The sequence below is a fragment of the Nicotiana tabacum genome, chromosome 5 (genome assembly GCF_000715075.1).
Source record: "Nicotiana tabacum cultivar K326 chromosome 5, ASM71507v2, whole genome shotgun sequence".
NCBI lineage: Eukaryota > Viridiplantae > Streptophyta > Magnoliopsida > Solanales > Solanaceae > Nicotiana > Nicotiana tabacum.
Window position 1 is genome coordinate 106041661 of NC_134084.1, and position 72089 is coordinate 106113749.

A 72089-nucleotide genomic window follows, 5' to 3' on the forward strand; every position below is an offset into this window, starting at 1 on the left:
CTCTCGGCAGGGATCCCTCCACCAATTGCGTCCCGAAATACTCAGAGACTTAGCGTCAACAATTTGGCACCTGCACGACCCTAAGGTCGGAACTCCAGGCTCATAAAGCCCCAACAAGGTAAATCCGAGCTCACGAATAACGGCCTTCAAGCCTAAGCAAACTCGATGACTCGGAGACTATCGCCAATCGCCGTACACTGGAAAATCCGAGGTCGTAAGACCCCGAGCGGGCAGACTCGGTATATCCAGATTTATTTTGCATAGCAACAAAACTGTAAGACCTCAACAAGCATGACCAACTGTAAGACTTCAACAGGCATGACAAACTGTAAGACCTCAACAAGCATGAAAATTTTGTAAGACCTTACTACAGGCATAAAACTCAATCCTGAAGTTTAGGCTAGACGTCGCATTTGTAAGAATCCCGAAAGGGCATACCCTCGGTGTAGACGCCTAAACTATCACTCGGGATCAAAAATGGCTTCGGTTAAACACATATGACTATGGTCAAAACGGCTGCTCCAGCCAAATTAACGCGACTCGGGGATGCCCGATTGTCGCTAATAAAATCGCAGGCCATTACTTTGAATATACTTCGAAAAGAACCGGTTAAAACAGGCTTCCCTCAACAGGCAAACGAGTTTCGACCATGTCATCCCCAAATCACAAGGCTTCGTGTTACTCAGCCTACGAGCTAAGAACCTTCCGAGGTGCTCAAACATCGCCGCTAATGACTTGAAATCGAGGTTCTTCCCGAACCGACGAAGGGTCAGGAAAAATTATTTCAAAAAGACCTTAACGAGAGGAAAACAAAGCCTACAAAATGCCCACGGGCAAAAGCGTAAGAGCCATTGTCGCCAGCCAAACAAGCCTCCGGGCCGCACACTAAAAGGTCTCAACGACCAAACAACATAAGAGCTACTGTCGCCAACTTGAAAATTGAAAACTTGAGGATTAAAATGAGCTCGAGTCGTAACCCGATTCGGAGAGCAGATCCAAAATAGTTAACTACAAATGCCTAAGGGCACATCGTAAGTGCCATTGTCTCCAGCCAAACAAGCCTCCAGGCCACACACTTAAAAGGTTGCTTCGACTCGAAGTGCAAGAGCCATCGTCATCCACCCATGCAGGCACGATAAAACTTGAGTGTCAATTAAAGCTCGAGTCGCAACGCGACTCGGAGACTGGACCCAAAATAGTTGAAAAACAAATGCCTAAGGGCAAGGGACAAGAACAATCATCATCCGCCCATGCAGGCACATGAGGTTGAAGGTCGGGTAAACTCTAGTCAAGGCTTGACTCGGAGACTAGGCCTAAAAGAGTTGGGCAAAGCACAAAGACCCTAATGCCTACTCGCATCAAAAACCACACTTAAGAGCCTCCGAGCCTACCTAATTAGCTCCGGACCCACGGGGCTCCCGCCAAACACTGAAACCAGCCCGCCTAGTCAAAAGCAATGCAGAAAGAGATACAAAAGAGATAAAGTTGCGAGTTTTATCTTATTTACATATGGAAAAGGCACGCTCTCCATCTACAAACATGATCTAAAAATATCAAATGCAAAATAGAAAAGTGGCAAAATCTACGCTCCGCTCCAAAAAGCTACAACTCCAAGTCCTAGATTCACTCTCCGTGGTGTTGGCAAGAAGTGACCAAGCATCGTGCTCGTCCGCCCTTTCTCGAGCCAACTCCTCCGAGAGAAAGAAACCCCTAGCGCCGATCCCCACGAGTATCTCTTTTCGGGATCTACAACGAAAATATTCCTCGATCCCTTTATCACGATCGAGGGCCCGCTTCAACTCGGCTTGGGCATCAACGACGTCCTTCACATGGATCGCCATCTCCTGATCAACCTTGGTTCGACTATATGCTACTTCAGTCCGGGCATCGATTATCTCAGCCCTGACCTTAGAGAGATCGGACTCGAACTTCGATATCATATCCGCTTGAACTGTAGCATTGTCACGAGCTAAGCAGAGTTGGGTCTCGAAGGCGGGAACCTTGGCCAAGGCGCCTCTCTCCTCTAAAGTTTGAGCCTGCACCTGAGCCCTCAGTTCACCACAAACATTCTTGACGTGGTCGGCTTTGCCCTTAAGGTACTCCAAAGCATCCGTCTTTTTCTGCAGCTAAGATAGGCAAAAGGATTAACCTTAAGGGTCAAAAAGAGCGAAGTGCGTACTACGAAAGGTTACCTGCTCCGTCAAATAGCTCTCGTAATTCAAGCTCTGATATGCCTCATATTGCCAGTGCATCAACTCAACCTCCTTCTCCTCACTGAGGAGCCTAAGGGACTCACCCTCATCCAGAGCTTTTCGAAGCCTTGCCCCATGACGGAGCAGCTCAGACCTGAGCCTATTAAAGGCCTGTAAAAGAAAAACTCGATAAAGAAAGGAAGACGCGAAATACAGAAGGACTGCGCCGAAACTTACCATGAAGTGAAGCCGGCGGACTTCCTCAAAGGCGGAGCACACTCCTGTTGGTCCTGCCCCTTCGGCCCCGAAAGAACCAACCTCGGGCATAGCATATTCACTCGGAGGAACTACTGTTCTGGGATCAAACACTCCAGGAGTAGCAGGCTCAGGCGATGTCCTCTCCTCGAAGACACGGGCCTATTGAGCCCCATTAAAAGCTCCACCACACTGCGAGAGAAAATCCAGTTTATCTCTATCATCCCTTAGCTCGAAGGCCGACGACTCCTTCCCCTCTCCAGAAGAGCACAACCTCGCCTCAAAGAACCGCCCGATGCCTATAACGGCAAAGTCGATACAAAAGAAAAAGGAAAATGTCATCTCAAATATATGAAGACCAAGGCAGGAGTAGCGTACGCGCATACCCTAGTATTTTTCTTCCCATCGATCACGGGACACAGCTCGCCACCTACGCTCATCGCAAGTCGAATGGGTCGCCAACTTCCGGACCCAGCCGAGCAGATCGAGAACTTCGCCCGACATCCATGAAGTTGCTAAAAAAGGAAGGAGACACAATTACTCAACTGGTTTTCACTATAAGCAAATCTAAGGAAGCACGAGGCACTCCACTCACACGCGTAATTCCATCCCTCGGGAAAGGGCATGAGCTCCACGGGGATAATGTCAACCGTCCGGACCCGGACGAATGGACTGACCCACTCTTGATCCCCATCCTCTTCATCATCAACAACAAAGGGCATGGACGAACGGCACCGCAAGGTTAATAGGCCTCGGTGATGAAAGGGTCGGTACAGTCTAACGAGGTGGCTGAGCGTGAATTCAAGCCCAGCCTTCTCCGCAAAGAACCTCATCATCAGCACCACTCACTAGAAAGACAGATGTATCTACGCCAAAGTAACCCGATATTTCAAGCAGAAATCAAGAACGACCCTATCAAGGGGGCCAAATGCAAAAGGATATATGTATATGTTCAAGAATCCATCAGCAGAGTCCGTAATACTCTTATCCGAGGAAAGCACCTGCAGTGTTATCCCCTCGCTCCATCCGTAGTATCTCCTCACTATCTCCAGATGTTCCTCTCTTATCAAAGATGCAGTCTTCAAAGTAAACTCCCACGGATCCTGAATTCTGGGAGTGGAACTCTCCCCTCCCTGTCGGGTTGGCCCCGAAGTAGCTATCATGGCTATGGTAGAATTGACAGACTAAAGCAAGGACGTGCGCTAATGCTTTTTTGCGCCTGAAGAGATGAAGGACCTGATGCCAAGGCAGAGGGATAGTTATCCAAAATAATGAGATCTCCTAAAAAAGCAAAAGCCACCCCACATATATGTGGGAAACAACAACGATTTACCTATCCAGAGTAAGCCATGGGAGGCCAACAGCCTCGGTATAAATACCAAAGTAGTACCCGACCCCAGAGGCATCATCGGCAAGAAGTTAGGCCTCAAGGAGTCAACTGTATCATCTCCAGTCTTGAGGTAGTGCCCGACCTCGAGGATCTCTGCCAAGAAAGAAGTCAGGCTTCGGGAAATCTTCAACGCCATCATAGAACTCGAGGCAGTACCCGATCTCATGGTTTTTCTTTTTAAAAATAAGAGTAAGCACGCGAAGCTCTGATCATGAAGGCTCTAGGAGGGCTCGAGTCATCGCCTAAGCATAGGCAACCCCTCAACATAAATCTATCTGCTACACTTTAAAAAGGCTATCTGCATCAAGTTCAAAATAGACCCTCAGGTACCCAGAGCTGACCTTCGCTTAGGATACCACTCTCGAAAGCTCCAAAACTCAACGTACTATCTCCATGCAACTCAGAGGGCCCAACAGCTCGAGCCTATCAGATCAATTCAGGCTTGGTCCGAGGTATGTCGATGGGCTCGGAAAAGAGCCATGTCAATCGGCAGAGGATAAAAAAGAACGCTCGCATCCGAGTTAGATATCAACGATCAACAACAAAGGAAAACATTCAAAGACCTCGAAGGGCACGGGAGCATACAATAATAGGGCAAGAATTGAAAACAGAAATCAAGGAAGTATCTTTATATTCATAAATCACCATGTACAACAGCCTTTGAGGGGTCCTTACATACAATTACAAAAGCCTATAGAGGATCTTGATAAGTTAGGATTTTAACGTGTTTTATGCCCCTGCTTACTTATGCTTTTAGTATAAATTACTATAAAATAGTCCCAAAAAGGCTCACAGGTTGTGCTTGATTGTAGGTTTGAGTGATAAAGTGACGAAATGTCCAAGATCGGCTCAAAAAGGAGTGAAACCTGCTCAAGTATAAAAGACCAAGAAATTCAAGAGGAGAAGGCCTAGTGCGGACCGCGCAAAAGTGACTGCGGCCGCACTAAGAGGTTTAGAGACATGATTATTCAAGCTGAAGTTCACGCGGCCGCGGTAGGATTTTCGCGGTCCACTGTAAGGCTACACAGCCGCACTACTTATTTGTGCGATCCGCGTCCAGAAATTCAGAGAACCATCATTTTTGCCAAGACCTTGCCATGTGGGTCGCGGTCGTCACCGCACGATCTGCGCCAGAGCCCCTCCGCGGCCGCACTACTCTTTTACGCGGTCCGCGTCCTCCAGTTCAAAGAGCTTAAAGTTGAAGTCAAAAGAGCCAATGCGGCCGCGGTTGCTTTTGTGCGGCCCGCACTGACCCTGCAGGGGTATTTTTGTCCAGTTTTTCCAGCCTAGTATAAATAGGACATTTTACCATTTTTAGGTCAAGTTTTGTATTCAGAAACGGAGCTGAGCTCGTGAGACCGATATTGTAGCTATTTTTGGCACTTTTTCTTCCCATTAACAATAGATTATTGTAGTTTCTTCTTAGTAATTAATTAATATGTTTAGTTCTTCATCTATTTCTTCAGTTTCTTCTTTAATTATGTGTAGCTAAACTCATTAGCTAGGGTTGTGGCTTAACCCTAGTGTGGGTAATTGATGGGTGTTGCCATCTAGGGTTAGATTGATATTGGGTGTTTGCTATTTGGGTTGATTTTATGTTTTTATTCAAGAATTGATGGTTACAAACACTGATTCAAGCTTTGGGGGTTTAACTCTTCTTGAGAAAGAGAGTCTATGACCCCAAAATTGACCCAACAAGGAATTGGGATGGACCCATGAGAAATGGTAGTCCCAATTAACGGGTTAAATCTCGAGAGAGTAATCACCCTACTTGAACCCTAGTTGCTTGGTTTCACTGGCTTACCCAATTGGTCTCGAGAGAGTCAATTGGGAAAAATCACTCTCTCTACCGAGAGGTGTGAGAGTGGGTGCAATTGTGCAACTATTATAGCATAATCCCCAAATATGTCAATCTATCCTTTGTCACATCTACCCGTCAATTATCCACCTAGGTGATGTTACGACCCTAGTGCTCTTCTTCCCATTAATTACAACTTAGCAATATTCTCTTAGCATAATTTAGCTTTAATCCTTTGTTTAGTTTATTTAGTTTTGTGTTTTGCTTCTCTTTCCTTCTTGTTTACTAATTTTCGATCAATTAGGTACAATGGCTCTTAATGCAAATGACCCTCTTGGCAATGTGATAGCAGGGGAGGAGGTAGAGGATCTAGAACAAGATGAGGTCTTACCTCAAGTTCCACGAAGAGGCCGAAATGCCAATGTAAATGCAAATAAGAACAACAATATTCCAAATCCTCCTCTGGTACCGCCGAGAGTGGCTCCCAGAGTTTTACCAAATCAAGGATACGCCAGTGCTATTGTTCCTCCCCGAATCCAGGCGGGGAACTTTCAAATCACAAATGTTATGTTGACCTTGCTCGAGCAAAGAGGATATTTCACGGGTGCCTCCAATCAAAATGCCTACAAGCACTTGATGGGGTTCGTGGATACATGCTGGGGTAGCAAGCAGACAAACATGTCCGAGGATGCATTGAGATTGAGGCTTTTCCCGTTCTCTCTTCGGGGTAAAGCATTGGATTGGTTAGAAAGGCTCCCCAATCATTCTATTACAACATGGGATGAATTGGCGAACAAATTTATTGCCAAGTTCTTTTCTCCATGTCATATGGCAGCTCTTCGGGATGAAATTCTAGCTTTCAAGCAAGAGCCAATGGAACCTTTGCACGAGATATGGGAAAGATATAGAACAATGGTGAAAGAGTGCCCTAATAACGACATGACCGAGGCTATGATTCAACAAACCTTTTATCGGGGCATCAACACCACGAATCAATGCATTGTGAACCAATTGGCCGGAGGGAACTTTATGAAACTTTCTTACTAAGATGCATGTGATGTACTTGATGAAATGGCTGACACCTCTTCGGCATGGAAAAACCGAGCAAATGTGCCCCGAGGTGACCCCACGGTCATCCATTTGCACAAGGAATTGCACGATCATGGACAAGCCATCGCTGAGCTTACAACAACTATGAATCAATTCGCAAAGGCGCAATTACAACAAGTCCAAAACCTGCGCCAAGTCAATGCGATGGAATGTGTTTCTATGTTGACAAGGAGGCAAAGAGGACAACAACCTCAAGGTAATTGTGAACAATATGACAACTACAATAATGGTGGTGGTTATCCAAATAAGTGCTATGATGATCAAAGCGAAGAGGTCCAATATGTCAATAACTACCAAGGGAATAGAGGCAACTCTTAGAATCAACAATGGCGTCCTCAAGGAAATTGGGGCAATCAACAACAAGGCGGAGGTAATTGGAATAACAACAACCAAAACAACAATTGGGGTAATCAAAGCAACCAAGGGAATTGGAATGGTAATAATAATAATTGGGGCAACAACAACAATCAAGGAGGGTAGAACAATAGCGGGAACCAAGGCAACCGGGGGCAAGGCTTTCAAAGGTCCCCCATGTACCAACAACCGAACAATCCACCCCCTTTCCTTCTAAAGGTCCGAGTTCATCCGAAAGTGATATGGGGAGAATTGAAAGCATGTTCGAGCAAATGATGAAAAAGAACCAAGATTCCGAGGCCCAATTAGCTTCGCATAACACATCTATCCGGAACTTGGAGGTGCAATTAGGCCAAATCTCTCAAGCATTGAATACTCATCCCAAGGGTGCTCTACCAAGTGATACGGTGGTGAACCCGAAGGGTGGGAATAATAATCATGTGATGGCGGTTACAACAAGAAGTGGGAGAGGCTATGATGTGAATGCCTCAATGCAAAAGCAAGTTATGGATGAAGATGTTGAGTTGTGGGATGATGATGTACCTTTGATTGTTGATGATGAGGTTAATCAAAATGTGAACAATGATGTGCTGATTGATATTGATGATGAAGCCAAGGTAGAGACTCAAGATGTCGTGAACCCGTCTAGGGAACACGTGATTGACATGCCCAAGCCGGTTGTACCAAAGGCCAAGGCACCTTTGCCTAGGCCACCTCCACCTTATCCTCAACGGTTAGCAAAGCAAAAGAGTGACCAATCAATTCAAAAAATTCATTGACATGATGAAGAGCCTCACAATCAATGTGCCTTTGGTGGAGGCACTTGAGCAAATGTCGGGGTACGCTAAGTTCATGAAAGATTTGGTAACAAAGAAAAGGTCAATGGAGTGCGAAACAATTAAAATGACTCATCAAGTGAGTGCCATAGTGCATTCAATGGCACCCAAGCTTCAGGACCCCGGAGCTTTTACTATCGGAAGTGCGGATTTTGCAAAGGCCCTTTGTGACTTAGGGGCTAGCATAAAATTGATGCCTTACTCGGTCTTCAAGACTTTGGGAATTGGACAACCTTGACCTACCTCAATGAGACTTCAAATGGCGGATCGATCGATGAAGCGACCGTTAGGCATTATTAATGATGTGCTTGTCCGGGTGGATAAGTTTATATTGCCGGCCAACTTTGTCATATTGGATTGTGAGGTGGACTTTGTAGTGCCGATTATTCTTGGTAGGCCTTTCCTATCAACGAGGAAGGAATTGGTTGATGTTGAAGCGGGTGAGTTGACTTTTCGAGTGGGGGATGAGAAGGTGGTATTCCATGTTTGCAAATCAATGAGACAACCCAATAGCACAGAGGTTTGTTCATTTATGGACATTGTCACAGTTGTGATAGTGGATGACACAAGTTCCATCATCCATGTTGAAGATCCCCTTGAGGCCGTGCTTCTTAATATGGATGTCAATGATGATGCTAGTAGAGTGGAGTGCGTGAACGCATTGCATGGTATGGGTTCATATTCTTATGAGCCTAGAAGGCTATCTTTAGATCTTGAAAACCGCAAAACCCCACCAACAAAGCCATCGATTGAGGAGCCACCGGTGTTGGAGTTGAAGCCATTTCCTCCACACCTCTGGTATGAATTCTTGGGTTCAAATTCTACTTTACCTGTTATTCTTTCTTCTTGCCTTACTAACATGCAGGTTGAGGCCACCTTGGCGGTTCTTCAAAAGCGGTAAAAGGGCAATCGGATGGACATTAGCTGATATTCGGGGAATAAGCCCCGCATTTTGCATGCACAAAATCATCTTGGAGGAGGATTCAAAGCCTTCCTTGGAGCATCAAAGAAGATTAAATGAGGCGATGCAAGAGGTGGTGAAGAAAGAGGTTATCAAATGGCTAGATGTTGGGGTGGTTTATCCTATTTCTAATAGTTCGTGGACTTCTACGGTGCAGTGTGTGCCGAAGAAGGGTGGTATGACAGTGGTGACCAATGACAACAATGAGCTCATTCCTACTAGAATGGTCACCGGGTGGAGAGTTTGTATGGATTACCGGAAGCTAAACAAGGTGACTAGAAAAGATCATTTCCCATTGTCATTCCTTGACCAAATGCTTGATCGTCTTGCGGGCCGAGCTTTCTATTGCTTTCTGGATGGTTACTCGGGGTACAATCAAATTCTAATTGCCCCGGAGGACCAAGAGAATACCACTTTTACATGTCCTTATGACATATTCGCTTTCTCTATAATGCCATTTAGATTGTGTAATGCTCCAGCGACCTTCCAACGTTGCATGATGGCTATTTTCACCGACATGGTGGAGGATATATTGGAGGTCTTCATGGATGATTTCAGCGTGGTTGGGGATTCTTTTGAGGAGTGCTTGGTAAACTTGGATAGAGTGTTGGCCCGATGTGAAGACACCAACCTTGTTCTCAATTGGGAAAAGTGCCATTTTATGGTAGAAGAAGGTATAGTGTTGGGTCACAAGATCTCAAAGCGAGGAATTGAAGTTGATAAGGCCAAGATTGAGGTTATTTCGAGGCTCCCTCCCCTACTTCTGTCAAAGGGGTAAGGAGTTTCCTTGGGCACGCGGGTTTCTACCGGAGGTTCATAAAGGATTTTTCTAAAGTGGTACATCCATTGTGCAAGTTGCTAGAGAAAGATGCAAAGTTCTTGTTTGATGAGAGTTGTATGCAAGCATTCGAGCTTCTCAAGCTCAAGTTGACTTCTACCCCTATCATTATTGCACCAAATTGGAGCTTGCCTTTTGAGCTCATGTGTGATGCTAGTGACGTTGCGGTTGGGGCTATTCTAGGCCAAAGAGTCAGCAAGATGTTTCATCCGGTGTACTACGCAAGCAAAACCATGAATGAGGCTCAAGGAAATTATACAGTCACCGAGAAAGAATTGTTGGCTATTGTGTTTGCTATGGAAAAGTTTCTACCTTACCTTATGGGGGCCAAAGTTATAGTGCACACCGATCACGCCGCCCTTAGGTATTTGATGACCAAGAAAGACTCCAAGGCGAGATTGATCATATGGGTGTTACTTCTTCAAGAGTTTGATGTAGAAATTGTTGACCAGAAGGGCAGTGAGAATCAAGTGGCGGACCACTTGTCCCGTTTGGAGGAGGAGGGGAGGCCTTATGACAGCCTTGAGATCAATGATTCATTTCCCGACGAACAACTCCCTGCGGTGTCAATGAAGGATATGCCATGGTTTGCCGATGTTGCCAATTACCTTGTGACCGGAATAATCCCGTGTGAGTTCTCTTCTAACCAAAGGAAAAAGCTCAAGCGGGATAGTTTGGATTTCTATTGGGATGAGCCATACTTGTTCAAGATTTGCACGGATGGTGTGATTCGTAGATGTGTCCCGGAGGAGGAACAATTGAGTATCCTAGAGGCTTGACATTCTTCACCCTATGGTGGCCATCAAAGCGGGGCGAGAACGGCTTCTAAAGTGCTTAGTTGCGGATATTATTGGCCCACCTTGTTCAAAGATGTGGGCGAATTGGTGAAGAGATGTGATGAGTGCCAAAGAGCCGGCAGAATTTAAAAAAGGGATGAGATGCCCCTCAATACAATTCTCGAAGTGGATATTTTTGATGTTTGGAGCATCGATTTCATGGGTCCTTTTATGAGATCTTGTGGGAACACTTACATTCTCGTGGCGATGGACTATGTCTCAAAATGGGTTGAAGTCGTGGTTTTGCCCAACAATGAAGCCCGGAATGTTGTGCCATTTTTGAAAAAGAGTATTTTCACAAGGTTTGGAACTCCTCGTGCTATCATTAGTGATGGAGGGTCTCACTTTTGCAACAAGGCTTTCGACACGTTGCTTTCTAAGTACGGTGTCAATCATAAGGTTTTGACCCCCTATCATCCCCAAGCTAGTGGACAAGTGGAAGTCTCCAACAGAGAAATTAAGAGTATCTTGTCTAAAATGGTCAATGCTAATAGGACCGATTGGTCGAAAAACTTAGATGATGCTCTTTGGGCTTATCGGACGGCTTACAAAACTCCTATTGGTATGTCACCATATCGGTTGGTGTTTGGAAAAGCTTGTCATCTTCCAGTGGAATTAGAGCACAAGGCCATGTGAGCTTTGAGGAAGTTGAACTTAGACTGGGATGTTGCGACAAATCTGCGGGTTGAGCAACTTAATGAGCTTGATGAGTTTAGATTCCATGCATACTCCAGCTCGTCCTTGTACAAGGACAAAATGAAATACCTTCACGACAAATATGCTCGGGGTAAAGAGTTCAAGTTTGGAGATATGGTGCTCTTGTTCAATTCCCGGTTACGTCTGTTTCTGGGTAAGCTCAAGTCAAAGTAGAGTGGGCCGTTTGAAGTTGTGTTCGTGACCCCATTTGGTGCTCTTGATCTAAGGAACATGAACGGTGAAGTATTTAGAGTCAATGGACATCGGGTCAAGCATTATCTTGGGAAATTTGATGATGGCCACATGGTGGCACTTCTCCATCTAAAGTGATGTGCTGGTAACATGCGTCGTGACGCGACGTTAAATCAGGCGCTTCTTGGGAGGCAACCCATGTCTTTTTTTTCTTCTTTCGCTTTGACCTTCTTTATAGCTTAGGATTTTTGAGCTAATTGTTTGTGAGATGTTGCAGGGATTGTGTTGAAGCAGTGCAAAACAAAGTAGAAAAATTGCAGTCTCTGAAGTTTGCTAGTGCGGCCGCGGTGCACTTTGTGCGGTCCGCACTGGCATGAGTTGAATAAGATACTTTCTGAAGTTTCCACCGCGGCCGCGGTCCTGTTAGTGCGGTCCGCGGTGGACCTACGCGGCTGCGTTCCATTTTTGTGTGGTCCGCGTAGGCTGCTTACTGAAGGGTCATACAAACAAACCCAGCGCGGTCCGCGGTTGCTTTTGTGAGGCCGCACTGGTAGGTGAGTAAGGGCCCCACGGTTGTCTATAAATAGAGGTCAAGGGTCTCATTGTACCTTTTTCGAAATTTGAAAACTCAGAGACCTAATACTACTGTTCATCCTTCTTCTAAGACCGAAATTCTTGCTTGCTTGGATAGATTGCATTCATTCTTCCTAATCATGGTAACATTTCATGCATTTGTCAGTAATTAATTTCTTATTTTCATCTTATTTGTTGCCCAGTAGTTGTAACAAATCTTTTTCTTCCCATTTTTCTTTGAATTACTAGTTGTTAGTTTTCGTGTGCTGAACATGATTAAGGATTGGGTAACTGAGTAGGGACAAGTAGTTCTCAATTGAACAAAAATGGACAAAGCATGAAACCCTAACTTAGCTCCCGTAAATCTGTCTCACACGGCCTGCGGTCGCCTTAGCGCGGTCCACGGTGCCTTGACGCGGTCTGCATTACCCTTTTGCGCGGACCGCGGTGCCCAACTTGACTGAAACATAACTTGCTTCCAACGCAGCCGCGTTGCACATTGTGCAGTCCGTGCTAGCCCACCGCGACCGCGACCCCATTTTGTGCGGACCACGGTGGGAGATTCATAGAAGTCTTTTTCTGGGGCATTGTTCAGTGCGGCCCGCGGTTGCCTTAGCGCGGTCCGCGGTGCCTCTAACGCGGCCGCACTCCTGATGGTGCGGTCCGCGGTGCCTAGTTCTGCAGCAGTGTCTGCAATAATTTTTTTGCTGTATGCAACTTTAATTCATTCACCTGCTTCACTGCCTATGCTTAAACTAACAATGTTAGATGCGTTTGATTGCAGACAATGGTAAAACAACGAGGAAGAGGTGCCAAACAACCCAACCGTGGTGACTCCTCCCGGGGAGGAAAACGGAAACAAGTTAAACTCACTCCTCGACCTAAACTAAAAATAAGGAAACAAGTTGTTATAGATGATGACCAATCGGGGAGTGAGTACGTACCCTCTCAAGACCTCTCTTCTGACTCAGGGCCAGATCCCTCAGTCCCAGCTTCACCTACTGCCCAAGCTCCACAACGTGTACCTTCTGAGTCGTCTGATGGCTCAGCAGCAGGCATCGGTGAATCCTCCACCTCCCCCACATCTTCAGTATCTGGGGAGAGTGCAGAAGGTTGGACTAATAGTGATGATGAGGTACCGGACAATGGTGTGCCCCAGGTTGGGGGTGTTGAACGAACTAGAAAACCTAAAGTTTGGGAAGATCGATTTGTCAGCCAGGTGGCGTTCCACAAGTTTAGGGAATGGTGGCCGTCACGGAAGTTGATTCTTGAGAGGAGCTTCATTGACAAAGACCTTCTACCCCTACACCCCAATGTGCATAGACAGTTTCAGGCTCGAGTGGGTTGGGAGTTCTTTAAAGACAATTATGTGAAGGCGAATGAGCATATGGTCAAGGAGTTCTATAGCAATGTGGCCCATATCTTGAAGGGCACTAAGGTGACCAAAGTGAGAAACAAAAATGTGGTATTCATCGGGAAGGCACTGAATGAATACTTGGGGTTCAATGATGAAGATGAGTCCCTTTACAATGAAAAGTTAGCAATGGGCGAGGAGGTTCATCCGTGGTTAGCTTCATACCTGGCAATCCCGGGTACATTTACAGAGTGGTTACAAGCAGGGGCCAAAATACTTCGAAGAACTTTCAACTTCGAGGCTAGAGGGTGATTGACCTTTGTGTGCAGTCGGCTCGACCCAACTACCCATGATCAGACTATTCCACTTGCCCGGATGGTTCTTATTGCTTCTATTATGGCGGGATATCCTATCAACGTGGGCAATGTGATGTCCCGCGTCATTTCTGCAGTGGGGGTTGAGCATGACCGGAACTACCCTTTTCCCAGCACCCTCACTATGTATTTCCAGGACTTGGAGGTGGAGAAGAGACCATTTGACGTCAAGGTCAAACCTGTGGTTCCGTTCTCCTGGTACAGTTTGAAGGGGTCAGACAACCCCAAGGACAAAAATTACAAGCCACCTGCTTCTGCCCCAACCGGCCAGTCTGAAGAGCCGGTTGCGGTAGAGCCCTCCACTGAGCCTACTTCCACAGTTGCTGACATGCCTCCCGGACCTTCCACTACTGCTGGTCCCTCTACTTCAGCTGGCCCAGGGATTCCATCTTCCCGGGCCTATCCTATCACTGCCCACCAGCTGAGCCAGACACTTCATAGCTTGAACAACTGGATGGCGATTGCTTCATCCAAGTTGTCCACTTTGACTTCTACCATTGCGGCTCAGTCTGCACCACAGCCAGTGCAAGTGCCCCAGCCTATCAAGGATGCACTTAAGGAGATTCTTGCCAACCAGCAAAAAATCCTCGATTCTCAGGCTGCCTTGGCTAAGGCAGTGGATTCACATGGCAAGGCTCTTAGGGAGCTTTCTAGGGAGCACAAGAAGCTGCACAAAACACGGGCTTCCAAGGAGTTTGTGAAGGCACTGAGAGAGGATGTTGACAAACTAAAGGCAGACCAGATGCCTTTAGACTTGCTATTCGGGGATCCAGCCCCAGCAGCAGCACCAGTTCCACAGCCACAACAGGAGCAGGAGCAGGCACCCAGGCCTCCAAGGAAGAAGCCAGTGATGCACCTATCATCCAGCCGGTCCAAGAGCAGGCCCCAGTACCAGCAACTGAGCAGCTAGAGATCGGGAACTAGTCTGAGGTTCCCGTACATACAGAGGACTTGGGACCACTGATGATCCCATACAGACGGACCAGGCCTAGGGAGCTCCTATATCCTTTACTTTGTTTTTGATGATTATTTGTTAGTTGGCATTGAGGACAATGCCAGCTTTTATTCATGGGGGTGCGCCCTACTTTTATCTGGATGACTATATATATAGATTCTTAGTCTATGTTTTTGTTGATTTTCTATTTTGGGTTGTATATAACTTTACATTTAGCTACTTTTATCATACTTTCTACTTTTTATTCTCTCTTTTAGTCTGTATATAAAGTTACATTTCTGTATATATTCATCCCCCGTTGTATATTCTACTCCCCTATTGTACATATTCATTCTATTTTTCTATTTTTGCAAAAAAAAAATTCGTTTTTAGCTTTGTAGTTAGGCTCGTAGCATCTTATTTTGTTTTTGACGCTTCCAATAAGCCCTGGGTTTTCTTAATGCCACAATTCTTTCCAAGGGTGGAGTATTGTGCGAACCGGGTGGCTCTTCCCAATGATAGATGGCGTGACAACCTTCTTAAGGGTTTGAGTCCTTTTCTTTGATTTTTCTTTTGTTTTTGATAGTTGTAGTTAAGGGTACCTCAAGCAAAGCTTCACTTGGGCCTAGCACATTTGCCTTTGATCCCATGGTCAAAGACATAATGTTGTGTTCAGGAAGGTGAAAGTCGTGGCTTTGAGACTCTTGCGTTGACCAAACAATCATCATGTGGTCTTTTCGGACCCTTGTGTGCTTGAATCGTAACTAAAGTCATTGTGGGCCCTCGACTCGATGTCTTTAGCAATCCCCTAGCGTGTGTGGTGAGGAATCAAAATATGAGTCCAAGTCCCAAGCCAATGGTCTAGAACTTGCCCTGAATGTTTGTTGAGGCGAAATCCTAGGTTAAATTTGACTTGAGAAGTGATTATAGGCTCTCCTTGATCCAAATGTTAAGTTGAACAATTCCATAGCCTACCAATGAGATGATCCCTAGTTAACCCTTTCAAGCCTTAAATCTTTTTCTTTCAATAACCAATGCTATAAGCCTATACACGTTCTAAATGATTACCCTCTCTTGGCACCCAAATCTTCCCTTGAGTAATGGCAAATGTCTAAGTTTGGGGGGAGAGACAAGGAAGGAAGCAAAGTGGTAAAAAGGTACAAAAGCAAAAGAAAAGGAAGGCAATGAAAAAGCAAGAAAAGAAAAGGACAAAAAGAAAGTCCAATGTGAACAAGAATAAAAAGGGATTCAAGGAAAACAAAAGTGAAAAAGGTGTGGAAAAATGTAGAAAAAGGAGAAATGTTTTGAATTGCATAAGAAAGAGTGACAATGTGTCTCTCTAACCCCGTGTAAAGAAGTGAAATACTCAAAAGAGTCAAGAGACTTGTGCCAAAATGAATCAAAAGAAGTGCTTAAGGGAAGATTGAACCCACTTGAATAAAAATAAGTCTTACCCTTACCCAAAAGCCTTCACAATGACTCCACAAAAGCCCTATTTGATCTTGAGTTGAAGGGAGCCTACATTAGTGGATACTTACATAAGGGGCAAACATATGGTACTTAGAGCCGGACTTGTGACCTTCTTCTTGAGAGAGATGAGTGAAATTCCATTAACCTCAGTTTGTGTGTCAATACTTAAGAGGTAAGGTTCGCTTAGGGAGAGTTGAGGATGTGGGAGTTTGGGTTCCACAATGACCAAAGTAATTGAGAGAAGTTCTTTGATGAAATGTGTCAACTCTTGATGCTCTTGTGTCACACTTGATCCATAGTTTTCAAAGTTTAAATGTGTTAATGATGCATTCGTATTGAGGGCAATTGTTAGTCTCAATTGATGCTTGTTGAGGTTACTTTAGGATAGCTGGAATTACTTGGATTTTCCTTTAAAGGGTGAGTCTTATTTTATTTGCTTGAGGACAAGCAAAGGTTTAAGTTTGGGGGAGTTGATAAGTTAGGATTTTAACGTGTTTTATGCCCCTATTTACTTATGCTTTTAGTATAAATTGCTACAAAATAGTCCCAAAAATTCTCACAGGTTGTGCTTGATTGCAGGTTTGAGCGATAAAGTGATGAAATGTCCAAGATCGGCTCAAAAAAGAGTGAAACCTGCTCAAGTATCAAAGACCAAGAAATTCAAGAGGAGAAGGCCTAGTGCGGACCGCGCAAAAGTGACTGCGGCCGCACTAGGAGGTTCAGAGACATGGTTATTCAGGTTGAAGTTCATGCGGCCGCGGTAGGATTTTCGCGGTCCACTGTAAGGCTACGTGGCCGCACTACTTATTTGTGTGGTCCGCGTCTAGAGATTCAGAGAACCATCATTTTTGCCAAGACCCTAACATGCGGGCCGCGGTCGTCACCGCGCGGTCCGCGCCAGAGCCCATCCGTGGCCGCACTACTCTTTGACGCGGTCCGCGTCCTCCAGTTCAAAAAGCTTAAAGTTGAAGTCAAAAGAGCCAGTGCGGCCGCGGTTGCTTTTGTGTGGCCCGCACTGACCCCGTAGGGGTATTTTTGTCCAGTTTTTCCAGCCTAGTATAAATAGGACATTTTACCATTTTTAGGTCAAGTTTTGTATTCAGTAACGGAGCTAAGCTCGTGAGACTGATATTGTAGCCATTTCTGGCACTTTTGCTTCCCATTAATAATAAATTATTGTAGTTTCTTCTTAGTAATTAATTAATATGTTTAGTTCTTCATCTATTTCTTCAGTTTCTTCTTTAATTATGTGTAGCTAAACCCATTAGCTAGGGTTGTGGCTCAACCCTAGTATGGGTAATTGATGAGTGTTTCCATCTAGGATTAGATTGATATTGGGTGTTTGCTATTTGGGTTGATTTTAAGTTTTTATTCAAGAATTGGTGGTTGCAAACACTGATTCAAGCTTCGGGGGTTTAACTCTTCTTGAGAAAGAGAGTCTATGACCCCAAAATTGACCCAACAAGGAATTGGGATGGACCCATGAGAAATGGTAGTCCCAATTAACGGGTTAAATCTCGAGAGAGTAATCACCCTACTTGAACCCTAGTTGCTTGGTCTCACTGGCCTACCCAATTGGTCTCGAGAAAGTCAATGTGGCAAAATCACTCTCTCTACCGAGAGGTGTGAGAGTGGGTGCAATTGTGCAACTGTTATAGCATAATCCCCAAATATGTCAATCTATCCTTAGTCACATCTACCTGTCAATTAGTCACCTAGGTGATGTTACGACCCTAGTGCCCTTCTTCCCATTAATTACAACTTAGCAATATTCTCTTAGCATAATTTAGCTTTAATCCTTAGTTTTATAATAGTAGTTATAAATATAAAAACTCAAAAAATGTTTGAAGTGACATTAGAAGTACAACCGCAACTCTAGGCTAGACAGAAAATACAACTCCACTACTAGCTCCTTGTGGAAATTCGATCCCGGACCTCTAATCGGGTAAAATCTATTGCAACCCGCTCTTCCTACCTTAGTGTAGCGTCGAGTTGGATGTGATCAGATCTCTACACGGAAACGAAGGAATGGAAGGATGTACATATGATGAAACCTGAGAACCCGGTCCATCCTTGAAGGTCCATCTCCGGTATCAGCATCCTCGAGCGCCGTCCCCTCGAAGCTTGCATCCTCGGGGGCGATTCCTTCGACTGCCATCTCATCTAGGTTCCTAGCTCTATCCCGCGGAGGGTCCCCGCCAAGGGAAAATATGAAGAAGAGGAAAAGGAGATGCAGAGGAGGCAAAGAAAAGAGACATGGCCCGCCAAAGCCAAAGGTTGAAGATTTGGCGGGCCCCAGCCTCGACGGTCGGTAGTGCCATTTTATCCCTTGGGAAAGGAAAAACCCAAGGGATGAAGTGCCACACCAGGCCTGGGTAGGAGAGTGAGCAGCGGTGCATAATCCGAATGACTGTCTACAAAAAGGGAGAATCGATTCCCTGTCTATCACCATCTCGGGCCAACGACAACAACAACACCAGACGTAATAACAACCACAACAGCGACGGAACAACACGGTCGTGCTCGCCAAAGGGAAGCTCCGGTGAAAGGCCACAACACAGCCTACGGGAGCTCTGCCGAACGACCTTGAGGCTATGAGCCCCAAATATAATGTTCGAGGGTAGAGGAAGATGATAAGAATAAATGGGAAAATGAGCCAACGAAGGTACTTGGATAGAAAAAACAATGCCAAAGCACCCCCATGATAGGGGGTAACGACACGGTCATCGAGGCTTTGGAAGATTACCGGCTGACGCAATTATTGCGTTCTTGAAGAATCAAATCGACGGCGGAGCATTCATATTGGAGAACGGGAATCGATAGTGCATTGAATGATGCCAAATACACAAGTCCATGGGACACCCCGGTTGCCGAAAAAGCTCGTGCCACGGGTTGCATCATTGGTATGACGTCACTATAAGAAGCGCGTGGAGTCAGGTGTCAGAATCATTTCCCATCGCTTTGTTCTGGGAAACATGGAGACTATCTGTATGCGGCGAAATCAGAGCACTTAATTTCCCGCTATCAAGCCACTTCAGAAGAATACCTCGAGGCCTCGAGGACGTGGAGCTGCGACCGAGTCCCCTCCCTCGGGGCTCGTCGAGGCCCGACTCAAAGAATATAAAGGTCGAGGCTAGAGCAGAAGGGGAAGTTCCCAAGGCACACGGCTAAGTCTGACAAAGCCGGCCTATCCAGGGCCTATGCCGAAGCATCGTGTCTAGCCGTCCCATCTCCATACTTTACAATTAATGCATGTTGTACTATAATCGGGTTCCCCTCCTATATAAAGGGAACCCACACTACTTTGTAAGGATCTGATGTTGCTCCAACTACTCTCCACGAGATCAATAATATATTTCTCTCTTCTCTCTAACTTGCTCATCCTTACTAGCTCGAGGCCACTCTTAACGTTTATTACTTTCATGCTTGTTCTTCATTTATTGCACGGTATTGGCAATAAAGAGCCTTGCTTGATCATACTTTAACTGTCATCCCATTCTCGACTACCCTCGATAGCTCGAGCTCGAGCCAAATATCGACCTCGAGGTCCTTCATCGATCAGTCCGAGGCTCGGGTTGCAAGCTCCTTGGTTTGATTATTGCCCCGTTTTAGTTTGTATTTCACCATTAAACTTCATATTTTTAGCATCAACTGCTCTAACAACTAGCATAAAAATAGATCACATATTTTTAGAATCCCATTTACAAATTTAATTGTTGTTACCATTTTCACGGTAAACAACTAGTGCTATATGTTTGTCAAAAAATTCTATGCATCACTCTAGGGCAAATCATATAAAAATTAAGCATCATTTTATCCGTGATCATGTTGCAAAAAGTGATATCGTATTAGAATTCATTAATACTGAGTCTCAACTCGCTGATATTTTTACAAAACCTTTTTTAGAAGAAAGATTTTGTTTACTGTATAAAAAGATTGGCATTATGCCTATTTTGTAAAAAATCTTTCGTATATGTACAATATATTTTACTTCCTTACTTAAGTTTGCTTAATTGATGAAGTGTATTAATTCTTATGTAAGTGTAATTATTACATTTCCATCGGTGCCGCTGAAGTAACTCCTCAGAAGTGTCACTTCCTTCTGAACCTGGCTTTTCCTTGATCGAGGCAACCCTTCAACCTTTCAAATGCCTAGATAAGAACCCTTTTCTCCCTCTCATTCTTCATCTCCTCTCACAAAAATTCCTTACCATGGAAAAAAAACTATCATCTTCCATTACCACCAGACGAAGTAGACGATTTCAGAAAACCCACAACCCCGAAGAAACCGTAGAACTGGAATCATCCCTTGACTCATTCATCTTCCACTACCACCAGACGAAGTAGACGATTTCAAAAAATCCACAACCCCGAAGAAACCGTAGACCTGGAATCATCCCTCGACTCAGACTTTTTTAAAACCGACAATGAAAGCAGCGAATCATCGGAGGATCTACCTATTAGCCAGAAAAATGCATGATAAAGGCCTATGGAGCAAACCCCTAAAAAGCCTGCATGCAAGAAAGGGAAAGTGAAAAGCACATATTTAGGGGCAGAGGATAAACTAAACTTTTATGGACCAAGTGAGAAATCAATGGTTGAGTCCTATAAGTCAAAATCTATGGCTTATGGACGCTCTGTAAGTATTTCTCTTATGAAAAATCTGCACTGGGATGTGATTGCTATTTTTGACTTTCAACGCCTCTCTTCTCTATTTGATACTATTGGAAATTCTGTGTATGAAGAGACTGTGAGAATGTTCTATGCCAATCTGTTTGTTAATGACAAAGATGACTTGGAATCCATGGTTTTAGGCACTCGAATTGTTCTTTACTCTTATCAATTCGAGAAAATATTTTCTGCTAAGTTTCATGGGTATGATGTTTTTGTGCAAAATTCCCGGCCAAAAGATTTTTAAGTTTCCTTAAAAGAGGCAAAAGCATTCCTGTCGGATAACCCCCCTGCCATTGATCCTAAAAATCTCAACTTTGAACATCGGGTTTTAGCCCACATAATAGCCACCACTTTATTTCCTAGAACTGGGCCCTTCGGTACTTTGACTACTAGAGATATCTTTGTTCTTTACTGTCTTATGAACAATAAAAGACTTGACTGGTTTGTGTGAATTTGTTAGTATATGCTTAAAAGTATCAGGATATATCCTCTTCTGCTACTTGTCTACCCTATGGTTTGCTCATCTCACACATCCTTGAAGTTATGAAGGTTGATTTGGCACATTTCTCACCTAAACACATTACCAGTACCTATGATAAGACTGCATTTGCTATGATGGGTTACACCTTAAGTGACGACGGATGGGTCAGGCGTGCTAAAGTTGAAAGTGCTCCAGTACAGGTTGAAGCACCCACTGAACCAACAGAAACTCAGTCGACTGCCACTACCAACCTACAGGAGATTCAGCAAAATCTAGATAGGCTAAAAATCCTTCTCATTGCAATGATAGAACAGGTGGACAAAATTAGGGAACTCACCAAGGAAACATGTACAGATGTGGCTAAGCTCAGGATAGACATGGGAGCTACGAGGAGGCAAGGGATCAGGCATTCAAATCCATGAAAGAAAAGATGGACAAAATCACCAAAGAAGTTGAAACCTCCTATGACTCCTTCTGCACCAAAGTGATCAATACCCTGAAGTACCTTCTTGGGAGAAACTAAGGCAGTGCATTTGTGTTAAAAATAATATTTTTTTGCTTGTTTCTATGTTATGACTTATTTTTTTTGCGTTAGTCTATAAGAACCATCACTTTATGCCTCTGCTGAAGGCATAACCTCTGCTACCCTCACTAGTCTGTTTATTATCTGCCTATTATCTACTCTATTGTGTATGTTTTATCTGTATTTTTTTTCTTTTTGATTGATGTCAAAGGGGGAGAAAAATATGAAGAGTAAACAAAAGCAACAACTCAGGGGGAGCACTGCTGTGCAAATCTAAGTAACAACTCAAGGGGAGCAGGCATCTCAAACTATGAAAGGGAAGTATACTCTGTTTACTCTCTCGTGATTATCATCATAAAAAGGGGGAGATTGTTACATCTAAGTTTCAATGATGACAATAATGTAAATTTAATCTTATCTATTTGATTGCAGGAAACCAGGAAGTAGCACTACTTCAAGCGAAGTTCAAAGGCAACGATATCAGAATGGAAACAAGATTAAAGGCAACATGAACAATGCTAAATCAAAGGAAGTCAAAACCATGTCAAACCATCAAAAAGGAAACAAAATCAGTCCAGACGATTTAGTCTCAATCAAAGGATAACGAGGCTATCTCAACAAGGAAAAATATCAAGTGCAGCTGCTAGAGAATATCAAGCCATACTTCAAGGACTAAATTAGAATTAGAAGATTGATCAACCAAATCGAAGCCACAAATCACTCTCTGAAATTTGGATATGAAAGGGGAAGGACGTAAACGAATCCAGCCCATCTCAAGTGCAGGATTCGGAGGCGCCCCTTGGGTCAAATCTCTTAGAGGATTCTGTGCCGCAATCAAAAATCAATTTGCAATGGCTATTCAATCTCTCCTATAAGAAGACGGGCTACTTCAGGAAGAAGACTCACGCATCTACACAAACTGTTTTCTAAGTCTTTCTAGTTCTTAGTACAAACACTGTATTCTTGAGTCTACAAGTGTCACAAAAGATAGGAAGAGTTAGAACACGAAAAGAGAGTTGTGTCAACCTTACAAAAATCACTGTTGCTGAATATCGTTAATGGTGAACGTACTAAAACCATCACCATTGTAATCCTTTATCAATGATCTCAGAGAATCCTTGTGACCCAAGGGAACTGGACGTAGGTATCATACAGGTACTGAACCAGTATAAAAACTGCCGTGCCTTCTTTAATTTTCCGCTTGTTTATTTTATTCCTACTGAAATTTTTCACTATGCAAAACCTAGTGGACTAAACTCACACTTAGTCAACCAAGATTTAGTTGGCTACAATCCCCCCCACTAAAACCATCACCATTGTAATCCTTTATCAATGATCTCAGAGAATCCTTGTGACCCAAGGGAACTGGACGTAGGTATCATACAGGTACTGAACCAGTATAAAAACTGCCGTGCCTTCTTTAATTTTCCGCTTGTTTATTTTATTCCTACTGAAATTTTTCACTATGCAAAACCTAGTGGACTAAACTCACACTTAGTCAACCAAGATTTAGTTGGCTACAATCCCCCCCCCCCCCCTACTTTTTTTAACATTCAACTTCAAAGACAAAAATGTCTACCTTATTCAAGAAATTTGGCGTAATTTTATGAGTAAGATGAATGACAGTTTAAAATAAAGTTAGAACGGAAAAGAATTTCATTTCTCACGTAAATTTGTCAAAACTGAAAAATCAAAAAAAAAGGAGAAGAAAAAAGAAATCATTCAAAAATGTTTTGATCACATCCAAACTTTTTACAATTTCACAAAACTTTACTTTATTGTGTGACAGTTTTACTAACTGATCCCTTTGTTGGAACGTCTAAGTTTTGCCCGGGCAGCATGAAGATTATGGTGTATATCAGGTTCAACACCATCATTGTCTTGAAATGAAGCATCCTCAGGGGTGCACTTGAACTGATTCTGACTTAGAAGAATGCAATGTAGACCGGTGGATAGAGGAAGAAGGCGGTGGCGGTGCCGGTGAAGTGGGTGGTCGGTCAACCGGTTGCTGCTTGTTCCTCTTGAACAATCCGGATGGCGTGTTTGGTGGCGCTCCACCTGAATGGTTTTTCTCATCTTTTTGCTGCAAAAGGTTAATGAATAAATTTGAAACTATGCGAGAGAAATCAAAATTAATATCATAATTTGAAAAAAATATGACAATTTTCACAGAACATAAAAAAAAAAATCGAGAGTAATTTCATACTATATTTTCGAAAACTTGTCCAAACATATACAATCTTTTTCATAATTTATTAATTTTTTTCTAAAAACTCTTACTAGGGCTATTGTTCGTTTAGCATTCTAAAGACCATGTGAAATGCACATCGATATAGAGGGGCCAAACTGTGAACACGTTAAATTGTCTTACTATTAGTAACTAATAAAGGACGGACCTAATTGGTCCCAATTATAGCCCTACCCAATTGGATGATTCCTTTAAGGACGTTCCAAACTGTTTGTTATTTTTCCATTAATCATATTATTCTATGAAATTTTCATAAATTTTAATATTAAAATTGACATTTTCTCACTACAGCACTATTTATTTATTATAATTGTGGTCCGAGGAAGGGGAGCCTTGGAACAACAGCAAAGTTGTTTCCGTATGACCTATAAGTCACGAGTTCGAGCCATAGAATTAGCCGTTGATGCTTACATCAGGGTATGCCTACATCACATCTCCTTAGGGTGCGACCCTTCTTCAAACCTTGCATAAACACGAGATATTTCATGCACCGAATCGTGCTAATAATGGTCTGGTCAGCTTAATTGGTCCAATTAAAGTCCCAATTGGATGATTCATTTAAGGACGTCCCAAAGTGTTTGTTATTATTCCATTCATCATAATATTCTATGAAATTTTCACAAAAATTAATATTAAAATTGACATATTTGCAATTAAACTCTCTTTTCAACTACAATTAATGTTTTCTATCATTACTACAAGTATTGGTCAAAATTTGACCGTCGCGACCAAGCTGACCAACGTCCCGCCTAAGTAATCGGGCCGCAAAAGATAATATAGCCCGTTCCATATCTCCTCCCTGACATTCGACGAGTCGGCAAGAGCGGCGTCTAAAAGCACGACACATTGGAGGCAAGAAGATATCGAGCCAAGCAAAGGGCAAGGGTGCCACAACTATATATAGCAAGGGAAAGCTTTCAACAAGAGGGTTGCTCCTTCTATCTCTCTCTAAAGCTAATTAGCTCTCTTCTAGTATTCTTGATAGAGAAGAATGAATCTCTAAAAAAATATGTAAAGCGGTCTCCTCATCGATTGATGGGAAACACAATATCGAATCTCAATAAAATCATTTACATTACCTTCATCCTACGTAGGATCCATACTGCAAGCTCTTTGATCTGGAATTTATTATGGCTGACTAAGATTTACCCCTTCATCTTTGATTGATTTGTTCAAAAAGGTTTCAATATCTTTTGAGTCAAACAATTTGGCGCAGCCTATGGGGATTTCTTAGTGAAATTTCCAAGTTTCTCCCAGATCAAAGACGAGAAATACAATCACTCACCAAAAGGAGCGTGAAGGTAAAACCCAACCCACGCGAGACAAAGGAGCAACGCGATAGGGGGAGGAAAGCCGAGAAAAATTATCAAGCTTAGAAACCTTCACCCCATCAACCATCGATATGCCAAACTAGGCGAGCGACGTTACCAATCAGTTCTCCCCCATCGGACCACCGGACGAGGGCAAGGAAAGTATCATCCTAACCCGCCTCCTAATCTCCACTCAAGTTGGAATAGAACGGCCGTGCATGCGAACGAATAAAGAAACTCTTCAATTAAAGGACGAAAAACTACTGCAAAACAACTGTGATACCTCCCACAGACAATACCTCCGAGCTGGAAGACAGGAGCCAGACAAGGAAACTACAGTCTGTGCGCAGAGTAAACCCAAGCGAAACAACAACGCTTCACATTCCCCGATGTTGTACCCTCCGTTGCGAGTAGTGCCAAAAGGATTGGGACTCTCCCAAAAGATATCTGGCTCTCCATAAACTGGGACTGACCAAAAGAGAAGAGTTTGACCTCGATCGAACGGCGACGGGTTACTATTTCGATAAGTTCGAAATAATACCCTTTAAGGCCAAGAGCCTTCGCCAAAAAGAGAAGGGTTTGACCTTGATCGAACGGCGACGGGTTACTATTTCGATAAGTTTGAAATAACACCCTTTAAGGCTAAGGGCCTTCGCCAAAAAAGAAGAGAAGGGTTGGACCTCGGTCGAACAACGACGGGTTGTTATTTTGATAAGTTCGAAATAACACCCTTTAAGGCCAAGAGGGCCTTCACCAAAAAAGAGAAGGGTTCGACCTCGATTGAATAATGATGGGCTATTATTTCGATAAGTTTGAAATAACACCCTCTATGGCCAAGGGCCTTCGCCAAAAAAAGATAAGGGTTCGACCTCGGTCGAACAACGACGGGCTGTTAATTTGATAAATTCGAAATAACACCCTTTAAGGCCAAGGGCCTTCGCCAAAAAAGAGAAGGGTTCGACCTTGATCGAACAACGACGAGTTGATATTTCGATAAGTTCGAAATAACACCATTTAAGGACAAGGGCCTTCGCCAAAAAAGAGAAGGGTTTGACCTCGATCGAGCAACGATAGGTGGTTATTTCGATAAGTTCGAAATAACACCCTTTAAGGCCAAGGGCCTACGCCAAAAAAGAGAAGGGTTCGACCTCGATCGAACGACGATGGGCTGTTATTTTGATATGTTCTAAATAACACCCTTTAAGGCCAAGGGCCTTCACAAAAAAGGAAAAGGGTTTGACCTCGATTGAATAACGACGGGCTATTATTTCGATAAGTTTAAAATAACACCCTTAAAGTCCAAGGGCCTTCGCCAAAAAAGAGAAGGGTTTGACTTTGATCGAACAACGACGGGGTGTTATTTCGATAAGTTTGAAATAACACCCTTTTTGGCCAAGTGCCTTTGCCAAAAAAAAGAAGGGTTCAACGTCGGTTGAACAACGACGGGTTGTTATTTTGATAAGTTCGAAATAACACCCTTTAAGGCCAAGAGGGCCTTCACCAAAAAGAGAAGAGTTCAACCTTGATCGAACGATAACGGGTTACTATTTCGATAAGTTCGAAATAACACCCTTTAAGGCCAAGGGCCTACGCCAAAAAAAAAAAAAGTTCGACCTCGATCGAACGACGACGGGTTACTATTTCGATAAGTTCGAAATAACACCCTTTAAGGCCAAGGGCCTTCGCCAAAAAAAAGGAAGAGTTCGACCTCGATCGAACAACGACGGGTTACTATTTCGATAAGTTCGAAATAACACCCTTTAAGGCCAAGAGCCTTCGCCAAAAGGAGGAGAGTTCGACCTCGATCGAACGACGACGGGTTACTATTTTGATAAGTTTGAAATAACACCCTTTAAGGCCAAGGGCCTTCGCCAAAAAGAATAGTTCGACCTCGATCGAACGACGGTGGGTTACTATTTCGATAAGTTCGAAATAACACCCTTTAAGGCCAAGGGCCTTCGCCAAAAAAAAAGAGTTCGATGTCGATCGATCAACGACGCGTTACTATTTCGATAAGTTCGAAATAACACCCTTAAAGTCCAAGGGCCTTTGCCAAAAGGAGTAGAGTTCGACCTCAATCGAATGACGATGAGTTACTATTTCAATAAGTTCGAAATAACACCCTTTAAGGCCAAGAGCCTTTGCCAAAAAAAGGAGAGTTCGACCTCGATTGAACGACGACGGGTTACTATTTCGATAAGTTCGAAATAACACCCTTTAAGGACAAGGGCCTTCGCCAAAAAAAAAAGAGTTCGACCTCGATCGAACGACGAGGTACTATTTCGATAAGTTCGAAATACCCCTTAAGGCCAAGGGCCTCCGCCAAAAAGAGGAGATTTCGACCCCGATCGAATAATAACAAGGCACTATTTCGATTAGGTCGAAATACTTCTAAGGCCAAAAGCCATCAGAAGGAAAAAAAAACCGGGACTCGCTATACAAGCATCTATCTCGCACCAAAAGCCATAAACAGATGGAATAAAGGTGAAGTACAAGGCAAATAACGAAGAAAAGACTCTCCTTTATACAAAGTCATTGTGAGGACTATCGCCGCTTACATATGGCCCAAGCCAACAATAAAAGAAAAAGGAGGGGGAGGGGAAGGAAGAAGAATAAAAAGAAAAGGGGGAAGAAGCAACGACAACAGATGACGAACAACTATAAAAAAACGACAAACAACAAACAACTAAAAGTAAGAACACGCAAGGACAACATTCTTCATTCGGCATCATCATCGCCATCACCATCACCTTCACCATCTCCAAGAAGCCCTCCATTACCATCGTCCGCACCCCCATTAGCTTCAGGCATCGCCGCATCATACCCGCAATTGATGCGAGCCTCCCGTGCTTTCACTCGCACTTCTTCATAGGCAGCCTCAGTCACAGTACCCGCCTCCCACAAACTCATATATATCGCGCTAGGCTTTGGCGTAAACCCAAAGCTCGTGCATATGGCGGGGAATGGCGGTGGAGGAAGACTCAATCTGAGCCAACAGTAGCCCATATTCTGCCTCCAATACTGCGACTCGATCTCCCAAAACCGATGCCTCTTGATCGATCTTGCTGATGCGCTCCTCGAGCCTTGCCTCCATGAGGGTAGCTATCGTTCTCTCCGACTCCTGTTCAGATTGGAGGACGCGAATGGTGTTCTCCAGGGTGGCCACCCTCACCGAAGCCTTGGACCAAGCACTCTCGATGCTCTCTAACCCAGCGACCTTGTTCTCCAGCGCGGTCAATTTCCCCATCCATTCCACGTTCATCGCCTCAACCTTGATCAAGTTCTGATCCATCTCCGACTACATCGACCTCAATCTCTCCTGCAGATGCTCACATTCTGCGGTGACTCCCTTTCCCAACTCGAGCTCCTCATCCTTAATTCGAAGTTGCTTCTCGAGCGCACTCTTACTGCGGACAGCTTGCATCAACTCCTGGTCCCTTTTCTCCAACTCCTCACCAAGAGCCCCATTACCAGGGTTTGTCCTCAGCCGCTCATGCATCTTGCGGCACCTGTTGCGGTAACGATGATACTTCTCCAACATCTTCAAGAAAATCTTGTCCCGGATGTTGGCCCTGCGAATGCTTTCCACTTCTACCATATACGTCTGAAAAATGCAAAGACGGGGTTAGACTAGTATTTTCAAGAATGGTGAAGAAAAAAAAAAGAAAGTAAAACGTAATGTACCCTTAAGCCCATAGTGGCCACTTCGTCCATCAAATCAGCATTAGGAACATACCGAAGGGTCTCATTTTCGGCTTCGTAGCATAGCAGGCTGAACTGCGGCACCATATCCTCCCCTTCCCCCAAGAGATTGACACCAGAAGGGATCTGAAGAACACAGGCCGAGCCCCTCACATGAACCACTGAGTGAGTAGGGCCTTCTACAAACATCCTGACGTCATCAAGGTCCAGGTCCGACTCATATTCATAGTCGTCGACCACCACGCCTTTTCCTCTTTCTGCAGCTGAAGAGGAAGCACGACCCACTGCAGAAGATGAGGGTACGTCCGAAATCATAACGGTGGCCCCAAAAGTCTGATTCTCTACCATGACACGTTGTTGGCCACTGACAACGACAGGAATTTCTGATTGAGCTGAGGCCACGGAAAGAATTTCTGATTGTTGGTCATAGACATCGACAACTCCGACGGCCGGTTCCGTCCCTACGGGGGAGCCACGACAACACCCTCTCTAGAGCCCGTCGTGGGAGAGTCGTCCAGATGAATTACTGTTAGGGGCGCAGTCTTAAACTCCACTCTTCGTCTATTCGACGGCCCCTCCTCTTCCCCGGTAGACGGTGATTCACCCGTTGGGCAAACAACACCAGTCGGGACCTCATCCTAAGAAATGGCCCTCGTAGGAGTAACCAAGGCCGCAGACTCAACTGAAGCAGCCCTCGATGAAGGTCGGGCGATGGGTACCACGACAGGGTGAGCAGATGAGGTCGGCTGACGAAAAGCTAATGGAGGGGCTCTTGCTTTTCGCACTCTCCCTGACATCGACAAACGACACATAAGAAGCTTAGCAAAAAGAAAGAGAACAACAGACAGAAATGCCATCTCACCTGTAAGGGGCCTACGTCCGAACCTTTCATGAAAGGTCGACCATGTGCGAATCCTCGCTGTATGGGGAAGGATGGCACCCACCCATTCATGAATACCTTCGACAGGCGGAGGGGGCAATCTCTCAGCTGCAAAGACGTGATAAAGTTTAGTACCATAATAGAAAACGGTCGGGCATTCACCGACTAAAAATACAAAAACTTACGCGCAAAGTTCCATTTCTCATGGAATCCCGTTGGGTCCGCCACAATGTGCTCAGTTTGCATATAAAAATAATTCTCGTAGAAACAACGGTTGTTCCTGTCGTCTATCTTCACCACCAGACTCCTCGACCCCCGAGGATGCATGTGAATAATCGAATCGCGAATAAGTTGAGGAGCAAAGATACTAAGCATATGGTCCAAAGTGACCTCGCGACCGGCGAATTCCGCGTACTTAAGCAGCATAAGGAATAACTTGTACAAATACGGCAAAAGTTGGGTGGGGCATACCTCGTAAAAGCGGCAAAAATCCACCATCAACAAAGGAAGAGGAAGTGTGTACCTTACAAGGAAGGGGTAGGCGTAGAACACGCAGTACCCGAGGTGATGGAAATAAACTATGTCTTTCCCCACTGTCGGCCACATATCAACATAATTGGGGATTCCCCACCTTTCTTTCAACTCTGCAATGTCCCTTTCTCTCATAATGGAGTGGACAGGTTCCGGTTCAACCCCAATGGGAGTACTGAAGTCGGTCGACTCTCTCCCAGGGCGAGGTCAGATCTCAATCACTGATAGGATCTCCTCATCTTCCACCGCATCCACCCCTCCGGCGGCCTGAGCAGCACTTTCCGGTACCGGAATAGTGGCAGGGAGATTGTCGCGAGAAGAATCACCAACCATCTCTTTCAGTAAACACGCCAAAGAAATAACAAAAAGAAGGGATGAAAGTTTTCAGTGAACAAGGGGGCAAGTAGAAATTTGAGGTATCAGAAAGAAAGTATATATGCAGGATTCTCCCAAGTAAAAGATAAAGAAGTGTGTCAATCGAACATTAAGCTCCCTCTATTTATAAGAGACATAAATCCCCCGAGCACGAAGCCCAAGAGTCGACAATCGAATCTGATAGGGCATGAAACATTTCAGTTCCCCGGGAACGTGTGTAATAATGGCAGTAACCACGAAACAACGCTTTGATACCCAAACGACGTTTCGGTTCTGAAACCGTCGCAACGATCCATGGGAATCGACAGAACGCCGCCACTTTGCTAAAAACCCAAGAAATGTAACTAAGGAACGAAGAGTCGTAAGTCAGATTTCTCTCAAATTCGTAACAATCATGATCCGTCTGTCGAGCCTGACAGAGGACGACCCCGACAGACGGAGGGACTAACTGTATTGGTTAAAATCTGACCGTCGCGACCAAGCTGACCAACGTCCCACCTAAGTAACCGGGCCACGAAAGATAATATAGCCCACTCCATATCTCCTCTCTAACATCCGATGAGTCGACAAGAGCAGCGTCTAAAATCACGACTAAGACACATTGAGGCAAGTGGACATCGAGCCAAGCAAAGGGCAAGGGTGCCACAACTATATATAGCAAGGGAAAGCTTTCAACAAGGGGGCTGCTCCTCCTATCTCTCTCTAAAGCTAATTAGCTCTCTTCTAGTATTCTTGATAGAGAAGAATGAATCTCTAGAAAAACATGTAAAGCGGTCTCCTCATCGATTGATGGGAAACACAATATCGAATCTCAATAAAATCATTTACATTCCGTTCATCCTACATAAGATCCATATTGCTAGCTCTTTGATCTGGAATTTATTATGTCTCACTAAAATTTACCCCTAAATCTTTGATTGATTTGTTCAAAAAAGTTTCAATATCTTTTGAGTCAAACAGATGATATCCAAACTAGCTTTTGTACAATTTAATTATTTCATCAGGCATCTACCATCTCCCGCTAGCACAGATAGCAATAACTATATCTACCAAACTTTAGGCAAAAAAGAGAGAGAAATCAAACTAGTGTTCAATCAAATATGAGTCAACTAAGAGAGAGTAGTAAAAAATTGGAAGCTCATGATCTCATCGCATTGAGATGAGACTATTAAGAAAATTGAGATTAGTGCTCTCTTTTTTAACCATTCCTTACCTCGGGAGAAAGATTAGTGCTCTCTTTTCTCAATTATATTTTAAGCAAAATGGTGATGATATTACTTTGAGATACTTTTCTAACTGTATCAAAGGTGCTGTAACGAAATTAAAAATGGAACATACCTCAGGGCTGGAGTGTGTTCCTCTTTTGGACTGAGAAGCTATAAACTCAAGCAACTGCAAGAACTTAGCTTGTCCCAATTCTGTGCAATTTTGCCAGTAATAAATTGCCAAGTCCCATGCCTTGGCTCTAAACTCCAGTAAACTTCTGTCAACGTCTTTTTCATACTTTGCTACATATGGCTTCAATAAGGTATCATAGATGTATGCTGTACCCTTTATTTTTGGATACCATAAGTAGATGAAAAGTGCCAATTTGGCCTCACCGTACATGGGTAACCTAAAACAATAAAGAAAATAAGTCTTTTTCAGTTTATATACAAATGGAGCTTCATTCAGATATTAGATGAAAGGCCTATAATTTTTTAAATTAAGAACATACCATGACATGAACACATCACCAAAACTCTCAAAGATTCTTAATGCCGCGACGATAATCCTACAAATAAATATCATTGTTTGCAACTATTCAAAGATAGAATTTTGGAACGAATAAGTAAGATTCTTCTAAGAGAAATGGTAGTTTCTACCTATACTACGATTATATGGCCCAATTAACTTATCTTCTGGATTATGGCCCAGTTAATATGCTTGTCAATTTGGTGATATTTTTCATCTGTTTAAGTTTTGGTGAACTATTAGTGAGTAGGGCTGTACATAAATTATCTTACCGAAATCGAAAATTTTGGTATTCGGTATTCGATATTTTGGTATTCTATATGGTATTTGGTTTAAGTTTTTAAAAGAATTGGTATTAGGTATGGTATTTGGCATTTTAAAATAAAATACTGAAATACCGATACCATACCGAAATATAATTATATTACACAATACACATTTTATTAATTATAACATAAGTATAAGAAATCTAAAATTTTACTTTCTTTTATTCTCTAAGTTCATCAATTAACTCTAAGCAAGTAACAAGTCATTTCTCTAAGTTTTCTCTCTCTAGGTTGGTATATATTAGTTTTGGACAAAACTTTTGTCAACAAACGTTTTTAGGTTTTTACTTTTGAGTACGTTAATTAAGTATATTACCATCTACGACTCTATGCACTAGTTAGTATCCAAACAGAATAAACCGACGTTACTGAACCGAATAAATCGAAACCGAAAGGAGAAAAACTGAACCATACCGAATTTAATTAGGTACGGTATTTGTATAATATTTTACAAAACCAAATACCGAAAATACCGAACCGAAATGTTTAAATACCGTACCGTACCGACCGACGAACACCCCGGTAGTGAGAGGCAGCAAATATTTGCTGAAATTGTCGACCAACTCCAACGTCATAAAAAATACTATAATGCTTGTCAATCTTTAATTTCAGACTGTCAGAATAAACTATTGGTTACCGTTAGTTGACCTTAAATTCATCAAAATACATGCCCCTTCAAGCATATATTGGAATAATAGTTTAATTTCAATCATATAAAGAGAACACTTGTAAAAACTAAAATTTGACTATTATAGAGACCAATATTTCTTCAAATCCCTTTTTCGTCAATCTTATATTCTTGATGGTTCAAACCCCATACCAATCCAGTCCAAAGAGAAATTAAGAAGAATGCAAACCAACTGTGATGAAATAAAATGATTAGAAGAAAGTTGTTTTACCAATATTGGCACCAGAATCTAAGTTCTTCAATTTCAACTTTGTTCTTCTCAACAGTTTTAAAACACTCAAAAGCTGGGTACGCATATCCAACAACCAATCTGCCATCCAAAAAGAAAATCGATCATCTAATTAAGTACGTAAACAATACACAAAAAAACCCCACCAAAAGAAATAAAGTGTAGTAAAAAGCAAAATCCAGAATCAGACACAAGGAACCAAAGAGTACTACATAAGACTGTTATTATTATTTTAAAAAAAAGTACATACACTAATCCGCTGGTAATGAAGTTTCCCAACATCTTTTAGTACTCCAAAATTCCTGAAACAAGATAAATAATCATCAAGTACATGTAGACTCGATCCAATAATTGCAACAATGAACATGCTCAACAAAAAAAATACACTTAAACAATTAAAGCACAAAAAAAAAAGAGGAAGAAGAAGTAAAGTACGTAGAATAGAGAAAAGGAGATAAAGAGAGTATAGAATTGAAACCTTTGTTTAAACAAAACAGAAGAAACCCAAAAGGCCAAAGCAACAAATAACATCCAATCCCAGATGAAATGATCAAGAGATTGAAACCCTTTCAATCATCCTAATATTAACGTTTCAGTAATTCAATGATGAAAGGAAGAAGATAGTATTTGAGAAGATAGTTCAGAGGATATAACGGAGAAGAAAATGGGCCGGATATAAGAAAGAGACTATTAGAAAGCAGAGGAAATAGAACAAGTTCGTTATATAATTATAATTATTCGGAAACGTGCGAGGCAGTCTCCTTATGTGTTTTGGCCAAGCATAAACATTCGAATTTTAAGTTGTTGAAAACTAGTATTGGTTTTTTAATGAGTTAACTTAATGTATATATTGTTAAAACTTCATTCAATAATTATAATCATAGAAGGGTGGCGACGGTTTGGAATGGGTAAAACTTCAGGAGTTAGTAAGTAATGATATTTTACGAATAATTGGTGGCGAAGCCAGAAATTTACTCAATGGTGTTCAAAATTGAAAAAAGTGAAGAAAAAAATTCCGATAAAGAGTGATCAATATATGATATATACCTCTAAAATCTAATATTTTACCTAGTACATAGTGTAATTTTCCGATAAATCAAAACATATAGCTTCGCCCCATTTGGAGGGAAGTTGATTTCTTGGAATTCTACGAACGAGTTCAACGCTAGACAGTTTTATCTTCTGGTGGGGGTAGTTTCGTCATTTTAACGATTACTCAGTTAACCTTTTTTTTTTTTTCAATTTGGAGAAAAGGAATTTGGACTTTGGAGCAAATAAAAATAGCAAAACGCAGACAGACGTGGAGAGAAGTTTCAGAGAAAGAATCACTGGGGAATTTTGGGGGTTGAGTTGAATATTCTTTGCTTTTGTTTTAAATTTGGACTCATTTTTTGTTTGAATTGGCCACCAAGATGCTTATTTCAGGTTGCATTCATGACTTCTTCTTTTTCAAAAACTTTCTACATTATTTTTGTTAAAAATATTAAGCTGGCTGTAGTGAGTATTGCGACACCATCTTCAATGGTCAAATTGGCCTCAATTTACTCAGTTTTTTTAATTTAATTTGCCTTTCAAGAACTTAGTGTTTTTGGTTATTTCATTGACCCAAAAATAAGCTTGTCACTTTGGCTTTAAAAGAAAACAGATAAAGAAATTGGCTGATTGGGAGCCATTGGGAACTTTATGAAAAGCATATTAAACTCTTAAAAATTATTTTACCACTTTGAAGGATTTAATGCAAGAACTTCTTTATTTAAGAAGAATAGTCTAATAAAATTGAGATGGATTAAAAATATCAGTCAAGTAAATTGTTCATAGGAATGATAGAGACAAACATGATCGTTATTCTTTAGTTGATCTTTAGGACAAGCAGCCAGTACTATACATCGAATTTAATTTATACACACAACTGCTAATATAATTTTTTTTTGTTATGAAACAATAAAAGAAGAAGAAATGTATTGCAGAGTAAAGTAGAGAGAGAGTGAATTCTTATTGATATGGAATAATTTACAATGGAATAGAACCCTTTATTTATAGGGAGAGAGTGACTTAGCCACCAAGTAATAAACCCTAGAATCTCTTTAAATATAGACATTCACCATAAAATCATATTTATAACACTCCCCCTTGAATGTCTATTCAACAGATAATGTACCTCGTTAAGACCTTAACTAAAATAAAACCCAGTGGGAAAAAAATTCTAGAGAAGGAAAAAGAGTACACATATCTAACAATACGCCTTTTGGTTGCCTCATTAAAAACCTTGCAAGGAAAACTCATGGGGACAAAACCGTGTAAGGGAAAAAGAGTGCAACGCGCATTAACTCCTCCGGATGAGAGCATCAATTCACATCTTTAAGCATTTGCATTCCAATCTTGTGCACCATCTTCAAAAGATCATTGGTAGAGATTTTGATAACTAAATCAACCATATTGACTTGAATAAATATTTTGCACCTTGAAATCATCATTCTTGATAGATATATAACATCTTCATATAATGTCGTGGAATGACTCTTCAATATCTCCATAGAGGTATTCTCGCTATCATCATGCTTATGGTTATAGCAAGATGCATATGTACACAAAATGCACTTAGGATGTGGTACTTCAAGACCAAGAATTGTATATCCTTTAAGCGATTTAAATCCTTCAAGGATTGTCATATAATTTAAGTCATATAAGTCATATAATGGACTTTAATTAGATGCATATCAAGTTTTCATATCATGCTAGACAAATAAGATATCGAAAACTCATTGCACATATCATTAACTTTATACTTTCAAGTGTTTGAACTACATGTTCAAAACTACATGTCTTTCATATGAAACCAATTCTATTTGAATTGTGTCTCTTCCTTTTGGCCAATATTTTTGTGTCTATAGGCGATAGACTTGACGTCCTTATCTATAGTTAGCGCTATGATAGATGTCGCCGACAAACATTTTATATTGGTTCCAACATTTTTCATAAAGACATAACATTGAGATCTCTTCATTCATATATTCAGGTACCTGAATCTCTCATGAGATTTTATGAAGTGTTATGTCATGTGATCTTCTAGATCACTTGCCTCTTTTGTATTATGAACATTTTGATCATTTGCTCATCTTCTTAATCAAGAAGTTTATTTGAAATCGATTTGTCTATATGTTTTAAGCGTACCATAGACTTTGTCCTTCTAGGACTTAATATGAGCATTTCCAATGAGAATATAGTTACTTTCTTTGGGTCAACAAATGCGTCTGACATGCTTTGCAATATATTGCAGATGAATTATCTTTTTATGAACTTCAAAGTTCATATTATCATATTCGATGATCTAGATGTACACGTGATAATTCATTCCACGTAACTTTTTCTCAACCGTTTATCATGTCTCTCCCTCATGTTAGAAAAACTAACTTATTTTTCCTCAACTTTGAAAGCTTATCTTTGTGTGTCATGGTTTTAATCAAAATATACACCGCACATCTATAATAATAAGATGGAATTATTTGGTTTCTGACCCTGAACCACTTGTGAGGGGAGAATGTAATATACTTTCGTATATAACCTATATCAAACTGATATAGATAACTTTGTTCTCATAAGCAATAGTTTAGCTATTAAGTGGAGGCACTCAATAAATTATTTTGCTAAACCAGTTGTGATGTAAACCAACTTATCAAGATAAACTATCTTGAATAGAAAATTTGGAAATTATGCTCTAAATTAAATTATTGAGCAAGTTACCTCGCAAAACACCATGTTGCGGGTTAATAATAATCGCACATGTAGCCATCTAATAGGTGTATCTTATGTGGTATACATGGCAGATGAATGAGCCCATATTCACCTTTGATATTTCCAGCATTCATGTGATTCAATCCCAATTTTAGTTGGTCTATTAATTAATGAGAACAGGTAACATAAGAGAATTCGTAAAGAACTTTCTAGTTCTTTAATATTTACTCATGTGAATTCTCTTTTATTTTTACACATCATACTTAGATTGATATGGATAAATCAATTATGCCAACTGAATAAATTATCAATATTGATAAAGTTCAGGTTTACACCATGACATGTGCAATTATCAATAAACTTCAAGTTTATTATGATATGAGTTTTTATATCAATAAAAATCCACTTTAGTGTGGTGTTCCTTTATTTGTGTAGTACAAACTGGAGAATAAAACGGGTAACTTTTTACATATATATTACTCCACTACAAGTTGTAGTAATAGAGATATTAAATCTTTCCTTTATTTATAGTTTCAATATAACCAACCGCTTTCACGAATACTTTGGAAACTGAATAAGTTTCTTTGAGACTTACTACAAACAATGCCTTATTGATAATCAATTTTATTCCTCCAAAATAGTAATAATTGGCTCTTCCAGAACTCCCAATTAATTTGGTACTACCACATATTCATCAACATCTATATGATGAAAATCTCTTTCAAGGAGAAAGTTATACCACTATGGTCATGGTCAAAATTATATGCAAGATATGTTTCTTGCATTAATGTTATTCTTTAATAATCACATTACCGAAATATTTTGGCGTGCATTAGGTACGTGACCAATGACCATTCATGCCATAATAATGATATTATTTTCTTATATCATCTTAAACCTCCTTCTAGAGGTGAGTGTGGTATATTCACTATCACTAGCACGTTCATATTCTTTCAAGAATGAATATGCATTCATAAATCAGATGTTATCACATTCACATCATGAATGGACCGTAATCATCTATATGTGTTTTATAAAATTTCATGTCAAATCGATGACAAATATTACTTTTACAGAGTAAAGGATTATTTTGAGAATCCTTATTATTCTCATTATCACAATGATGACGATTATAATTTCGTCTATTACCACGTCTATATCCATTGATACCTTCACGGTAAAAAATTTGTCTTCTTTCAGACTTATCATATATTGCTATCATATTCTCTTAAGGGAATGATAAAGCAAATTCAATGGGACAGATTTTCACTTATTGTGCTCACGAATATACATGACTTTGATCATTGCAAGACATAGAAATTTTACCACTTCGAGTGGTTATAATTTCGTACTAACTCCATTAGAGTTATAATCAAAATTTATTTTCTTTGCTTGTATTTAAAATCAAATTATAGAATAAAAGAGAAAAATACGGTAAAATACATACCTTAAATCCAGAATTTAATTATGAAAGAAGTTCATGGAACAATTGATAATCATTATGCTCAATCCCAAAGCTTCTACTCAATTGGTTAGAGTCTCGTGCTGATAACATGTTATGAAACAATAAAAGAAGAAGAAAAGTATTGCAGAGTAAAGTAGAGAGAGATGGAATTCTTATTGATATGGGATGATTTACAATGGAATAGAACCCTCTATTTATAGGGAGAGAGTGACTTAGCCACCAAATAATAAACCCTAAAATCTCTCTAAATATAGACATTCACCATAAATAAAATCCTATTTATAACATTTTTAATATTATTAGTATAGATTAACCTATTATACCATATTTTGATTTACATGTTACTAATTGCATTAAAAAAATGTTACTAATTGCATTTATTGGTCGTCACATGTATGTAAACTTTTATGTGAAGTGATGCGATATCAGTATTTTACACTCTTAGTCAATCACACATGCTCCAAACAAAACTCAGGAATCGTGGTCAACTTAATGTTATGCGTCAAGAGTATTGAGTTTTTAGCTTAAAATGGTGTGAATGGAAAATAGGGAGAAATAATTTTTTTTTAATTTTCTTCATTTACAAAGGAATATTATTTTATATTGGAGAAGGAAAAGATATTTGTTTGGTATATACACAAATGCACTTCTTCCAACTCGTATAGAGTTGAGAAGAAATCAAGTTTCGTGCCGTCGTTGGCTCGAAAGCCTGCAACTTTTGAGTTGCACCTCTTCGTTCTACCCAAACGTTTGCCTATAAATACTTGGCCATTTTCTCAGATTTTCCTTTAAAAAATTCTAAAAGTTTTTCTTTCTTTATGCATTATTTTCTTACAAAATAAAGTAAGTGTGATTCACTATCGCCATTTGTGTTCATTGTATATTGGTTTTTGAAATACCGCGATATCAGTGTGGTTAATTCATTCTATTATAGGAAAAAATAATCTTAAACTTTGAATACTAGGAGGAGCTTAAGTTCCTTAAGAACAAACTGTACAGACAATGAACTCGAATTTTTTCTGCTTCTTCTACATATCTATTTTTCGTTGTTTAAGTTTCAAAATTTTATTTTCCGAATACAGATTAGTAACAAAGAGTAGGTAGAAACATCGCACTCCTTCCTATTCAAAATATTTCTTTTGTTGGTACTTTCTTCCTAAGATAAAGATTTGCTTATTTTAAAGTTAGAGACTTCAAACTTCTAAACTAGTGTATTTGCGAACTTTCTTTATAAATGTGTGTCATAATTGTGATGTCTTCACGGCATTATTTGTATTTATGATTTACTGTCAATGTCGCCTTCCTCCATGTTAGAGAAGTTAATATCATTCATAGAAGTTTCATTCTTTTAGGGTGTGTTTGGTATAACAGAAAATGTTTTCAAGAAAATATTTTATTGGAAAATAATCTTATTTATTTTCGGTGTTTGGTACGCAAATTAAGGAAAATAATTTCTCAAGAGTATTCATAAATAATTTAGATACAATAAACATGAAGCCATAAACGTTCGAAATTTGAAGACTACAAAAGAAAAAAGAAAAAAACAAACTTTTTTGTGCGGGGGTAAGGGGGTGGGGCTTTTTTTTTGTGCGGGGTGGTGGGGTGGGGGTGGGTGGTGCAGAAAAACGAAAAAACAGAAATTTAAAATTACAAAAAAAAAAGTAAAAAAAAAAACTTTTTTTGCGGGGGTGTAGGGTGGGTGGTGACGGAAAAAAAACTGAAATTTGAAAAAAAGAAGAAGGGTTAGGGGGTGGGGGTGGGGGTAGGGGTAGGTTGGGTGGTGACGAAAAAAAATATTTTTGGAGAGAGGGGTGGGGTGGGGTTAGGTGGGTTGGTGAAGGTGGGAAAAGTTGAGAAAAAGTTTTGGAAAATGTTTTTCCTTCTCTTGATAAGGAAAATATGTTCCTCCAATTGGAAGAAAATGAGTTCATAAGGAGAATGTTTTCCAAAACATTAATATGAAAAAATTGACAAACATTTTCCGAAAAATATTTTCATTCATACCAAACACACCCTTAATTTCCTCTACTTTGTAACATGGTAATTGATTTATATAAGGGCGTTCTTAATTAATTAGTATACGTTTCTTTCTGAACGTTAGTTAATGCATATCCTGTTTGTTGCGGACTTCATTTCAAGCTAAAGGAAGTCGTTTAGACATTCACCCTAGATAGAGTGGGCGTTTGGACATAACAATTGTAAAATTCCCAATAAACGTGATTTTTTTTAGGTGAAAATAGTATTTGAAAATTAGAATAGTGTTTGGACATGAACATAATTTTGGGCTGTTTTTTAATTTTTATGAGCGATCTGAGTGAAAATTTTGAAAAACAGCTTTTTGGAGTGTTTTAAATTTTCAAAAAATTCCAAAATTCATCTTTAAGTGAAAATTGAAAATTTTATGGCCAAACACTGATTTGGAAGAAAAGTATTTTTTTTAAAGAGTGAAAAAGTTCTTATATCCAAACGGACTCACAGGATTAAGGGATCGAGTACCAAGTACAAACTGTCCTAACGCCAAACATTATAGCCAATTACAAGCCAACCTGCAAAAGTAAAGACAAAAATAAAAAGAAAACCAAGGTAGTAAACCTGATATGGTTTTGTTGAATTCAGCTATCGATGGAGCTCTGCCATGATGATTGAGCTGAACTACACTATTAGCTAGAAGAAGGCGGTGTGCCCCGCAGTATTACGTCGATGTTACGCCCTCGCAGTATTATATTACGATTTACACCACGCAGTATTATATTATGATGATGTTGCGCCCTGCAGTATTGCATCGATGTTACGCTCCGCAGTATTAAATTACGACGATGTTATACCATGTAGTATTGTATGTTGAACTTGTCGTAAGATAATTGACCTCAATTCAAGGACAAGATTATTTGGAGATTATAAGTATTATGCTATTTCAAACAAGTTCGTGAAGGTGAGAGGGTAAGCAAATCGAAGAAAGTGAGTTTCGTCGAAGTTTGTCGTTTGAAATAAAATATGGTCCGAGCTATAATACCCGATATTTATGGACTAGTGTCATACAAGGTACCACATGACCATAATAATAAGGTATACAAAGTATGTTAAAAGTGAGTAGTATTTTAAGTAATTTGAGATAATTCCTAATTATGTGGATAATTGGATAATTATTGATTAATGGGGATTAACAAACTAATTAAGGAATTAAGTGAATGATTATTGGATAAGGACTAACCCCTTAACGTGACAGCCCACAAAATCACAACATATGACTCTTAAATTATTCTTCAAGGTTGCATTTTAAGAGATTTGGGTGGCCTACTAAGCCACAAAGTAGGGCCCACTCCCAAAGGTTAAGAAAACATTTCTAATTCATTTTTTTGAATCCCTTCGATGACAAAGGAAGCTTCAGTAACTCATTCAAAATGTTATCGACATGACTTTGCTACCAAAAATCATACAAGACTACGTAATATTATAACAACAGAATTTTGTGATTTTAAGGGAGTACGATGTAATCTTTCTCGAAGAATATCATACTGATTTCCCCTACTTCGATCCACCGTTACATGTTTTGTCGCAATCAACGTGTATGGGAGGGATTGTCAAGAGAATCAGTTTAAGTATGTTAAGGCTATCCCTTTTTTTTTTTGGCATGATCCAAATGATACAAACAAAACTAGCAAAAACATAACTTTCATAAATAACTCTATTCATAGAAGTACTAGGGGTGTCTATATTGTTGATTCCCCATGTGACATATTATTATATCTTCTGTTCATGGGTCTCAGAAAATACGTAAGTTGATAAAGTTTACTTCATGATATTAATCAAAGGCATAATGGTCTTATGACATTCCGAAAGATGTTATTGGCATACTTCTCATGCATTGCATTTATGTACATTGACCCATGACCAGATGACATTATATACGCGTATATATGTATATATATGTATATGGAATATGGGAAAAGGTTACGACGTTATATACGCACTACCACCTAATCAGCTGGCATACGTTGATGATTTGCCCACATCGGCCGAGATGATATGATAGGACGCCCTCAGAGGCTTGATGATATTATGAACGCATATACCGTGCATGGTATGACATTTATACGCATATGCATGACATTATATATTAAATGATTCAGAGAGATATGCAGATATACATGTTGAGTCTTTTACTCCATGTTTCTCTCATGTATATTGTTTACTGATTTTCATTCCTTACATACTCGGTAAATTGTTTGTACTGATGTCCCTTTTGCTTTGGGACGCTACATTTCATGCCCACAGGTCCCGATAGACAGGTTGAGAGTCCTCAAAGTAGGTTATCAGCTTAGTGGAAGATGTTGGTGCGCTCCATTTCACTACTAGAAATACGGCAAAAACCGACCAACTTTTCGTCGGTCAAAAAATCCGATCAAAATATTTTAATTTTTAATTTTTTTTTACAAAACCGACCAACTTTGGTCAGTTTTCTTTGGCGCAAAAATGCGAAAAACTATTTTTGAGTCCCGCGAAATTTATTTTTCAAGAAACCGACCAACTTTGGTCGGTTTTTGCAATTAAAATAAATAAAAATTAATATTAAAAAAATCGACCAACTTTGGTCGGTAAATCCGACCGGTCATTTTAAAAAACCGACCAACTTTGGTCGGTAATTTTATTTTTTAATAAAACCGACCAAATTTGGTCGGTTATTTTCGTGCAAAAATACAATTAAAGAGTATAAATAAAAAATAAAACAATCTTAAAATAAAATGCACCAATGGTCTAGTGGTAGAATAGTATCCTGCCACAGTACACACCTCGGTTCGATTCCCAGATGGTGAATCTTTTGATTACATAATTAAAATACCGACCAACTTTGGTCGGTTTTTTTTGTAATATTTTTTTTGAATTTAATTGACTGACCAACGTTGGTCGGTAATTTCCGACCAACTTTGGTTATAACGACCATCAAAATATCGTCCAAGCGTATTTGGTCACATTTTGTTTGGTAATTGGCCATGTCACACCTCCTTTTTCCGCACCCACGAGGGCGCATGGGAGTTTTTCCAATTAAAGGACAATCGAAACGGGATTGGTTTATTTATTTCAGAGTCGCCACTTGGGAGATTTAGGGTGTCCCAAGTCACCAATTTTAATCCCAAATCGAGGAAAAGAATGACTCTATATTACAGTCTGCGTACCAGAAATCTGGATAAGGAATTCTGTTAACCCGGGAGAAGGTGTTAGGCATTCCCGAGTTCTGTGGTTCTAGCACGGTCGCTCAACTGTTATATTCGGCTTGATTATCTGATTTTTATACAAATTGAACATATGTGCAAATTTTAACTTTTAACCGCTTTTGTCGTTATTATTATTTTACAAGAATTGCAACGTCGTGAAAACATATCTCGAACCGCGTTACATCAATGTACCCGTGGTTATCGATATATCTCGACTCGGTTGAGATTTGGATTTGGGTCACATAAATGTGCACCCGAATTAAGGAAAATAAATTGTTAAAGGCGCGCCTAAAGCAACTAGCGTCTTGTTATTTTGGGGAAGGTCGTAAAAATTCGTTAAACGGCACATCCCGAATTCTAAATACTTTAATATATACATACATTTAGAGGGCCCCGCAGCTTTGTACATTTTTGTTTGTCGAGGCTCGTCTCATTCTTATTTTTTAAAAGGAATTTGCGACGTCATGGACATGCATCTCGAACCACGTCACAATCAATGTACCCGTGATTAGAAACACATCTCGAATCCGTCGAGATTTGGATTTGGGTCACATAAATGTGCACCCGAATTTAAGAAGGTAAAATTATTAAATACGCACTTAAAGAGGCTATCGCGTTATTATTCCGGGAGGTTCGTGAGATTTGCTAAACGACCCACCTTGGAAACTAAATGCTTCGATATATACATTTAACGAGGCCCCGCAGCTTGTGCGTTTTTCTTTATCTTGTCGAGGCTCATCTCGTCCTTTTTTAAAAGGATTTCCTATAGCAACTACGTTTCTTGTCGCGTTTGTCTCTACTAATTGAAAACAGAGATAGTCCTAGTTAATTACATGCTTGCAGGCTTATTTATGGCAGGATTCAAAATGCTTTTACAGAATAAGAAAACGTGATTACGCATATGGACAGCTGATCGAACATTATGGGCCCAAATCCAGCTCATGCAGGATGGGCCAGACCTGGGCCACTATTTTTCCGATGCGGGCCTGCTTGGTCTGTTTCGACCTGGGCTCGACCTTCATGAGGTTGAGGCCCTGAACTGGTTCTTTGTTCTAAAATGAGTTTATCAGTTATATGAGACCATTTAACAGAAGGGAAGGAACTTAACTAGTAGTGGATAGTTTTCATGCTTGGCCTACATTAAAGAATATGCTACACAATTAAACTAAGTCTAAGATACAACCTATTGCATTGGGAATATTTTCACCTAACAGCATACATATATAAACTAACATTCAACTAATCTACATTGATACATACCAGGCATGCAGGCTACTTCTATTATCCAAACAGGAATGTAAACTATTATACATTATATGAGATTTAACATAATAATCTATGTATATATAAACATCTGCAGATCTTCTCCTTTACATTCATGCTCAAACTTTTCAAGTTACATTGGTAGTATATTTGTGTACCTGGTATAGAGAACAAAAGGAGGAAGAAAATGATCAGCTGAGTGGTACGCAACAAGCACAGCAACAGCAGATAATAGCACAACACAGCAACGACCAAACAGTCACAATGATGAAACTCAACAATGCGATCGAGCAATGAACAAGCGATCCCAGAAAACAGAGTAGAGAGACAGTAAGAAGCCCAGGATATCGAATGTAACAGCAACAGAAATCCAATGACCACAAAAAGCTTGGCAAACAACCAACAGCAAACAACAAAGACAGCCTGACCACCTTGAACTCTTACACAGTTTCTTTTAGACAATACTCATTCACAGTGTTCAGAAATTTATTTCTCTTTTTTTCTTCTTCTCTTTTTTTTCAGTTTTCTTACTCACAGAATCTCTCTCAAGACTAAAAATGTCCAGTCCTTAAGAAAACTCTTTTCCCAGGTTTCAAAAATCTCTCCAAAAAAATCCTCCCTTTCTCAATGGAAGGTCTGCCTCTTTTATAGCCTGAATTCAGCACTTTACAGTCTGTGTGACAACTCTAAATTCCCCCTCCCTGTTGTTTTTTCCCACTCAGCTATTTTAAATAAACAGACTCCCATGACATCCCTGACAGCCCCTCTCTTAACATTTATTAAACTAAAACAGGCCATGGGCAGCAAGAATATAATCTGACAGCATGTGCTGTCAGACTATTTTAATCCAAAAGGGCTTTATGCACATGTTGTGCACAAGTGCACATGCCCTCCAATTCTAACTGCAACTAAACAAAATCAATCCCTTTATATTTCTGATCCAAATACATCAATTGTAAATAGCTATAGTCGATCTTCAATTTTGATTCAAGCAATGTTCAACGAGACAAATCAAGCTGTTACCATTCAAACAGCTAAAATTATTTAACGCCATGTATCGAATCGACTATACTAATTACAACATACACAATCAAAGCCAAGGATTAGAATCAAACAGTATCAGCAAGGGGTCAGATTGCACATGTCAATACAGAGGTTAACTTGGGGATTGATTACTCAAACAGTTTCAATTCAGTAAGTTATGCAGTTCACATACACACGCATTATCAGTGAATGAGGAAACATTTGATCAAATAACAGAGGTCCAGGCAAGGTGTGAGAAAACAGTTGGTAAAATTCAAAACACAATTTGAACAAGATGTTTGGCCATACAAATAGACCTTTAACACACACACGAACTGGAATGAAGAAGAGAAGACAAACTTACCTTAAAATCTTTGAAAGAAAAGATCAGGAAAATCAACTTGTGTTTGAACAGACCCTTCTCAAAGTTTAACGGACTTTAATCGAAGTGTTTCTCAAATGAGAAACCCTTCGATTAAGGTCCATTAGACCATAAACTCTTGGTTTAAACAGGCACGGAACAGGCACGAGGAACCCTTAATCGAAGTGTCACGAGGAACCCTTAATCGAAGTGTTTTGAGAAACACTTCAATTAAGGTCCATTAGACCATAAACTCTTGGTTTAAACAGGCACGGAACAGGCACGAAGAACCCTAGGGTTCGAAACAGCAGATCTGGATTCGTGTTTCCCTGGTCAGATTCGGACCAAACCAAACATGGTTTGGTCACGAGGGAGGTTCGGGGACTGTCTAGTGTGAAGATGGTGAGGTTTGGTGTAGGTCAGAGTTCGACTCGAATCTTCAAATGAAGATTCGAGACGAAGGAAGGTGATTCGAGGCTAGGGGGTAACAGATCCATGTTCAGGAGAGTGAGATGGTCCTAGGGTGTTCAGGAGGTGGTCATCGGCGTTCATGCCGCCGGGTTCTGGTGAAAGGGAAATCAGGGCGGCTGCTAGGGTTTGGGGGGTTTCAGTGTTTGGTGAAGACGATGAGTGGAGGGGGGGTTCGAATAGGGGGCGTGGGGTACGATAGAAGGTTTATATACGGAGTAGAGGATTGGATCCGGGCCGTTAGATCAGATGATCTCAACGGCTTGGATCCGATGGTGAGGGGTGAGACGAGGTCGTTTGGCATTAAAACGGGGTCGTTTGGTTTAAGTGAGGGGTTGGGTTGAAATGGTTACTGGGTCGGGTTATGTTAAACGGACCTGGGGGTGTGATCCTGGCCGTCGATCCACTTGAGATCAACGGCCCAGCTTAAACGGGACAAAACGATGCCGTTTGGACGCTTAAAGGGGGCGGACCATTTTGCTCATGGGGCCAGTTCATTTTGGGCCTATTTTTGTTTGATTTTCTGGCCCAAAAATGGGTGTCCTCCATTCTTTTCCACTTTAATTCAAACAAAACCCTTAAATAAAACAATAAATAAAATTATACACCCACAAAATTAATATCTAATAAAAATCAACTAATGACAAGAAACACTTATGCATATATTTTGATTTTCTTTTTCTTTTTTTGGAGTAATTCTCGTGAAGCAAAAATCACGTGCTTACAGGCCATAACCGACCAAAGTTGGTCGGTTTTTTTGGTCGTATTTACCGAATTTCTAGTAGTGTTTGCTCCGGAGTTGCTTATTTGGTCAGTATGATTTAGACATGTATTGATTGGTATGTCGGGGCCCTGTCCCGGCCTTATGACGTTTATGTACTCTTAGAGGCTTGTAGACATATATCATGTATATGAAAGATTGTATAGCCTTTTCGGCCTATGTTCAGTGTACGAGTGATTATTTTGGCCTTATAGGCCCGTATGTCATATGTATAAGTCAGTATGCGAGGTTTGGTCGTTTTATGTTGAGTGTTCCCTCGTGTTTTATTCTTGTTACCTCATACGGCCCTTCTGGCCCATTTGCTCATGTTGATGTAATAAGAAAGATACGTTATGTTGGTACTCGGTTGAGTAAGGCACCGGATGCTCGTCGCGGCCCATCGGTTTGGATCTTGATAGACGGTTACAAAAATGAATATCAGGGAATATTCTAGAAGATGAGAGAGAAATTGTAATATTCTATTCCAAAAGTAAATTGTATCTGTAGATGGATATATAATGTGTAAACTTAATCTAACTGTGGCTAGTACAAAAGCTAACTCTAGTTACTCTAACTCTAGCCTAGTCTAAGTTAGTTATAGCTAACAAGTGAACAACTAATAAAGCTAACCACCAATATCACTATTAATCTCAACGCTCCCTCTCAAGCTGGAGGGTAAGAACAAGCTTTCAACCCCCAGTTCGCTAAGCAAAAAACAATGTTGTGCCTTTCTAAGACCTTTAGTGAGGATGCCAATTGTGCTTTAGTGTTAATGTGCTAAGTCTGAATGAGGCCCTGATGTAGCTTTTTCTTCACAAAATGGCAATCAATGTCAATATGTTTTGTGCATTCATGAAAGATAGGATTGGCAGCTATTTGAATAGCTGCTTTGTTGTCACAGTGCATGGTAACAGGTAGCTGAACTGTAACTCTCAGCTCTTTGAATAGCCCAACTAGCCATGAAAGTTATGCAACAGTGGAGGCCATACTCCTAAATTCTGCCTCTGCTGAACTCCTGGAAACTGTGTTCTGCTTCTTAGATTTCTGAGAAACTAAGGAGTTTCCAAACTTAACAAGGTAACTTGTGACAAACTTTCTAGACAATGGACATGCTGCCTAGTCAGAGTCACAGTATGCAACCAAGTTGTTAGACCCCTCTGAACACACCAACAGTCCCAATCCTGGTACATTCTTTACATATTTGATCACCCTTAAGACTGTATCCATATGAGATCTCTTTGGCTTATGCATGAATTGACTTAGAACTTGGACAACATAAGCTAAATCAGGTCTAGTCATGGTCAAATATAGTAGCCTTCCTACCAGTCTTTGGTAAGGTTTAGGATCACCCAAAATGCTATCATCTGTATTTGTGCACACCACAGCTTCATCAAATTATAATGTTGTTAACCTTTTATTACACTCTAATGGAGTAGATACGAGTTTAACTCCCCCTAACCCAGAGTCAGTGATCAAGTGAAAAGCATATTTTTTTGGTTCATCAAGATGCCAACTTTACTTTGAGCAAACTCTATGCCCAGAAAGAACCTGAGCTCTTCTAAATCCTTCATCTTGAACTTCTTTTGTAGGTTGGATCTAGTAGTCTGAATCAAAGTTGCATCATCGCCAGTAAACAAAAGGTCATCTACATAGACCAACACAATGAGTAAGGCTGAGCCTTATTGTTGTGTGAATAAAGAGTAGTCGAAATGGCTTTGAACAAAGCCCATGTCTTGAAGAGCCTCCATTAACTTAAGGTTCCATTGTCTGGAAGCTTGTTTCAAGCCATAGAGTGACTTCTTTAGTTTACAGACTTTAGATTTGGACTCCCCCTTGGTAGTGTACCCTTGTGGACGTTGCATGTATACTTCTTTAAAGAGATACCCCCTTGTAAGAAAGCATTATACATATCCATTTGATAGATGTACCAATGCTTAGAGGCTGCTACAATAATAATTGATCTGACAGTAACCATCTTGGCTACTAGGGAGAAGGTTTCCTTGTAGTCCAGGTCTTCTTGTTGACTAAAGCCTTTGGCTACAAGTTTGACCTTGAATCTCTCTACCTCTCCATTAGCTTTGTACTTCACCTTGTATACCCACTTACAACCTATGGGAGTCTTGCCTGCAGGCAAGTCAATAATGTCACATGTGTTATTTTCTTCTAAGGCTTCCACTTTTTGCTGCATGGCTGTCACCCATCTAGCATCTCTTGCAGCGTCAATATAGTATTTTGGCTCTACAACTGAAGTGTGTGCTAAGAGACACTTTGCATAGGAAGGGGACAAATTGTCATAGTTCAAATAGTTTGACATTGGATATGCACAGGAAGTTGAGACAAAGTCCTGCATCCACTTTGGTGTACCTGTAGTTTTGGGTTGTTTTCTGATTGCAATAGGTAATGTGTTAGTGGTACCTTGGTATTGTGGGAGATTCTTAGTAGCTTCACCAATTGATGGAGGGAGAACATCAAGTGAAGTCTCTACTTCTTCATGAATTTAATTAGAATTCTGTATTTTACCAATATTTAGAAATTTATCACATACAGAGTCTTCAATCTGAGTAGGTTGAGATGCATCATGGATGGGTGGCACCTCAACTGCATCAGCTGGTTGAAGGACGTGAAAAATAGGAATGGAAGACACCTTCATGTGCTTGAAAGGAAAAATCTGCTCCTTAAAGATCACATCTCTACTAACCAGGAATTGCTTGGAGTGCAAAACACTACAAAAAAGCGGTGAAATTCCGGCGGTTAATTATGGCGGTTATTGAAAAACGTCGCAATACACGTTATATTATGGCGGTTAAGTGAACTGCCACAATTCCGCATTTATAAAATGGCGGTCCAATACATAAATGGCGTTTTGAACCGACATTATGTTTATTTTATTTTAATTTAATTTAATTTTCACATATTAAAAAAGTAATACTTCTCACTCACACCAATTAGAAGTATTTGGAACTTCCTCCCATCGCTCTCTCACCCCCAATTTCTCAAACCCTATTTTATGCAATCTCCCTCTTTCCCGCTCACCAACCTAGACCAAATCATTGGCATGTATCGCCGGATCATCGTCGACTCCTTCTTATCTCATCTGATGTTTTCCTTCCTTCCCCTCTTCTCGCCATCGAGACTGTAGCGTCAATAGGGAAGAAATTACAAAGCTTCTGGTCTCCGGATGCTTGCAATGCGTTCTTTTGCCCTGTTGCGCCTTTGATGATGTCAATTCCCATCTCCAAACAAGGTTCAGCTAGGTCCTCTCTACTTCTCTATGTTTTGATTACTTAATGTGGATCTAGGGTTATATTGCGGGTTCACTTTTGCGCTATCAATAGTTGGTGGATCTGTGCTTAGATTGCTTTTTTATTTAACATTGTATATATTTGTTGCTCTAAGGAATGGTTTCATTTGTGGTGGAAATTTGGCTGACAAGCAAGAGTGTGTATGCAATTGAGGTTTTTTTGGTCTTTTATTGTTATATCCTCTGATAGAGCTATGAAATTGTATTGGTCGAAGGATTGGATTCTTCTTTTGGAATTGACTGTAGTATCATTTGGAGAATCATAGAAGGAAACTGGATGAGATTAGTATGGTTGTGTACTCCTTTTTCAGTCTCTCTATTTGTTTAAAAAACTTAGCGAAGGTAAAAGAGGCTATCTGTTCAGCTAGTTTTCTAGATATTTTTTTGCTTGAGTAAAATCGGTGTGTTTTTGGAGGTAATGAGATGAGCTGTATGTATGCTCGTTTTTAGGAAAAAATTTCTTTTTATCTTAAAGAAGAAAGACCTGCAAAAATAAAAGAGGGTAAAGGAGCAAGGTGTGCTCTTACATTTAGATTATAATTTTATTCTTAAAGGAGATTGTATAAATAATTGGTCTCTTTTAAGACATTTGAGTATCAATCATTTGATAAAAATTTGATTTTATTCCTTGGTTGAACAGAATTTATTATTGAGAAACGGCGACATGTGTTTTGCTACTTTCTTTTTTAAAGATTCTGAGTTTAACTTGTTGATCCTTCCTGAATTGTTTGTGTATTCAAAGATATATTAGCAGGGATAGAGGAGCATATGAACAGAGGATTGTATAGTGTCCTTACCTAATTTGAAATTGAGGCTTGGTTGATAGAATCAAGAGTTGTATGTGTGTGGAGTGGTGTTTGGTTGTCATTTACTCATATTGTATATTCTTGTGCAAGCTATTGAATTTTGTAGGTTGAATAATTGAGTTGTTCTACTTGAATTAATTTTATTACCATTTGCAATGCTGTTGTAGTCTTTCTTTGCTTCAAACTAGGTATTGCAAACTTGGCTGCATGAATTGTGTTTGGTGTTTGTGAGAATTTTTTGCATAGGCTAAGTTTGCTTGCCCATATTTCAATAGGCTTTTAGGTAAAGACTTCTGTATTGATAATATCTCATTACTAATTCAGTCATTTTTTTACCGTAAAAGAGAAAAAACTCAGTGAATTTTTCTCTTTTTCATTCTGCATATATGGGAATGCAAATGAAATATTTTATGAGCTTTTTTATGAAGTTTTTGTAGCATATTTAATTTGACTAGTAGTAGTTCTCCTGAGATTTAACTACTAGAGTTATTCGTAATCAAGGTAGTACATGGAGTAGTCTAGTTTTACTTTTTAATTTTATTAAACTTTTGAGTAAGCAATCTTTTTTAATATATGTTTAATCTAATGGGATTGGACAAATTTAGAGGTTCTAACTCAGAAAGGATCTTCGTTTCTTGATCATGCAGGAGCCTGAGCCCATGAGCTGGGATATTACACGAAAGGACTTGGTTCTTGCTTGCTAGACATGTACAAAGAGGCCTATGAAAAGTATGTGGAACATCATATTTCTTGTGCTTTACCTTCTTTTCTTAACTTTGTCGGCTGGGTCTTTGCATAGTCAGTTGAAATATTTTATGAGCTTTTTTATGAAGTTTTTGTAGCATATTTAATTTGACTAGTAGTAGTTCTCCTGAGATTTAACTACTAGAGTTATTCGTAATCAAGGTAGTACATGGAGTAGTCTAGTTTTACTTTTTAATTTTATTAAACTTTTGAGTAAGCAATCTTTTTTAATATATGTTTAATCTAATGGGATTGGACAAATTTAGAGGTTCTAACTCAGAAAGGATCTTCGTTTCTTGATCATGCAGGAGCCTGAGCCCATGAGCTGGGATATTACACGAAAGGACTTGGTTCTTGCTTGCTAGACATGTACAAAGAGGCCTATGAAAAGTATGTGGAACATCATATTTCTTGTGCTTTACCTTCTTTTCTTAACTTTGTCGGCTGGGTCTTTGCATAGTCAGTTTGATTATAATTTACAACATTTATGAGAGTATGACTTAGATTGTTGGCTATAAAAGCTCTTATTAGTACAACCTTCTGAAGACAAGCACAATATTTCTTTTCTTGTTTCTACATATTAATCTTTGTTTAGATCAGTCATACAAATCTAATTGAAGTTTGTCGACTTTCTATAATGATTGTTACTGTCTATAATAATGTGTTTCAAATGCTTGGTATAACTTTAATGTTGATGAATCTACTACAATGTGCACGTTAGAGATGTAACATGTAAAATAATCAGATTACTGCTACATTAACTGCCCTTATGTCCTTGATCTCTTTATAGACATGAAACTTGAGGATATATTTGATACTTAGTTGAGGTTCAATAGTTTTCTTGAGGTGTGTGGAGAGAAAATACTATGACATAATCTCTAATGTGAATGTTACGTGTCCTACGGAAGGTAAAAGCAATCTTTTCCTATTCAAGGTGTTCACGCATGATTGATGATGATGAACATATATTGTAGAAGGCCATATGGTAAGTTTTAATTTCTTAGTATTTTGGTTTTAACATTATAGTAATTGAACAGTTTGTCTTCTATATTTACTCTCTTGTAAATGTAGTTTCAGTACAAAGGTTGTACTGTTTTTAACTTATCAAGACTATGAATACAAAAGCATGACGAAATCTGAGCTGTGAACTAAAATAATATATGAACTACATATTAACTACATCCATGAGATTTGTAAACTTGCTCTTCTTTGACTTTTGGACAGAATATCATTGTTTGAACAATTAATACTTATTTATTGTCTCGTCTTTTTGCAGGCACCAGATTTGTGGATCTCCATCGATCGAGTCAGAAAGATCATTGTACATGTGCCAATTAGTAACCAGTGTTTAGATCAACTATGGTGTTATTTTTGGGTCTTATGTTGAATAATTATTTGAAGCTTTAGTACATTTGATGTTGTAATTGTGGAGTACTTGTATTTTTTATACAATATCTTTTATGTTTAATTTTTTATATTTCTATCAAATTTATTACTCCGTACAACATCATACAAGATAATAAGTATAGGGTGTAGTAAATATGATAGTAAATGTAGAATAAAGAAATTACTAAAATAAAAAAAGAATATAAAATTATGACAGAACAATCTGCAATAGTGGCAGTTATTTACAGGATAATTTGGGACACTCTTTTCAATTGTGGCGGTTCAAACAGCCGTATTATGCAAATGGATAACCGTCGTATTATGAACTCGACAATTATGGCGGTTCGGTGAAAACCGCTGTACTAAGGTTTTGGCGAAACGGGATTATGGCAATTTTTAAAACTGCCGTTAATGCATATTATGGCGGTTCAAAAACGCCGCAAAACGTAAAAGGCATCGCCACTATTTCATTATTTTTTTGTAATGTATAATTATAATTAAATCATATAACGTGTATCCTTTCTTAGTAGGTGAGTATCCCATAAAGACAGCAGACAGTGCCCTATCTGAGAATTTATCCTGTCTTCTCACATTCACAGCATAGCATAAGCATCCAAAGACCTTCAAATGCTCCAAGGGAGATTCAGTGTTAAACAACATCTCATAAGGAGATTTCCCCTTTAGAATTGTGGAAGGTAGTCTGTTTATAATGTGAACAGCTATGAGTACACAATCTCCCTAAGATCTTACTGGAATTACAGCTTGAAATCTCAAATCCCTAGCCACATCCAGTATATATATCTATGTCTCCTTTATACAATGCCATTATATTGTAGATTATATACACATGTAGTCTGATGAATGATCCCCTATGATTCTAAGAATTGTCTCATATCTGAGTTAACAAATTCTGATGCATTGTCTGTTCTTGTTGTCTTGACATGACAATTAAACTATGTATGGATCATACAGACAAGCCTCTTCATCAACCAATAGGTTTCATCCTTAGCATTCATTAAAAATAATCAAGTAGATCTAGAAAAATCATCTACTACTGTAAGAAAGAATCTTTTATTATCATGAGTAGGTACTTTATTGGTTCCCCATACGTCTGCATGTAAGAGCTAAAAAGGAGCATGTGCTCTACTCTTACTGACTGAAAATGGCAATTTAGTTTGCCTAGCTAATAGACAAACTGGACATTCTAAACAATCACTAGCTGATCTATCATTTCCAAATTGCTGCTTGAGCTTGTTAATTCTCTTAATGCCTCCATAGGTAGATGTCCATCTGATGCCAAATTCTCACCTTTATTGAACTCTGATTTTTTTGTGTTGAAGTCTGCATAGCTGTGGTATGTATAATTGGTGTATTCAACTATATTTTTTGAATGCAATCTTTAAGAATGTAAAGCCCATTTGATTCACTACTAATCCCCAACACCTTGCCAGTTAAGAGATCATGAAACACATATAGGTCAGGAAAAAATGATACCAAGCATCGTAGCTCTTTAATGAGTTTTGAAACCGACAATAGGTTGTACTTAAAATGAGGAACATGAAGTACATCACTAATTTTATGATCTTTGAATATATTAGTTGAATCACTATGGGCAATCTCAGGTAATTCTCCATTTGGTAAGTGAACTGAATGACCTCTATTTAATAAAACTGCATTATGCAGTAAATCCAACCTTGGAGTCATATGATTAGATGCTCCACTATCTACAATCCAAACACCTTGATTCAAACAAGTCATTAAGGATGTAATAGTACATGTTTCCAGCTCTGCTGCATTAGTTGTAACTTCGGTGGGCTTACACTTGAGCAATTGCAGGATTTGTTGGTATTGTTATGGTGTGAAGGTGTAGTGGGATTGGAAGTGAAGGTTGTTGGAGCAGGCTGTTCAGTTGCCAAATTAGCTGTTCCTTGAGGATTGCATTTCTTCTTAAATTTGTGATCATTTGGATATCCCACTAACTTGTAGCATATGTCCCTAGTATAACTTTTCAATTTGCAGTAATCACAGTAGAGGTTGTAATTCTTCTTTGGCTTTTGCTGATTTCCAACTCTATTTGTCAACAAGGCAGCCATTTCACCAGCATCTAGACTAGTAGAAGCACTTGCCATAGTCTTTTGGCTTTCACGTTCCATAAGCATAGAATATGCCTTATTCACTGATGGCACTGGTATCATCATCAAGAGCTGACTTCGAGCCTGCTCGTATGATTCATTCAGTCCCATTAGAAAATGCAAAAGCTTTTGGCGCTCCATAAACTGAACAAATTCACGAGAATTGGCAGCGTCATAACTAGGAATTGGTGCCAAACTATCAAATTCTGTCCAAAGCACTCTCAATTTTGAGAAATAAGTTGAAATTGAGCTAGTGCCCTGCCTAGCAATATCAATTTCTCTGCGGATGTGAAAAATCCTAGAACAATTCACCTTATCAAAACGCTCCTTCGGATCTTCCCATACCGCACTAGCATTTGAGGAATACACTATTCCACTCAATAATTCTGGTCTAACACAGTTTATCAACCAAGATAATACAATCACATTACAACTCTCCCAGAGATCAACGAGATTCGTACCGTAATTCTCCCTTTTGCATGTGCGGTCAATGAAACATAGCTTATTTCAACCTAGGATTGCAATCCTCATTGCCCGGCTCCACACGGAGTAGTTTTCCAGTCCTCTCAATTGCAACGAAATCAATATAGCTCCTGAATTATCATTTGAATTCAGGAAAAGTGGATGATTGTGACCTAATTTCTCTGCAGGTTCGGTGTTATCGACTGTCGCCATTGATGATCTTCCTTCTAAGCTTCGAGATAATAAAAATTGAAGACACTAGGACCACACTATGGCCATGTGGCTCTGATACCATGTTGAATTCAGCTATTCATGGAGCTCTGCCATGGTGATTGAGCTGAACTACACTATTAGCTAAGAGGAAGGCGGTTACGGAAATGAATATCAAGGAATATTCTAGAAGAGGAGAGAGAAATTGTAATATTCTATTCCAAAAGTAAAATCTATCTGTACATGGATATATAATGTGTAAACTTAATCTAATTGTGGTTAGTACTAAAGCTAACTCTAGTTACTCTAACTCTAGCCTAGTCTAAGTTAGTTATAACTAACAAGTGAACAACTAATGAAGCTAACCACCACTATCACTGCTAATCTTAAGAGGTTTACTAAAAGATGTCAAAATAATACATACCAATAGTGTAACTTATATATACTGATTGTGTAAAAAAAAACACCAAGTTATTCAAAATCCTATCAGATAGCCTTCCATAAGAAATGAGATTTATAATCTTAAAAAGAAAAGATAAATTATCTACTATCACAAACTACAACATACCCAATGTGATCCCACAATGGAGTTTGGGGAGGATAGAGTGTGCGCATACCTTACTCCTAATATAAAAACTTATCTATCACAAATAATATAAAAAACTTTTTTGCACTATCCAATATGTTTATAATATAGATCCAATAATAAATACTACCCGTACTACATGCATGGATGTTTTCAATTAGAGCCCGTATGACTTAGCTGATTTAGAGTAACTGATAAGCATTAGGTGCTGAAAAGCACTTTTAAGTGCTGAAACTGATTTAAAAAATAAACAGTTATGTGTTTGGATAAAAGTGCTGAAATTAATAATATGCAGCTGAAGAACTGGGTATACGAAGTGTTTTGTTTTAAAAAGAAGTATTTTAGAGATAGAATAGTAAATATTTTGGTCAAACTTAAAGTGCTTATAAGCTAAAATTTGATAAGTTGGGGGAGACCAACTTATGGCTTTTGGCTTATTTTTAGCTTATAAGCACTTAACTTATAAGCACTTTTAATTTTACCAAATGCGTAGATAAGCCAAAAAGTACTTATAAGTCAGTTTGACAAGCTTATAAGCTTAGCCAAACACCCTCTTAGTTATCTCAACTGGCTGTTAAAATAACAATAAGATACCTTCTAATAACTGAAGAACTTTTATTCTATTCTTTCTACCTCTAGAACCCATAGAATTCATAAGTTCCCTCACTTCCCTCAGTCCAATGCAGCTCCTTAGTCACACTGACTTTCGTTAAACAAACTCAGCTAAAACTCAAAACTCAGATAAAACTTCGCTCCTCAGCAAAATCCTCACTCTGAATAAAATAACACTCTCTGAATCTTGCAATATGTCAACGCATTATTTTAAGCAACGTGACAGTCAAATTGGGCTGCAGCAGCAGTTGCAGACGCCCTAAACTTTCCAGCATTTTCCGCCCTAAGCCCCGCCGGCTTCCACCACCATAAAACGACCAAGCACCACCACAACCCCGCCTACAACTCCTCCTCCTCTACTTCTACTAACGCTACTACTACCACCACTATCTCTCCGGCCTACTACTCCGACACCGAGAGGGCCGTTCAAGGATTCGAAAGGATAGGCGGCAAGAGTGTCACCGTCGAGAAAGATTCCGACGACCCTTACGTAGACTTCCGGCAGTCAATGCTTCAAATGATTCTTGAAAAGGAGATACACTCTAAAGACGAATTAAGAGAGCTTCTTAACTGTTTTTTACAGCTTAATTCTCCTTACTACCATGGCGTCATTGTTAGAGCTTTTACAGAAATCTGGCATTGTGTTTTCTCCTTAAAGCCTGGAGTCGTCGGAGCGGAGTCGCCGTTCTTGCATGGCAGCGGTGGAGGAGGGTGGTGCTCACGTGATTTTTAGGTGGTGATCACGTGAGTGACATTTTTTTTTATAAGGATAGCTTTTAAGTATTTCACGTCAAAGTGTATTTACTATAGTAGCATGAAGATGTGGGACCCATACGTATTTCTTGGGTTCCAGCAATATTTTCTTGTAATGTGTTTAGCTTTTAAGGGTTAGGCAAAACGGAAAACCAAAAAAAAAAAAAAAAAAAAAAAAGGCAAAGGTGCTGTTTTCACAGTCATTTTTATTTACATTACTGTACATCCGTCTCAAAATTGATGAAGAAAAAAACTGTCGAGAAGGTGGTAAAAATGCTGTGAAAATTGTAGTATTTTACGGTTATTATAATGTAAGGTTTTTAGTTTTGTCCATATATTACCTCTCATTTTGGTTCCACCACGTACTGACGTACACATTGTATACTAGTAGTATCTTCCACCTTATCTCCACAGCTTTCGGCGACCCCTTCCCCTTCCTCTTTTTTTTTCGTTTCAAACATGGACCTTAACTTAGCGAACTGGCTTAGTAAAGTAGAAATTATTAGCTGTCAATTGTTCATAGTCAGTAGTGGAAGAGGGCGTAGCTTAGTTTCATCCATTTTAAAGATACTAGTTAATGACCAAAATGAAATTAATTGTTCTATTACGGAAGTAGGGATCCCATACGCTGGGTTAATCACTAAGGTCTTATACAATTTTATGTTGGATGATTTCGACCGGGAATTTAAACAGCTATACCCTAGTCTTTCTTATTATCGTTACTTGGTTGACTGACTTTTTGGTTGTTTAATGAACGGCGCTTTATCACTTTATTTGCACGGAGGAGAATATCAGTTAGGACTATCTGTTTCCTGAAGTCCGTAAGGTTACGATTTTGAACAGAAAGAATATACTACTACTATGCACTAATTTTTCCTTTTAATTTCTGTCAAATTGACTGGAGATCAGCTACGAGAAGAGGCCACTATAGGCAATGCAACAGTAGAATATTCTAGAGAGAATTTTTGTGTAATGTTTCTGTTATTCAGAGAGGAAAGAAGACCTTCCTTTTATACAGAGTAGTTAGTGTTTCTTAGTTGGACACTTGCTAGTCACGTGTCCTTGCAGTGCATTTTAACTCCACTTGTAACTGACTAACTAACTTTAATTGTAATATATTTTTAATACTCCCCCTTAAGCTGGAGGATGAAATACATTGAATACTCCAAGCTTGGACTATAAGTACTGATGTTGCACGATTCCTAAACCTTTGTCAGTATGTCTGCCGACTGATCTTCGATGCTCACATGTTGAGCTTGTATTAGCCCTTCTTTAATTTTCTCTCTAACGAAGTGGCAATCTATCTCGATATGCTTGGTTCTTTCATGGTAGATTGGGTAAGAAGCAATCTGAATTGTTGCTCTGTTGTCACAAAAAAGCTGTACAGGTCTGGAAACTGGCATACCTAACTCTACTAGTAATCCTTCTAGACAAATTACTTCGAAGATTGCTGCTCCCATGGTTTTGTTTTCAGCTTCTTCTGAGCTTTTGCTTGTTGCCTGCTGCTTCTTTGATTTCTAAGAAATCAAGGATTCTTCCTTTACCACGCACCTTGTCACTGACCTTCTAGTGTATGGGCATGCTGCCCAGTTTAAATCACAAAACACTATCAACTAGGCTTGTCGATCTTTCTTCAGTAGCAGTCCTTGTCCTGGTGCATTTTTTATGTACTTCACCAGCCTCAATACTGCATTCCAGTGTGAAGTCTTTGGCATTTGCATAAACTGACTTTGTACTTGCACCTCAAAACTGATGCCAGGCTTGGTGATGGTAAGGTATAATAATCTCCCAATCAGCTTTTGATAGGTTGTTATGTCTTCAAGTACAGGGTCATTGACACCCCCAACACATTCATCATAATCTATTGTTGTGAGCTTCCAATTGACTACCAATGGTGTGGTTACTGGCCTAGCACCACTGAGTCCTAGATCATATATTAGCCCAAGTGCATACTTCCTTGGATTGAGTAGTATGCCATCTTTGAATCTCAATACTTCAATTCCTTGAAATTGTTATTCAGAGTAGTTTTTGCTTCCTGTAACAATTCCTTGCAGCTTCCAGTGATTACAAGGTCATCCACATACACCAAGATGATAACTATTGATCCCCCTACTTGTTTGGTGAATAAGGAATGATCATAGGAACTTTGTTTGTAGCCAGCTGCTAAGGGTGCATCAGTAAGTTTTATGTTCCATTGTCTCGAAGCTTGTTTTAAGCCATACAAGGATTTGATCAATTTACACACTTTATACTCCCCCTGTAGTTGAAAACCTTGAGGAACTTCCAAACGACTAACATAACTCATAACATAACCTCTTTACCATGTTAAGCACCCTAGTCTCACCCCAAAAGTACATTTTATAACATTCCCAACTTGTCGACTTTCGACGAAACATTATTTTCTTCAATTCCTTTAGCTTCTGAACCTTTCAACTCTCTTTGTACTTGTTGTTCATGATCTTCAACATTTGTAACCTCTGAGGTAACATGATTAACTTGCTTTATATACTTTAAAATATAATCTCATTTTTATTCCTACATTAGTTTACTTACGACGCACTTTTACGTACGAAAATATAGGGTGTAATATCATTCCCCCTTGGGAACATTCGTCCTTGAATGTTTACTGTTAGAGACTTTGGAAAATTTTGTCAGAGTCTCTTCCGTACACTAGACTAAAACCAACCTGCACGCAGCCAAAAAACATGCTATACATACCACACATGGCCAATGTCTATAAATAGCAACACACGACCGTCAATCATAAATACCGAAAGTCAAAAATAAGAGCTTGCCTGATGACCTACTTGCTTGAATAGAGATGTGCTGAAGTATCCCATCTCGAGCCATATCTTTAGTTTACAATAGATGGGGGTATTTAGACTTCATTTCTTCCTCCGTTTCCCACGTCATCTCTTCCACATTCTTGCTAAACCTTCACGGAGGCTACCTGCTTATTTCGTAGCTTGTGGATTTACGGTCTAGGATGGCAACTGGAACTTCCTCATACGATAAGTCCTCCGTAATCTATAAATCATCAGTGGGCACCACTCGGGTAGGATCACCAACACACTTTCGTAGCATAGAAACGTGAAAAACCGGATAGATAGGCTCTAATTCCAAGGGAAAATCTAACTCATAAGCTACTCGGCCCACTCTTCGAATAATCCTATAAGGCCTAATATATCGTGGGCTAAGCTTGCCTTTTTTTGTCAAACCTCATCACGCCCTTCATAGGCGACGCCTTTAAGAATACCAATCATCAACCCCGAAATCTAAGTCTCTTCACCGCACATCAGAATATGATTTATGACGACTCTAAGCTGTCAACAGTCACTCTCGGATAATCTTTACCTTCTCTAAGGCCTGCTGAACCAAGTGTAGCCCATGTAACCCAGATTCTCCAACATCAAACCACCCTATAGGAGATCTGCACTTACGCCCATGCAAAGCCTCATACGGAGCCATTTGGATACTAGAGTGGTAATTGTTATTATATGCAAATTCGATAAGAGGTAGATGCTCGTCCTAACTTCTTTTAAAATCCAACACACATGCTCGTAACATATCCTCGAGCGTCTGAATTATATGCTCGACTTGTCCGTCAGTCTGTGGATGAAAAGTTGTGCTGAGATTCACCTGAATTCCTAGACCTCTCTAAAATTACCTCTAGAAATGTGTTGTAAACTGGGCCCCACGGTCAGATATAATAGATACCGGTACTCCATGCAGCCGCACTATCTCCTTAAAATATAACTTCGTATAATCTTTATTGTATATGTCAATCTGACCAGTATAAAATGGGCTGATTTCACGAGCCTATCGACTATCACTCATATAGAATCAAACTTACGATGAGAAAGAGGAAAACCTGTGACAAAGTCCATGTTTATCGACTCCCATTTCCACGTCGAGATCTCTGTAGCCTTCATTAGCCCTCCAGGCTTCTGGTGCTCTACCTTCACCTGCTGGAAACTAGGACACTGGGCGACAAAGTCAGCAATGTTCTTTTTCATATCGTTTCACCAGTACACATCATTAATGTCATAATACATCTTCGTCGACCCAGGATGAATGAAGTACCACGAATAATGTTCCTCTGACATAATCCTGTCTCGTAGCCCTGCTACATTTGGGACACACAGATGACCCCTGTATCTGAGAACCCCATCTTCCTTGAGCTCTAACAATGGCTTCTTCTGATGTGAAACTCTCTCTCTCAAATCGACCAGCTATGGGTCCTTGTACTGCCACTCCTTTACTTCAGCTATGAGAGATGATTTTGTAGTGATTTGGAGTACAACTCCACCATCGTTAGAATCAACTAACCGAACCCCCAAGCAAGCCAATTGATGAAGCTCTCTAGCTAGTTATCTATTCTCATCCTCTACAAGTGCTAAGCTACCCATAGATCGGCGACTTAACGCATCAACTACAACATTAGCTTTCCCTAGACAGTAGAGAATGTTAACGTCGTAATCTTTCAATAATTCTAGCCATCGCCTCTGTCACAAATTTAACTCCTTCCTTTTGCCTAAAGATATATTGCAGGCTTTTATGATCTGTAAACACATCCACATGAACATCATATAAATAGTGCCGCCATATCTTAAATGCATGGATAACCGCAGCTAACTCGAGGTCGTGGGTCAGATAATTCCTCTCATGCTTCCTCAACTGCATTGAAGCATACGCAATTACCTTTCTATGTTGCATCAAGAAACATCCTAAACCGACACCTAAGGCATCACAATACATGGCATAATCCTCTGGACCCTCTGGAAGTGTTAGAACTGGCGCTGAGATCAACCTGTTCTTAAGCTCTTGGAAACTCCGCTCGCAAGCCTCTGTCCACTGAAACTTACCTGCTTTCTGAGTCAACTTCGTCAGTGGTGATGAAAGGGAAGGAAAACCCTCTATGAACCTCGGGTAGTAGCCCGTTAAGCCTAGAAAGCTACGAACCTATGTCAGAGTGGTAGGTCTAGGCCAGGATTTCACGACCTCAATCTTCTGAGTGTCTACCTTTATACCTTAATTGGATACAACATTCCCCAAAAATGATATAGACTTCAACCAAAACTCACATTTAGGAAACTTAGCATACAACTTGCGATCGCGGAGGGTTTGGAGTACCGCTCGCAGGTGGTCTGCATGCTCCTCCTATGAACGTGAATAAACCAGAATATCTCAATAAATACTATCACAATCAGATCTAAAATGGCCGAAATACGCTATTCATCAAGTCCATAAATACGACAGGTGCATTTATCAACCCGAAGGACATGGCAAGGAACTCAAAGTGGCCATATCGGGTCCTAAAGGCTGTCTTTGGAATATCTTTCTCCTGAACTCTGACCTGGAGGTACCCCGACCTCAAATCTATCTTTGGAATATCTTTCTCCTGAACTCTGACCTGGAGGTACCCCGACCTCAAATCTATCTTTGAAAAGTATCTAGCCCCCTGCAACTGATCAAACAAGTCATCGATCCTTGGAAGCGAATATTTATTCTTAATAGTTACCTTGTACAACTGCCTATAATCGATACACATCCTCAACGAGCCATCTTTTCTTCTGCACAAACAGTACTGGTGCACCCCAAGGTGAGGTACTGGGCCTGATGAAACCTTTCTCCAGCAAATCTTTTAATTGCTCATTCAACTCCTTCAATTCGGCAGGTGCCATTCTACATGAAGGGATGGATATTGGTTAATTTCCCGGAAGTAAATATATGCTAAAATCAATCTCTCGCTCTGGAGGAATACCTAGAAGCTCATCTGGAAACACATTTGCGTACTCTTAGATTGAAGTGTAGGTATCTCAGCATTTGTATCTCTAAATCACACAATATGATAAATGCACCCTTTTGCGATTATTTTCCTTGCCTTTGGATAGGAAATAAACCTACCTCTAGGTGTCGCTATATTACCTACACATTCAAGGACTGGCTCGCTCTAAAAATGAAATTTGGTTGCCTTTGCTTGGCAATCAACTATGGCATAGCAAGCTGCCAACCAGTCCATGCCCATGAGCATCAAAATCCATCATCTCTAGCTCAACTAGGTCGGCTGAGGTCTAACGACTACAAACTGTCACCATACAACCTCGGTAAACACGTCTAGCAATAATCGGTTCTCCAACCAGTGTAGATACTACAAAAGGATCACTTAGTATCAGGTACTATACCAAACTTCCACGCGACAAATGGGGTAATATACGATAAAGTAGATCGTGGATCTATCAAGGCATAAGCATCGTGAGAGCAAATGGTCAGTATACTTGTCATAACATTTGGTGAAGACCTTTGGTCCTGTCGACCCGCTAAAGCATATATACGATTCTGATTACCACCTAAACTGGAACTTCTACCTCTACCTCGACCTCTACCAGCCGAAGACTGAGAATCATGCCTTGAAGGATGCACGAACATAGATGATCCTGTTGTTGAACTCGTTGGTTTTGCCATACCCCCAGAATCTCTATTTGGGCAATCTCACATCATGTACCCCGGATGCCCACATGTATAACAAGCATCGGAACCTGCTCGGCATTGGCCCATCCTCTACCACAGATGTCACACCACGACAGAGATGACCATGTCTGCCCTGAACCTCATTGTCGCTGCAAACCCGATGCCCGTGAGCTCTCACATGGTCCTGATTGAGTATAGCGGTCATACCTGTAACCTTGTAACTAAGGTGGCGGAGGCCTAGGTGGCCGTCCAAAGTACTAGGGCCTATAACTACCCTGAGACTGCTCCTGAAACTTGGGAAATCTCATCCTCTTACACTGCCTTTGTTCAGTCCTCTCTGTACCCAGCTGCTGATGCCTACCCCTTTCTATATTCTGGGCGAATGCCTGAATCCGAGAGATATCCATACTATCCTGCAATGCAATGGTGGCACATGCATCAGTCAACTCTAGGGCCAACCCTGTTATAAACTCATGGATACTGTCCCACATAGTAGCAACTATAGAAGGTGCATATCTGGCCAATGATCAAAACATAGACTATACTCTCAAACACTCATATTGCCCTGTTTGAGGGCTAGAAACCGATCGACCCGAGCCTGTCGGATCTCCAACGGTAATTACTGGTCAAGGAAGGCATCTGAAAAATTCTCCCAAATAGTTGGAGGTACATCACGTCACCTGGACCTCTCCCATCCCTTGTACCAAAGGATGGCTAAATCTCGGAATTGAAAAGCTGCTAGCTCAACTGCCTCTTTCTTTGTGGCATACATAACCCAAAAGATCTTGTGAAGCTGATCTATAAAATCCTGCGGGTCCTCCTTCTGATCTGTCCCCGTGAACTCTGGGGGACTCAAAGTAATAAACTCTTAGACCCTTGAATTCCTAGACCCCTCAGATGATCTTGTAGTAGCTGATGCCCCAGTCTATTGCTAGGTAGCTACCAACTGTGTCAACAAATGCACCGCACTCCTCAAGTCCTGATCTGATGGAAGTGGAGGGGGAACTGGAGGTGTGATACCCCTAGAAATCTCCTCAGGTGGTAGAGGAGCTAGTAATGGCTGAGTAGGGGTATCGCCCTAGGCCTCAGACTGGGCCCCATCTACTGGGGATACCATACTGGTCCCCTCACCTGCTGCTGTATCTCTCCTTTGGCTAGTCGTAGTCTTCCTAGTCACCGTCATCTGAGTATGCAAACACCAACATGTAAGTTTAACTCAAATTTCCTATAACTCAGTTCTATAACACGATTTAGATTTGAAAGAAGGGTAACCAGCTCTTAAATGCCTGTAGTTCCCTGCTTATAAAAAGTGGTGCACAACACATCTATAAATAAGACCTTACTAGACATGGCTTGAAGACTCCCTTGACAGAACTGCTCTGATACCAAGTTTGTCACGCCCCGAACCCCTAGGGGTCGAGACCGGCACGAGTGCCTCACCTAACCTAGCATACCAGCTTGCGACTAAGGGACTCTGAACATATAATATCATATTTTGGCCATGGGGCCACATTGCAAGATAATTTGCAAAGCAAAATATAAAACTGAACGAAAACTAGCGCTGACTAAAACTCAAGATAAAGCTGGACCGACAAGGCCATCATAACTACTACAACTGACAAACCAACAAAATATACATACAAGGCCTACAAGCCCAATATACTGTACTAACTGACATGATATATCTACAAACCTTTACTGATGGATGTACTGTGATCGGAACAAGGCTCCGACCTACCCATAACATATATACATACATACAGAAGATTTACACAAAACTTTAGACCCGACAACTCCGAAAGATGTAGAGCTTACTGATCAGGCTGAACTCGGGCAACACCTGCTGAGGAGGTCTACCCGTCTGTCTATCTTAACCTGCACGCATGAAATGCAGCCTCCCCAGAAAAGGGACGTAGTACGAAATAATGTACTGAGTATGTAAGGCAATAAAATAACTGAAAGCTGAAACTGAAGATATAATAAGTGAAAGTAATTGGGAGATGATCTAGAGATATACTTACCTGGTGATACTGACTCAACTCTCTCAATATAGTAAGTAAAATAAATGTTCGGCCCTATAAGGCTCGGTACATGTAACTGCTCGGCCGTAGTGGCTTGTTCATAGGTGCTAGGCCATACTAGGCTCTGTATCTCGGCCATTCTCAGCTCGCTCATAGGTGCTCGGCCATAGTAGGCTCAGTATATATTTTACCATAAGATCAGAGGTTGCCTAATAGGGTCCTGCCCACTGATTATAGCTCGATGGTGGTGAAAATACTATAATACTGTATGTATATATATACCCTCTGTTCTCTTGACTGGAAGAAGACAATACTTAACTAAATATAAAGTCCCAATAAGGGAGAATACTGTAACTTATGAGACTAGGATAATGTACATAAGTTCAAAAATACAAACTTCTCTTTATGCCTCGTTATCAAACTCATGTAGTTACGGGATCATGCCAAAATGAAGAAAGGTTTAACCTTAACATACCTTATCACAATCTTTCCAATCATCAAGTTGAACTCGCCTCTTCGCACCTTAATCTACAACAACGATAATAATACTATCATTAATTTACGAAAGGTACAACTATCGCACAACGAACGACAAGCTTATTTTGTATTAAAACGGGCAGCATCTCCCCTATAATCCTTACTTCCTACACATTATTTTCCAACCTTATATACACCACAAAATACTACAAAACAGCCCAACACACCCTAATCTCTTCATACACAAAACAACCACCTTAGTAGTGTCAAACAACCCGAAAATGTTACGACGAATTACCAGACCACCACCCTGCATTTATGTGGTGCTTCTCCACACCCTTCCTCCTCCAAAACTCCACAAAATAGTAGTAAAACACGCATCCCAACAACAACACAAAACAGTCCACAAAACAGTCAGCTACAAGTGAATAAATCGAACTCACGGCTTTTGATCACTGTCTCGTGAGTTCTTACAAATATAGAACGAATTACCATGCATTTACAGCAGAAAAAATAGATGAAAGAGAGTAGTAAACTTACCTTATTTGTTGGATAACTCAGCTCTTATCTTGGTTTTTCAAACTCTAGGTTTTACTTCCAATTAGAACTTTAAATTGAGAGAAAATCAATTAGGGTTTGTGGGCAATTTTTGAGAGGATTTTTGCAGCTTATGTATGGTTATTATACCCTATTATCAGTCTAATATATGAAGGAAATAGTCCTTTAAAAGGCCTCTTTGGACGCCCGAACTGGCCCATTTTTGGACTCTCATTTAAGCAAGCAGGTGATATACCTACTTGTCACCTAGCAGATCTGTGCAGTCTCGCAAAAACACTCATATCTCTCTACTCCGATGTCGTATTGACAAACAGTTTAATGCGTTAGAAAATATACTCATAGATCTTAAATTTGATGGGTGGAATACCCCATAAATCTAAGTAAATTGGGAAAAAATCGCAATTACATTTAACCCAAAGTTTCAGTAAAACTTATGAATGTAACTTGTGATGACTTTCATCAACTTTTGTTCCACAACTCGCTTGAATTCAAAACATAACAGATGACTATCAAGTGACTAACATAACTCATAACATGACCTGCTTATCATGTCAAACACCCCTAGTATCACCCCAAAAGTACATGTTATAACAATCCCAACTTGTCGACTTTCGACGAAATATTATTTTCTTCAATTCCTTTAGCTTTTGAACCTTCCAACCCTCTTTGTACTTGTTGTTCATGATATTCAATATTTGTAACCTCCGAGGTAACATGATTAACTTACTTTATATACTTTTATATATTTTCTCATTTTTGGTCCTAATTAGTTTGCTTACGACACACTTTTATGTACGAAAATATAGGGTGTAACACTTACAGACTGCTATAGTGATGACAGTTCTTACAGTGACCATTTTAGCCACTAGATAGAATGTTTCATGGTAATCTAGACCTTACTTTTGGTTGTATCCCTTAGTTACAAGTCTTGCTTTGTATTTGTCTATATCCTCCTTTAGCTTATGTTTTATCTTGTATACCCATTTGGATCCAATGGCCTATTTGCCTTTTGATAGATCTACCAGCTCCCAGGTATGGTTGTGTTCTAAAGCTGCTATCTCTTCTTTCATTGTTGTTATCCAGTTGTGGTCTTGAGATGCCTCAGTGAAATTCTTTGGTTCCACTTGGGTTGAGAATAATTCTAAATAGTGCTGATAATCTGGTGACAATCTACTATAGTCCACATAGTGAAATACTGGATATGAACACTGCTAGAGGGTCTATTTGTAGTTACATGATCCCTGAGCCAAATTGGAGGTATACTCACTCTGTTCCCCCTACCATTTATGTTGGTTGATCTACCATACTTGGTTCCTGAATTGGTGTAATTTCCTCTTCAGTTTTAGCTTGAACCTCCAGTGTGTCATCACTAGTTTTAGCAACATCTTTGGAATTTATGGGAGCTACAGGTTCAGGTTGTGCATCATCTGGGTTAGATTTGTGTGCTTCTATTGGGAGATTTTTGGCATCTGGCAATTCAGGTTGCAAGACTTTCCATGTGACATCTATTATGGGAACAAACAGTAGATCATCATCATTTGCTTTCCTAGTTTTGAAAGGGAAAATAGTTTCCTTGAAGCTGACATCTCTACTCATAAAAAATGTCCTTGTGTCAAGGTCAAACAATTTGTAACCCTTCTGAGTATCAGAATATCCTAGCAACACTACTCTCCTTGCTCTTGTAGCTAATTTGTCACTCCTGGCAAATTACTAGCATAGCTCGAACAACCAAACACCCTTAGATGGTCCAGTTAGGTGCTTCCCCATATAACAGCTCATAAGGTGTCTTCCCATTTAGAAATACAGTAGGTAATCTATTGATGAGATACACTGCAGTCTTAACACACTCTCCCTAAAAGGTTACTAGAACTGAGCTCTGTATCTTTAGGGATTTGGCCACTTCTAATATATGCATGTGTTTCCATTCAACCACACCATTTTGTTGTGGTCTGTAGTGTAGCTACTTTGATGAATTATTCCATGTGAACTAAACAACTCATTACAGAGTGAATTGAAGAATTTTGTCCCATTATCTGATCTAAGCATTTTCACAACAGCTGCATACTGAGTTTCTATTATAGCCAAAAAAAATTTAACACAAATACAACTTCACATTTTGATTGTATCAAACATAATCAGGTAAATCTACTGTAGTCATCTACAACAATAATAATTTATTGTTTTCTATCATAAGTAGCCCTCTTGTAGGTCCTTAAACATCTACATGGACTAACCGGAAAGCACAACTAGATCTATGCTCACTAGTAGAAAATTTTAATCTGCTCTACTTGGCCATAGGACAGACCATACACTCTTATTGTATCTTGTCAGTCACTTTGTTCTTCAGCAAAAGGATGTACTTCATTGCTCCTAATGAAGAGTGTCCCAATCTCAAGTGCCGCAATGTTGCCATGTCTCCATTCTTAGTTATTGCTACTCCCAGTGGTGATTCTATTTCTCTCATTAGAAAGTAGAGTCCATTGTTCTCTCTACCAATCCCCATTACTTTCCCACTGTAGAGTGCCTGAAACACACAGAAGCTAGGGGAAAATGCGACTGAACATGAAAGTTCCCCAGTTAATTTCGACACTGACAACAAATTAAATTTAGAATCTCGTACATATAACACATTAGTGATCTTGTACTTCCCTAGTATCTTTGTACTTCCTGTATTAGTTATGTATGATCTCCCTCCAGTTGTCACTTATACTTTATTGTTGTGTAGCTTATTTATATGTCTAAGTTCTTGTTTGGTGTGAGGCACTTGAAACTACTATCCATTCACAAGTATATTTATTGGATAGTAATGAAACAGTACCTGCCATATTGCTACTGCATCCATCTTGTAGGGATTTATTCAGCAATCCCATTAGTTGTGAATATTCCTCTTCTGTAAAGAAGTGTCCTTGAACTTGCCTTTCCCCTGCTATGTTGTTGGCATAGGATCTGAACCCACTTTTGTTCTAACTTGCTCCTCAGAACTATCCTTCTTTGAAGTTGTTATTTTGCCACACACCACTTTGTTGCCCCAACTTTTTCTTGCTTTTAAAATCTGCTGGATAACCAATAATCTTGTAGCAATTTTCCTTTAGATGCCCTTTATATCCACAATGCTCAAACACCAGTCCTGGAGTTTTAGGTCTAACCATTTGTGCCTTTCCAGCCAGTAGATTTAAGGGCTCCTTGTTCACGTCAACTATACACAAAGTTCTTTGGTTTTCCTCCTATGTAACAATAGCATACATCTCATTCACTGAACAACATGTCTCCTTGACAATATATTGCTCCTAATGTTGCTATAATTCTCATTCGACCCCATCAAAAATTGTAGCAACCGTTGAGATTTTAGGTGTTCAATTGAAGGTCTTGCCTCCTCACAGTCACATCTAGACAATGGGGCTAATGTCCAGCTCATCCCAAA

At 40.1% G+C, this 72089-nt stretch overlaps 1 protein-coding gene, 1 long non-coding RNA gene and 1 pseudogene across 5 annotated transcripts; 2 read left to right on the plus strand and 1 right to left on the minus strand.

The window, feature by feature from the left end:
- Positions 1 to 23474: 23474 nt before the first annotated feature.
- Positions 23475 to 34657, minus strand: LOC107794061 (putative HVA22-like protein g). Of its 2 annotated transcripts, XM_075252689.1 has the most exons (7): positions 34343 to 34657; positions 34115 to 34166; positions 33847 to 33945; positions 33447 to 33560; positions 32605 to 32661; positions 32226 to 32502; positions 23475 to 23924 (listed from the first exon to the last, which is right to left on the minus strand). In XM_075252689.1, exons 2-7 carry the CDS (start codon positions 34144 to 34146, stop codon positions 23739 to 23741), a joined length of 765 nt encoding a protein of 254 aa, XP_075108790.1. In that variant the 5' UTR covers positions 34147 to 34166; positions 34343 to 34657; the 3' UTR covers positions 23475 to 23738. The 2 variants fall into 2 exon arrangements, with proteins under 2 accessions (XP_075108790.1, XP_016471999.1); XM_016616513.2 differs by lacking the exon at positions 33447 to 33560 and having other exon boundaries at positions 34343 to 34656.
- Positions 34658 to 51025: 16368 nt separating this feature from the next.
- LOC107817350 (uncharacterized) lies at positions 51026 to 54475 on the plus strand. Of its 3 annotated transcripts, XR_012709694.1 has the most exons (4): positions 51026 to 51403; positions 52904 to 52985; positions 53309 to 53985; positions 54277 to 54475. It is a non-coding gene; the product is annotated as an uncharacterized LOC107817350 (long non-coding RNA). The 3 variants fall into 3 exon arrangements; XR_012709695.1 differs by having other exon boundaries at positions 51042 to 51393; positions 53309 to 54475; XR_012709693.1 differs by having other exon boundaries at positions 51044 to 51403; positions 53309 to 54475.
- A 4087-nt stretch (positions 54476 to 58562) lies between these two features.
- On the plus strand, positions 58563 to 59364 carry LOC142180899 (transcription repressor OFP6-like; annotated as a pseudogene).
- The last annotated feature ends 12725 nt before the right edge of the window (positions 59365 to 72089 follow it).

Excerpts from the sequence above, each read along its gene's own strand:
- LOC107794061 (XM_075252689.1), bottom strand. The coding sequence starts at position 34,146 with ATGTTGGGAAACTTCATTACCAGCGGATTAGT. Across the intron at positions 32,662-33,446 it reads GGTGTTCGTCGGTCGGTACG|GATTATCGTCGCGGCATTAA; the intron begins GTACGGTATTTA and ends ATTTATTTGTAG. Across the intron at positions 32,503-32,604 it reads GGTGATGTGTTCATGTCATG|GTTACCCATGTACGGTGAGG; the intron begins GTATGTTCTTAA and ends TTATTGTTTTAG.